This window comes from Pteropus vampyrus, unplaced genomic scaffold (assembly GCF_000151845.1).
Source record: "Pteropus vampyrus isolate Shadow unplaced genomic scaffold, Pvam_2.0 Scaffold242, whole genome shotgun sequence".
Taxonomy (NCBI): Eukaryota; Metazoa; Chordata; class Mammalia; order Chiroptera; family Pteropodidae; genus Pteropus; species Pteropus vampyrus.
Window position 1 is genome coordinate 607,508 of NW_011889023.1, and position 72,089 is coordinate 679,596.

General features: G+C 34.8%; 1 protein-coding gene and 1 pseudogene across 9 annotated transcripts; both read left to right on the forward strand.

Annotated features, from left to right (window-relative positions):
- Positions 1 to 8,366: 8,366 nt before the first annotated feature.
- LOC111729020 lies at positions 8,367 to 8,485 on the forward strand (annotated as a pseudogene).
- Positions 8,486 to 12,111: 3,626 nt separating this feature from the next.
- Positions 12,112 to 57,552, forward strand: TSC22D2 (TSC22 domain family member 2). Of its 9 annotated transcripts, XR_002776044.1 has the most exons (6): positions 12,114 to 15,125; positions 26,241 to 26,312; positions 27,831 to 27,848; positions 36,450 to 36,608; positions 54,769 to 54,820; positions 55,813 to 55,872. XR_002776044.1 is itself a non-coding variant. In XM_023519986.1 (5 exons), the coding sequence occupies exons 1-5, from the start codon at positions 13,153 to 13,155 to the stop codon at positions 56,071 to 56,073; spliced, it is 2,376 nt and encodes a 791-aa protein (XP_023375754.1). In that variant the 5' UTR covers positions 12,124 to 13,152; the 3' UTR covers positions 56,074 to 57,552. The 9 variants fall into 9 exon arrangements, 6 of the variants coding, with proteins under 6 accessions (XP_023375755.1, XP_023375756.1, XP_023375757.1 ...); XR_002776045.1 differs by lacking the exon at positions 27,831 to 27,848 and having other exon boundaries at positions 12,115 to 15,125; XM_023519986.1 differs by lacking the exon at positions 36,450 to 36,608 and having other exon boundaries at positions 12,124 to 15,125; positions 55,813 to 57,552.
- Positions 57,553 to 72,089: the final 14,537 nt, after the last annotated feature.

Here is a 72,089-nt window from a genome sequence, read left to right on the forward strand (position 1 = left end):
TTAAGGTATACATATTTAAATAACAAATATTATAATATTTTAATTTTCATTTATCTTTCATATAGCAAGCAGTTCTCCCTAAAATAATTTCTAAGGGCAGAGAGTGAATTTTAATGCTTGACAAAATTATTTGAGATTTAAAAAGCACCTAAGTAGGACAACCGAATAAGTCAATTATTTTAAATTTCAAAATGAACTATCAAAAAAAAAATTGAATTAACTCTTAGCAAAGTTTCAGCCTACAGAAAAATTATCTAACAATGTTAAAACACGTTAAAATGAGTGTATGGAAATGTCAGCTGATCTGCTTCCAGATGAGTCTACAGAATTAATGAACTTTAAATCTTCAGACACTAAAATTTGAATAGTAGACAGAGAGCTTTACCATGAGAGGTAATTGTTTTGGTTTTATTCCCCTAGGGTGCCTAAGGGATAAGATGCTATTTCTGACTTCTCGTGGAACCACAGAGCGGAAGAGCTGGAAGAAGGTCTAGGAACTGTCCAGTTCAGCCTCCTTATTTTTCAAAGGAGGAAAAACAGAGGCAGAGAGAGGTGAGATGATTTGCCAGTTGCAAAGCTGGGACTGGAACCAGAGACTCCTCTTCTCTGGGACAGGAAGCAGCAGCAGCCTGCTGAAAACATTGCCTGGTATCCCGGGAATTTGCTTGTCTGTTGTGTGGAGATAGTCTGACCCTGGAGCATCTAATTCCAAAACAGTTACACACACATTCCAACTAAAGATGCATCTTCATTTTAATTGAAATAGAATGGCACACCAACATTTCCAGTTTTCTTTTCTTTTCTTTTCTTTTTTTTTTAAGACTATAAAAATAAAATTCTTTATCTCATCTTATGAAAGCTCTACTCCTTAACACAAGTGAACAGAAAGTCCTCTGGATAGACTTATTCAACCACAGCAGTGGTTCCCAACCACCAGACTAATTAACTGGTCCACCCCAAACTCTGCACTGGTCCCTTGCTTCTTTAATGTGGCAAGCAACTACCTCCTGCCCACATCCTTCCCCACTCAAGAACCTCACTTCATCAGCCCTTCTCCTTGAATTCACCTGTGAGAGGTTCAACCCCTTTTCTCTTGGCCTCTCCTTCCACCACCATAAGATCTCACAACAAAACAAAAACTCACAAAGTAGTTCCTCCTCACAAGCTTAGGAACATCTAATCTGGTGATTCATAAATCATTAAAAGGAGTAAATGGAGAGAACATGGACCTGGGAAGCACTTAGGTCCAGTTTAAATGTGGCTGATTCTGAACTCTTGAGGAAGTCCTTGATATGTCTGAGGTTTAGTTTCTTCATCTCTAAATTGGAGATGATAATGCTTATCCCATGTTGTTGTATAGACTAAATGAAGATAATTTAAGTGTCTACCACACTGCCTGGCATATGCTAAACACTCATTCTTTTCCATCTTTCTGCTGCTTGCTTTTTTTCTCCATTTTCTATGAACCTAGCTGAATATGTAAGTATTGTCATTCATTATACAGTTCTCTCTACTTTTATATATATTGGAATTTTCCATTATAAAAAATTTTAAATAAAATAATTTAAAATAATCATTTTCTGATGTTAGCAATCTTTAATAAGTACAAGTAATCTATCAATCATGTGGATTTGGGTAACAATATATTTTTAAAAGAATAATTTAGAAGCTAGAGAACATGATTTCCTATAAATTGACGCATAAAATATAAAATAGTTAATGTTCTTAAGGAGATTTTATTCTAAAAATAAGCTATATGACAAGGCTATTGTAGCTAATCATCTTAACTTGCTTATGTTTTTCTGATTATATATATGGAAAATACTATTTTTATCAAAAATACTACCTATTTCTTCATTTTATATGTCATAGTAATTATGGGATTAATTACCCTAAAATTGAGTATCTTTCAAACAAACTGGTTTTGTCATCAGTTGTCATATGTAGCCTTAATGTTGAACAATAATTGGTAAAATCATCGTCAGTTTGATGGATTTAAATAAAAGTAGTGAATTTATAGTTCAGAATGAATATTATGATTATATTTTTTAGAAAGCACTATTCCCATTTAAGAGGCAATATCTTGCCCTTTGTGATAAAATCTTATGTTTTTTATCTAAGCTGTAAAATATAAACATTATAACGCATGGTTTTATGTGTTTCTTGTGATCAATGTGGTTAAATACTTAGAGCCAACTCAGTCTCTCTAAATTTGTTTCCCAAATTAGATGAATAATAATACCTTACATTTATAATAATACCTTTGTTTTAAAGAGTTCATAATGTGTTGGACAACTCTATTATTAATTCTGAAACATTCCTGTAGACTTCATAGAGGGCATCTGTTAAACGTGGCTTACCAAATGGGAGCCACGGCCATGGGCTGAGTGACTTGTCCAAGGTCACACCAATGTAGAATTCTGACACATGGCAAGAGTTATAAAACCATAAAGTGTTACCAGAATGCAGGATATGACCAGAGATATGAACAGATCTGTGTTGAGTTCTTACAGTTATTGATTGCTATTCTTAATAGTCTTTTCCTTTGACTTTCTGGCCAAAACTAGAATAATACTTGCCAGCAAAAAATCTCATGGAGCATAGTGAAAAATAAGGAAAAGTTGGGAAGTATACAGAACTCCTGGGAAATACGAACCATTGTTATTTTCATGGATATTAATAGTGACCCCACTATTGAAATAACCTCCACAATTCATTCATTCATTCATTTAAAAATAAAACAATTAAGTTTGGAATTCTGACCAAATTCTAATTTGGGAATTGACTTTCAGTACCTCTGAATCTCTCTTGCACATCTACTCACTTTCCTACTTGGCCGGAGAATTACTGAAAAATCTTGTAGTGCATTTTAAGTACTTGCTACACTATGCTCTCTATACAACTACAGAATATCAGCAAAACTTGTGTATTATTCTCCCTTATTCTCAGAACTGTTCCAGAGTATAATAATCTGCTTCAAAGGGGTCTGAAGGCTTCTAATGAAAGGTGTTTAGGATGTGCCAAATACAATGGTTGCTATGAAAATTATCAACCAACTAGAAACATTAGCTATTTTTTGCCAAAAAACAAAAACAAACAAACAAAAAACAGTGTTTTAACAATGATTTCTTTTTGGTCATTAGCTGATTATTCTGAGTTCTCATTATCTTGAAATTATATTGGCCATCAGAAAAAATATGTTTTCAGATTTGGCCACTTTTATGTGATAGTTCCATCTCTCAAGTACCAACCATAAATTCTTTGCCTTTGGGACTGCAAATGCTTCAGAATGTAATGGAAAGTTAGTATCACATGGCAAGACATTTGTTCCCACTGCAGAGTGAGGCCAGCTCTGAAATTCAAACCCTAATGAGAACAAGTATGTAAATGAGAGCAGCCAAACCAAACAGATGAAGAAAATAAAGCTGGAGGAGTCTATAAAAGACATTTTTTTTTAAGGGTAGGTATTTATTAATCCAGAGCATTTAGATTATGTGAATTCAAAATAGAGCTTTTTTTCCCTAATGGTTTGTGACTACAGTGACATATCTATAGATCTACATTTAAAAAACTAAATAACTATTTTTTTTACCCCCAAAGTGGCTCTGTTCTCTAAATTTTTCTATGTAAAAAAAAATGCTATTTAAACTAGACTATTACACCAAATAAAAAATTTCAATAAAAAATATTTGAATGCACCTTGAATGAAATATGGTTAAGAATGGCTTGTGTCAAAGGAATGTGTACTTTGATCAAAATTTCAATCTTATGCTTTCTACAGAATATACAGTGCTGTATTCTCAGAATACTAAAGATGCTTTCTATAGAATACTTCTACATATGATCTAATATATAGCTTGCATATTTTCTGAAATTTTTGCAAAGGTTTTAAAAAAGCTTTGTCTAATAATTAAAATGACTCTTTTTTTCTCTTAAAGATAAATGTTTATTAAAATATCTGGTTTTATAGGGAATTTCCCACTGTAACGATGTTCCATGACTTGGACCCAATTTATTGCTTTATTTTCATATTGAATGGAAATGTTGTAGGATCTTATAAAAATGGGAAATTTATTTACTGATACAATATTTAGTGATAATCTAATATGTGCCAGGCTTTATTGTAGAATACAAGAATGAACAAGACAGATTAAAGTGTATGAGCTCCTTGGAGCAATCAATTTTAGTGTGGGAAGATAGACAACAAATAAAATAAGTTAATAACATATTAGAAAGTAATAAGTGCTCCAGGAAAAAAATAAAGCAGGAAAAAGAGAAGGGAGTGAGAGAGACTTACAGTTTAAAATAGTGTAGTCAGCATAGGTCACACTGAAAAGGTGACATGTGAGCAGACCGGAAGTAGGTGAGGGAATGAGGCAAGTAAATATTTCAAAGAATAAGCAAAAGGAACAGTAAGTGCTAAGGTCCTGAGGCAGGAAGGTACTTTGGGGGATCAGGCAATAAATAACAAATTTGAATATTATCAAAGCAGAAGCAAAACATTTTGTGAGCCCATTTGTATGTTGGCTGTTAAATGCAAAACTAAGACTTTAAATTTGTCCTTTGGGAGTCTAGATTCATAAAATTTTAGAACCAAAAACAGCTATCTTCACTAACTCCTTATTTTACAGATTAAAGAATATGAGACTCAGAGAGGTTATGACTGGTTCAAGGACACATAGCTAGCTAAAATGCTGCAGAGCCTACAACAGAACAAAAGTTTCCTGACACCCCATTTTCTTTCAACTTTCCTTCTCATATTTTAATTCTTTTTCTGTCCTTTATGTCCTTTTAATTCCTTTTTATTTCATAAATTAACTCTTTAAAAGTGTACTTGCATTAATCTTATTCAACTGAAAAAGCACTCATTATTCCTAATATTATATTAAGGTGGAATTAAAATACATACTATTTCTGAGGGGCAATTTATCTTGGGATAGCAATTATGAAGTGTCATCTATCACATAACTAAAATTGTAGTCTCATCTATTGTGATACCTTTAATTTTGATTTAGGTGATGTGTGTGGATACATTTTTTTTACATAAAAGTAATACATTCAGATAAAAATCATATGTGATCATTGCAGAAAATTTGGAAAATATAAGAATATCAAGCAAAAAAAAAAAAAAGCCTATAATCACCCAGAGGTGGCCACTATTTAAATTCTGATGTATTTTTCACAAAATTCTTTTTCTATGTATGCATACATGCAATTTTCTTTCAAAGATAAAATATAATTTTAGTATTTTTTAATTTGATATTTTACCATATTTATAATTTTTAAAATATCGTTAAGTGATAAATGTTCATCTTCAAAATGTTTTTGATTTTTGAAAATAGAAGTCAACTAGAAATAAAAGTCATTAATAAGGTGGGCTATAAAGTTTGGGTAATATTTTCAACCCATAATAAGGTGCTATTATAAACTAATATGATCAATATTCAAAACTTTCAGAATTAAGTTATAAAATAATTTAAGTTTTAGAATGATATTTAACAAAAATGCTACACTAGAACATGTATACCCCTCTAAAAGAAAGACAACTCACCAATACCAAAAGGTATCACCTTGCTTCCTACCTCTTCCACAAAGTTCCCTGCTCTGTGGCCCTTTTATGACTAACTGAATGCTTTAAAGTATCACTAGATTTATCTATGTATATTTTTATCTCATTGCAAAAATGAGGCTCAGACTGAACCTCCCTAAAATTAGCTCTAAGTGTTAGAAGTTCTCCTTGTCAAGTGGTTCTATCACACTTATCTAATAATTACATTTAAACAAAATGGTTTCTTTTTTCACAGTTGTTCAGAGTTGTTTCTTTTTTAAGTGGGCCATTTCAAATTCTTCTTAAATAATAAAAATCACTGCCATTTAGTTACTTAAGTTTTCACTGAGAAAAAGATTTCTTACAGATCTTTAATCAGTTGTTTTGCTACAAAGTTGTTAAATTTCTGTATAAGAAATGTCATGTAGATTGTTAAATATGTCTACAATTTTGGTGTGATACAATATTATAGCCCTATAAAGAGAAACTTATCTTTGACTATGTAAAAGAAGTTTTTTTTTTCTTACACCTGTCTAAACATAATACACAACATATTCTTAACTATGAAAGGTCAAGAAAATAAAAAGTTTTCTTTTTAAATGTAAATCAGATGATGTTAATTCTCTGCTTATAACCCTCCTATGGCTTCCCATGAAAAGAAAACACAAGTTCCTTCATCTCGCCAACAGGGTCCATAAGATCTGGGCCCTGATCCTTCCAGATACCTTCTTAAATGCCCTCCTCTCTCCCCTAACTCACTCCCCACCAGACATTAGTTTCTACCATAGGGCCATTGTCCACACCAGTCTCTCTTCCTTAAATACTAGCTATTGACCATGAGCTTGCCCTTGGCTGAAAGAGCCTTTCCTCAGGCCTACCTGCCAGACACACCTAAGATGCCCTTGCCCTCACCTTCCGCTGTTATTTTGTTTCTTCTTAACACTTATGAATATTTGAAATTGCCATATTTAGTCTATTTTTTTTTGTATCTATTCTCCTATTAAAACATAACACCTATGAGAACAAGGGCTTCTTTTTTTTCTTGTCTAGTTCATAACTGTTTTCTCCAAGTCTAGCAAAGAGGCCTGCACAGAGGAGACTTCCAAACTTACGTTGAATGAATGAACAAACATATTTGGAGTGGTTTGTTCAAAATATAAGGTTGATGTTACTAGGTAAATTTTTTCTTACACCAAAATAAAATATTTCAAATAAAATATTAATAAGCAAAATTATTTTAAACACAATAGTTAAGCTTAAATAAATTCAATGGAGAATACTTGACTAATATGAATGAATTATCACCACATAATTTATCTTTTTTGAAAACACACATTTTTGTGGGATGGATTGATTTTTTTCCGTAGAGAGTAAAACCATTGTATTACTGGAGTACCTATAAAACAAGTAAGAATGTAATATTTACAAACTAAAAATCTAGAATTAGATCAGTTGTTGAATATACATATGCAATATGCAAAAAAGAAATACTAGTTTCAAAATCCAGAAAAAAATGGGGTGAAGATGGAGAAAATATTCTAAATATTTGAAGATGAAAATATATTTGTAACTAGTCAATTTAATTTAAAAATAGTAAGTGTCACAAAATGGGTGTCACAGTAATACTGTTCTGTTTATTCATTAGAGATCTGATGGAATGACCCTATAGTTAATATTTCACCAGTTTGTATCTTCCTCCTATTTCTTTATTGCTTATCAGCTTCCTTTTTCTCTAAAGATCCCAGGTTATAGATGGGGTTGGGGAGTAAGTATTAATTTGCAGAGAAGCAGTTTATTACATGGCCATTTTAAGTAACTCCCAAATCCTTGTGCAAACATGGATCACGGGCTGAGCTTTTAATGAGTATGAATGCTGTCAAACTAGGATTTCAAGTATTCTCAAGTTAAATGCTAAAAGTGTTTTATTTCCAGTGACTAAAGAACTAGTTATTTTGGAATTAAACTATAACTCTGAGTACAAAGTAGTCAAGATTCTATCTGTGCCTTTCAACCCTTGGTTCCTATGAATTAAAAGTAGTCCAATCAGCCAGGTTAGAATAACTTTCGGATTATCAATCAATAACACTTAGACCATGCTTCATGTCTAAATCAGTTTATACAAGTTTCTACATTCAAACACATTTTTAAAAATCTTTAAGAAGATTTTTAAATCTTTAAGAAGCTGATAATATTAACATTCAGAAAGAACTATAATCCAGAAGTCTAAAAATTGGCAATGTCTTTCAAATTTCTTTCGTGTTAAAATTACAACTTAAAATTACAGGTACATTATCTACCTCTTAAATGCAAAATCACACACCTGCACATACACCAAATTTACACAGACAAGAAATACAAGATAGATAGTGATGATTCACTTTACCAAAGGACATGCCACTAAATGTCTTATAACTACTTCATGTATGACATGAAGTAGTTATAAGACACAAAGTAGTTATAAGACACAAAATCATGTACACCTAGAAACTGTTTTCTTTTTTAATTAATGGTATTGATAATATTACTGCCAATAGGACCACACTGAGTTATGCTCTGTTCTCTCAAAGATGCCAAAACACGGCCACATGTGTTATCTTTTTCCATTCACTCTTTCAATGAGATTGGTAGTTTAAGACCTCATCACCACAAAGTTGCTTCATTGTAGTAATGGCAAACTGAGCAATTAATAGACCTGTCAGCAGTCACAAAACAAGTTTATAGAAAAACTGGAGTGTATTTGTGATCTCATTTTCTCCAACTAGGCAATGTAGCTTTCTTTAATTTTATCCAAGTGATCCCATAAAATATAAACATTAAAGTCTATGGCCATGCTACCCTGAACAAGCCCAATCCCGTCTGATCTTGGAAATTAAGCAGGGTTGGGCCTGGTTAGTGCTTGGATGGGAGACCACCTAAGAAGACCAGGTGCTATAGGCGTAAAAAATAAAAAAATAAAGGATTGTAAACTGACAAGGTCCTTGCAATCCGTGAGGTCAACCAAGGGTTGCCTCACCTAAAAAAAAAAAATACACACACACACACACACACACACACATATACATATATATATATATATACATACATAAAAAAGTAATTTGGTCATTAATAGATAATCTATTGAAGTTGCCTTACATTGCAGCATTTAAGCTAGATTCCAGAACCACAGAACTAATATTTTGGATTCTAAATTAAGTTCCATAATAAAAGAAACCAAGCTTTAATAGGATATTATATTATTAGTTCAAAATGCACCCTTTCCCCACCCCTCACACCAAATTGCTGTTTTGCCTGAGCTTCAAAGGTCTTTGGGACTCAAGGAAATCTTCTCTATTAAAAAAAAAAAAAAAAAAAAGAGAGAGACATCATTGCTTCATAGTATGTTAAACTCTAGAAGTGTAATAGAACTTTTCTTATATGTGAAAATTTTACTTCATTCTCAAGTAAAATTTGTATATTTTAATCAGATTATATTTTTCTTTATAAAAATATTCACGGAATTTCATTAGCCTTAGTCTTGCTTTCATTGCATTTCCTCTCTTCTTGAATAACATTAGACAATGGTCTCACTGCAAGGGGTTAATAAGATATTGTTCCAGAAATGGAACTCCAGGAAAATCATACTAATAAATCAAGTTCTACTTGTTTGGACATCTGATATACATTTCCAGCAAACGCTTTTTAGAACCTGAAAACTAGTTCTCCATTTTTTATTTTTCTAGCAATTTAGTGATAAAAACATAAAAAATAAACATAAGCTATTCCTAAATTCCAGAAAAATTTGTTGGCTGGGATTCAGGCTGTTCAATTCCTAATGCACATAAAGAGTGCTCTATTAATGTTACTGTCTGACTGTTATTGTTAATTCTAAAGGGTTATTTCTCTTAACCTAAGCAGTTGCTTAATTTTTGCTGAAAGTATGATTTTCTTTTCTTTATTCCAGCGTGTTTAGATTAATATGCCATTACTATTTTAAGTTTAATATGCATTCATTGAAAAAAAAAAAAAGTTTTTGAGTATCTGTAGTTCACATTCCAGGATCTTGTGACTGTGAAACAGTTTACCATCTGGCACTGATATGGTCAGATAATAACTTAGTAGAATTTGGAGGTATGATGCTCTTAAATGATGAAAAGATCTTCTTACAGTAGTTTTTTTTATTTTTCATCAATGGAAACAGTCAGTGCCTCCCCCCACCCCTGCATTGTTCTTCCTAAATGTACTTCCTATACATTGTTTCAAATAAAGTATTTGAAGAAAGTACCGAGTGTAGGACAGTCAAGCTGGGGACTCTGGAGCAGTAATCAAGGATTCCTACATTTCCACCTAGGATTTCTGGGTGCAGGCATGGAACCAGGGTAGCTGCATTAAGACCCCTGGTCTTCAGATTTGAGATTCGAGGGATATCCCCCAATTCTAGTGAGTTAGGCTACCATGTTAACTTACTATCAACTCTCCACACATGAAGCATACATACCTGCATGCACATCTTGCTTTTTATCATTTTAATTAGTTATGTGAAGGCTTTTAATCCTTTGTGGACCAACCATGAATTACGTAGCTTTTTGTAGCATGATGATAGTTATACGATTTTTTGTCTTCTGTAAAATGATTCCAAACTTAATTGCAACAACCAGAATTCTTATTTCTTCGTAGGAGTTTTATGCAATAAATTCTCTACATTTTTAAAGGGCAAATGTATAAAAGAAGCTAGAGCCTTTAAAACTTTTGGAAAACTTACTTTTGAAAGAATTATTTTATTAGTTTAAACACACACATCCTTAAACATAAATAAAACACTTAACTTTATCTTATTTTTTTAAAGATCTCTTTTGACATCTTTAATCCCATCCTTTCTGGAAATACAGCCCACTTACTGATCTCTTCTAAATTATCTTAATCATCACTTTCATTTCATAATAAATCCTTTCCAGTTCTTTAAGGAGAAATGGTCTTACGGATCAAGATTTTTCCTTAAAATGTGTGATTTGAGAGTACCATAACAAGTAATCAAGAACTTTATGTAATAACATAATGTAATGAGACAAGCAAGTATATGATACTATTTTCCCAAAAGCTGCATGATCATCCATTGATCACCACTTTTAACAATCTGGTAAATCAAATCTAAATTAAATTAAGCTTTTAAAAGTTCAAATTGAATTTAACCAGTTGATCTAATTTGATGGAAAACTGTCTCTAACTAAAATTACAGATTTAGAAATGAAACATTTCCATTAGCTATCTCTGCCACAATAGCAGCATAATGTTACACATTGTTCCTTTACTCTCTCCCACCCCCTTAAGAAACAAGGATGTTATTATATGGTCTTATTTCCCACCCTGGCCTCGGTTACCTGGGTTTGGAAGACATGGTTTCTACTAAGGTTAAAAGACATATTTCTGTATATTATTTACAACTAAGGACCTAAAAAGTTCTCTGTAAATTTTAAGTATCAAAACATCCTTTAGGATAAAAAAGTATTTCTACTCTTCAAAGATTAGAGAACTGAGTATAATAAATACCTGATTTATGTAAGTGATCATGATATGACTGATAAAGCTATAGATGACATTTTGATTTCCAGCAAGGCTTCTTAAATTTTACCTAAATTATATATTAAAATGTCAAAGTTCAAGAGCTTCCTTCCTCATTTTTCTTAACTGTTTAAAAGAATGGCCTTACCACTTTCTTTTGCCAGTAAGTAGCTAAAAGATAATAAATTTGTCAGCACTTTCATAGCTACTATCTGTACTGGGACAGGAAAGGGTGCTTTCTGCATTGTTCTGGTTTTCATGGCTCAATCCAAACCATATAACATTCTGGCTCCAACTAAGAGTTTCAGAATAAACAAAAGAAAGAAGTGTAACTATTTAACGCAGTAGGTTCTACATTTATGGAGCCCATAAGCTGATTTCCTGGGGAAAGTAACAACAGTCTCAAGACTTTAAATGAACTCTTGGATGCTGGAATCACAGCAAATTCAAGAAAATTAGGAATATGTTGGTAACCTCTACTCTTTTTTTAAACTGACCTCACCCTGGGCAAGTAACCATCTCCTGATGCCATTGTTGGAGGCGATTTCTGGCTGAAAGATCATTTTTCTGACTCAATCTGGCTTGCTTTTCTTGGTTAATTATCCCCATTTCTCTCAACATTTCACTCCTCTGACTATAGTTGTCAACGTTTATCTTCAAGAAAGATTTTTTTAAGGGATTCGGTTCCTTCAGCCGTCTCCCTCTTTATCCTAGCTAAATTCCCCCAGCCCCCACGCCATCGCCCTTGTTTCACTAAGATTTTGCTAAACATTAGACACAGCACATGATCTCCAGTCTTCACTGTTTGGAAACAGATATAAAAACATTCGATTGGCGAGGTTGTAAGCTTCCCTGGGCTTGGAATTTGAGTTATTAGCTCTTCAACTCATAAAACCCTATAGTGCAAAATTTAAATTTAAAAAATTTAAAATAAAAAACCGCTCCCCCTTTTTTAACCTTTAGCCACGCCCACTGCCTCCCCTCAATCCTCCACGCGAAACTGCAGGAAACCGGAGGGGGCGGGGCGGTGACGTCATGACGCCGGTGCGTCACGGAACGGCGGCGGCTACGGCGCTGGCGGTGGCTACGGCAGCGGCGGCATTTTAGTCGACAGCGGCGGCGGCAGCGGGGCTGCTGCTCCTCCCAGCATCCCTGGCGCGGCCATTTCAGCCCCATCTTGGCCGAAGGGAGGGAGCTGCAGCCGCCGCTTCAGCAGTTTGAATTTCAGTTTCTTCAGGGTCTGCGAACCCGGCGCACCGAGGAGGAACCGAAGAAGTTCCCGCTGCTACCTCACAGCAAGAGCGCCTCCGCTCGCCAGCCAGTCGGCCGCCGCCCCTTACTCTCTCAAGAGCCGCGAGGGGAGGCCGGGACTGCCGCCGCCTGCGGGGGTGGCTCCCCTGTGAGGGGAGGACTGAGCCGGCTTTTCCCTCCTTCCCCCGGAGTGGGTTTCCGCCAGAGACAGTCAACATGTCCCTGGGGCTGAGCTCCGGCTAGAGCCGGGGAAGGAGGGCCGCTCGCCCGCGCTGAAGCTCCGCCGCCAGCCCGCGACCCCTCGCTGAAACAGCCCCGGCACTGACGCCGGCACCGGCCTGCGGAGCCCGAACGGGGCAGCACCGCCCCTCACGCCGCCGCCGCCGCCTCCCCTTCGCCCTCGCATTCCCACCCCCAGCCAAGGCCTGCTGACCGCGCGGAGCGCCGAGCTGGACTGACCACGGCGGCCTGGAGACCTGAGGAGGAAGCAGCTGGCCCGCCCCTGGGATCACGCTCTCGCCGCCACTGAGTGGATTGAATTGAGGCGCCGCCGCTGCCGGAGGCGAAAAAGAAGGAGGAGCTGCCGCGCGAGTGAGAAGGGGGCAGAGCTGAAGAGACCGACACAGAAGGAAACGGGGAGGAGGATGTCTCATAGAGCGGCCGGCGTTCAGATCCTCCCGTGACTCTCACAGCGGCGGGCCTCAGACCCCAGCGCGGACTCGGACTTTGTCTTTGGGGGCCCGTGCTCTGCCCTTCCTGGTTTCCAGCAAAATCGCGGAGAAGCCGGCGTGCCTCTCCACCTTCCAGCCTTCCTCACCATGTCCAAGATGCCGGCCAAGAAAAAGAGCTGCTTCCAGATCACCAGTGTCACCACGGCCCAGGTGGCCACTAGCATCACTGAGGACACCGAGAGCCTGGACGACCCGGACGAGTCACGCACAGAGGACGTCTCCTCTGAGATATTCGACGTTTCTCGGGCCACGGATTATGGCCCTGAGGAGGTCTGCGAGCGTAGCTCTTCCGAAGAGACGCTCAACAATGTTGGGGATGCGGAGACTCCCGGGACGGTCTCCCCAAACCTCCTCCTGGACGGGCAGCTGGCAGCCGCGGCGGCTACTCCCGCCAACGGAGGAGGAGCGGTTTCAGCCCGGAGCGTGGTTGGGGCGCTGGCCAATACTCTGACGGCGGCCGCCACTTCAGCCACCTCCTCAGGAGCATCCAGCGCCCCCCCGGGCCCATCTGCCGGGCCAGGGACTGCAGCGCCATCGCAGCCCCCCACCACTTGTAGTTCCCGTTTTCGCGTGATCAAGCTGGACCACGGGAGCGGAGAGCCCTATAGACGTGGCCGATGGACGTGTATGGAATACTATGAACGGGATTCTGACAGCAGCGTCTTGACCAGGTCTGGAGATTGCATTAGGCACAGCAGTACTTTTGACCAGACTGCGGAGCGAGACAGCGGCCTGGGCGCCACCGGAGGGTCGGTGGTGGTCGTGGTGGCCTCTATGCAGGGGGCTCACGGGCCTGACTCGGGAACAGACAGTTCCTTGACTGCTGTGTCACAGCTACCCCCTTCGGAGAAAATGAACCTGCTGCCTTCGGCCCCGTCGCGGAGTTTTGGCATTGGGCCGCCCCAGCCGCCGCCGCCTCCCGTAGGTGGGGCTGTGGTTGCAAGCTCCGCTCCGATGCCGCCGTTCCCAGGAGCTGCGGCCGGGCCGCAGCAAATTATGGCAGCCCCGCAGCCAAACCAGCCCCAGGGAACCGGGACGGGCGCCGTCCCTCCGGGGCCCAGTGCACAGGGTCTGCCACTGACGAATGTAACCCTGGCGCAGACCGGCATGTCCCTGCAACCGCAGCCGGGCCCGGCCACCGGCGCTTCTGCGACGCAACAGCCCCAGCAGTTCGCGTATCCCCAGCCTCAGATTCCGCCGGGGCATTTGCTACCCGTCCAGCCCTCTGGTCCGAGTGAGTACCTGCAGCAGCACGTGGCCGGCCTACAGCCGCCGAACCCCGCGCAGTCCTCTGCCACCGGCGCCGGAGCGAGCCCATCCGCGGCGGCCAGCTTTCCGATGAGCACGGGCCAGAATGCCTCCGCTGGAGGCGCGCAGCTCATGGGTGCCTCTCCTCTGCCCAGTGAAGCCGTGGCCCCGGGGCCGGGACCCGTGCCAGGCGGACACGCCGCGCCTTTTCAGCCGGCTGGAGTCCCCCCGGCTGCTGTAGGAGGCGCGGGGCAGCCGGGCCTGGTTCCTACCGGGGCCGGGAAGCCCCATTCTGTGCCTCCATCGCAGATGGGTGGCAGCAGTACGCCGTCAGCCGGGCCTGGTGGCCCTCACGCCCTGGTGCCCGGAGTTCCAAACGTGCCTGCCGCCGTGCCCGCTCCAAGCGTGCCTAGTGTGTCTACCACTTCTGTTACTATGCCAAATGTACCCGCGCCTTTGGTCCAGTCGCAGCAGCTGAGCAGCCATACACCAGTCAGCAGAAGCAGCAGCGTAATCCAGCATGTTGGGCTGCCCTTAGCGCAAGGCACACCCAGTGTACCAACAAGTCTACCACAGTCTGACCTAAGCCAGTTTCAGACTCAGACCCAGCCTTTAATCGGGCAAGTTGACGATACTAGAAGAAAATCAGAACCCCTACCTCAACCACCACTTTCTCTCATTGCTGAAAATAAGCCTGTTTTGAAGCCTCCTGTTGCAGATGCCCTGGCAAACCCACTTCAGTTAACACCTATGAACAGTCTGGCCACCTCTGTATTCAGCATAGCTATTCCTGTCGATGGTGATGAAGACAGGTATGGAAATCTTATTTAAAATATTTGTTGGGATGCTTGGCCAAACGTTTAGGATGCAACTTTGGGAAAGTGTTTTTCATTTTGAGGCCCTCAGCATTTTTAAATATAAAAATTAGTTTGTGTTTAGTAAAGTTAATTTATCAGTCGTTGAAGACATTAGATTGCTGACGTGTGTAATGGTAGAATTATCTTGTCACAGTTCCTCAAAACTGAAGTGGATAAGGATGCAACGTTGTTTATTTTAAAAAGTGGATTTTAGCTTAATCCTCTCAATTTAGAGCTGGTAACTTAGTAGGTTATACCCGGTAGGATTGATTGTCCCTTTCTTAGATGTCAATCACACTTGATCATTTATGGCAGAGGCTTTTGTCAGTGTGAGTTTTGAGACAGACATAAAATTAGAAGTTTCCCATTCTGGAAACCCAGAAGGCCCTCCAGTAGAAAAAGATCCAAGTAAAGTATCTACCTCCTCCAAAGTATCTGGAAAGGCTGGAGAGAGAGTGGTGAAATGTCAAATCCAGCTTTGAAGAGCATATCTTCATTCAGCCTTTTAATGAAAAAAGCTAGAAAGTCAGGAGGCTTCCCAGTCACTCTAAGATACTTTTTTTAAAAGCAGAAGTGTATTTGAAGATGCTCTTATCTTCCATTAGTCTTTTTATTATAGGAAAGGGAGGTCTGAGATAAACTCTTTGGCAGTAGTAGAAGCTGTAGTTCTTGAAATTAGAGTAATTTTATAGTAAAAGGATAAATGTCAACAGTTGGCTCCCTCAATTTAAGGGATGCTTTTAATAGTTTAAGTGAAAGTTGATGTATTGCCATATCAGTTTTACACAGTTGATATTTGGTTATGGTCTGATGAGGATTTTAAATAGTTTTGAGGAAAATATTAAAACTTGACATAATATATCTAATGCAAATTTTTTAAAAAACTGACTTGTTACAAAGCTTTAAAATTATATTTAAAATTTCAGAGAAAGTTTCAGGTACTTCATAGGCAGACATTTGCTGGGGTTTTTGAGAGGTTAATTTTAGATGTGCTAAAAGATCAACTATTTTATGGGTTCCTAGAATAATTTATGTAAAATACAGTGATCTGTTAAAGCACTTTGTTTCTTCTGAGTTTCCTTCACATTCTTAACTTTTCATTTCTAATTAGCCTTGTATTTTTGTTATATACTTCTGTTGGTTTGAAAATGCTCACTGAAATTCATCTTCTCTGCTTTTTGTAATTCAGAGTTCATCTTTTTTTATAGGTAATTTGCTTGTGGGGAGTCTTTCTTCCATTTGAGAACTCTTAGAGAATACCACGTGTCTATAAGTGAGCTCAGCTAGCTAGTCATTGAGAAATTTTATATGGATGGGACTACCAAGTAAAGAAACTGATTCCGCAAGCCACTCAGAAAAATTCCTCTTTACATTTGCTCCCATATTTTACTTTTCACACTTAAGGGCACACCTGAATGTGGATTGAGTTTAATCGTTCACCTCTGTAAGAGTCAACAGGCCATCTTCCCTTTTCTACCTGCCAGAAGCCTTTTTTTTCTGATGGGTTGGTTAATAACCATTTGCTTACTTACCTCTCTGTTCCTTTTGTGTACTGCCTCCATATTTCTTCAAGAAGTAATGACTGGTTTTCCAACCTACCCCCACTCCCAGAACACTTGCACACCTATGAATGAAGAATATTTTCTCTCCACACCTCTCTCAGTTTACAGTATATGCAGTTAAATTCCTCATAACTTTAATATGATATGGTGTGAAGCACATAGATCTGTTGACAAATGGAAACTCTGGGATATATTCTTTAGGGTATGACCTCAGTGATGCATTTATATCCCCTGTCTTTATTAAAAGAGTTAATAATTTCAAGAATCTCTAAACATGTGAAAGTTTGAACTACAGATACTACTGTATTAGTGTCCTTATCAGTTGCAACAGTTAATCCAGTGCATGGGTTTTGATGGGTGTGTAGTCCTATTTTAAATGCTGCACTTCCCTCCTCCACCCAGTCTTTTAAAATCTGCATTGCTTACCAAATGTGCATTTCTAATTTTTTTTTAAGTCTTTCATTGCTTTTTAATTTAACATGCTAGTTTCCAAGATGTAATCTTACACATTTGACTATTTTGTCATTGGACCAACACACCTGGTGAAGGAATAAATCCATTGAGTAGAAACAGTTTTGTTTCGTTTTGTTTTTTAATGGAAAAGCCTTTGTAAAGGGGCATTTTAAAGTTATATGCTTAAAATTAAATAACACAATTTTTCCAGGCGTATGTTTAAAATATTGAGTTGAGTACTTCTGAGGAGGTGGTACTAACAAAATTGTAACTTTACCATAGTGATTTGGGGTTGCATTATTAAATTCTGCATACAGTTTTATTTGCAGTCATTCAGATGTAAAATAAAACATTGGAGTGAGAGGTCTTGAGTAATTATGACTTAAACTCTATGAATAGGTTGACAGATTTCAGATCTTAAGAAAATAATTGTTAATAGGATGTTTACTTTTTTAAAAAAATGTTGAGAAAAGAAAGGGAAATGGAAGATGAACAAAAAATGATTGAGGTGATTTAGGTCGATATATTGAAAACTGTCTTGTGATTTTGGTTCCATTACCTAATACAAGGTTCTGTATTGGCTCATTTTGAATTTTAAAGAATCAAAAAAGACCTTGTATTAATACATCTTAGTATTATACCTTTAAAAGGGCTGATAGTTGTATATACAAAGTAAGCAAATGTCTTAAAGTTCTTAGTTGACTTTGCCCATTGATCATATATTATTAATTACCATAAAGTTAATATATCATTTTAACTTTTCTCTTTAGAAAGACTAATGATCACTTGAGATTCATCAAATTGATTTTGTGTAACTGGGGTTATAATGATGATTGAAAATATAGTTGTGTAGCCACTTTTACAGTGAACGTTACAAAATTTGTTTAAACTACCTATACACCTAACAGACTCTTTTTTGGTAAATGGGGGAAGTGCAAAATATTACTGGCCCTTTTTTGAAAGTTAATGCAGTACAGATCATTTTCCATAGATAGCTGACTAATGCAAACTCTGTAGGTCACATTCCAGAAACTCATGAATGGCTGCAATTGTGAACTTTCAACCACAACCAAAAGACTGTTGAAAACCTGATTGTAAGGATCTCTTATTGGCAAATATCTCTATCTTGTTAATGGTTTTATTTGTGTAGTTTGCTAATGATTACTGATAAAGTATTATAAATTATGAACGGTTAGTGGTGTGTTCTGGTATATGCTATAAACACAAATTTTGTTTGTAGAGTTACATATATATGAGATACACATACATACATATCTAAATATATATATATATTTTTTAATGGAGTTAGGGGTTTTTTTTTTACTTGACTGGTTAAGTGAGAGGATTATGTAAATGTGTATCAGGAGGCAGAACTGTAACTCTTACGTTTACTGTAAAATCCATAGATACTTTTTAGATCTCTGAAAGCCTTACATTTTTAATTTAGTCCTTAAAAATGAACGCTCCTTAAATCTGTGTTTCTTGGGAACTTATGTTTCTTTATATTGAATTGTGGAGATAATTTTGCCCTTTCAGCTTTACAGTTGATATTTAAATCACACACAAGATACCATCTTATGCCTAAGTATCAAGGATTTTGTAATCAAAGTGTAAAATCCTGTGTATGAGTGACATTATTTACTATAAAAATTGATGTTGGTGCATTCATCAGAGAGCTATGTTGATGACTAAAGTATGAAGTTGGTGACTTTAGTTATCAACGTAGTTCTAAGTAAAGGAAATTATAGATTTCCAGAAAGGCTAATGATCCAAAAGTGCCTGCAATTCCCAAAATCATGTTGTATGTATAGGACTATGGCCTTTTTTTTTTTTTAACAGCAACATACTGTTTAAAATTTTGTGTGAACTAAATCATATAGGCTGAAACTGGTTGACTTTAGAAAACTTATGGGCTTGTATGTGTGAGCATAAGACATTCCAAGTAACTATTTTAGTTACCCATGTTTTTTCCTTGTAGAGGAAGGAAGGTATCTTGAACTAAATCGCCTTTATGAGAAGTCATTTTTTATAGTACTGGTCGTGAGGTATATATGTTTTCTAATTCCTGAGAATAATTGTAATAGCAGTCTATTTGATAGCACTAATTTGGAAATGATAAAACATGGCACTGGATTTATGGCTCTGGTACTTGCTAATTTGGAATGGAGTTTAGTCTTTCTCTGCACCAAAAGAGATTAGAAGTAGTCATGCTCTCTAGTGTTCTCCAATAACAAAGAGCAGCCCCACCAATCAGATGGTAAAGAAACGAGAATGAATCTCTTTCCTGAGGAGTGCTCGATAGCGGAGTGTAAAAGGATCTTGACTTTTCTTTCCTAAAATGGCAAAATTTGGGGGATGTGAGGTTAAAGAGGGATAGCAGATAACTAAGACAGAGAAAATATAGTGAAATGACAAGAAATGTGGTCTCATAAGGACTGGGAAGACTTGTTACTAGTGAGGAACAGTGGTCTAATACTTTTAATCATTTTAAATGGGTATGCATTTCCCTTTCTAAACAGATACTGTTTATTTTTTAATTGCATTACTCTTTCAATACTTGTATGAGGAAGAGAGGCTGTACAAAACAGATCTCTTTGGTTAAATGTAGCCTGAATCATAATGTTCCCTAAGTAATTTCTTATTAATGGGAAGAGCAGATTTTTAATAAGAAATCTTCATAATTCAAAGAATGAACGGGTATGTATAGCAAAATTCTTGAATTGGAATAAATTCTTTAAGTTTTTATGTTAAACCAGTGGACTTGTAATTTGAAGCTGCCTTTTTAGATATGGTATAAAATACAAATTACTGCAGTCACAAAGAATATGCATACCTGAATCATTGGTATAATTTAGGTCTTTCCATAGCAATTCTAAACATACCAAATTACTCAATATTTATTATATTCTTAATTTGGCATTGTTTAGGACAAAAATTGGGACTCCATAAAGATTTAGGAACAGTGACCAGTTTCGATCATTACCTGATTTTCATGATATATTTTAAGACATGCACTTCAGATTCGACTGACAAATATGTTGAGTCCCATATTGTTGATTATCTGCTTTACCTTTAAAAATATGCATAATTTCTACTTTTAAATCAGGTGAATTAAATTTAATCTATGCTGCTCTGGGTTACTTACTTCTCAAATTTAAAGCCCCAAATCAGATAGTTCTTTGTACCAAAACTAACATTTGCTTAAAATAATGAACTCTCATGCTTTACGTTATACTTTTACATGTGACGGTTACGTGAAAATTCTACAGATCATTGGGCTGATTTTTAATAGTGATCCCCTAGGACAGTGGTCCTCATTACCCTGGCTGTGGACTGGTACCGGTCCGTGGCCTGTTAGGAACTGGACCACACAGGAGGTCAGAGCGGCTGGTGAGTGAGGGAAGCTTCATATGCATTTGCAGCTGCTCCCAGGGGCAGCATCACCACCTCAGCTCTACCTCAGATCATCAGACATTAGATTCTCATAGGAGCACCGGTCCCTGGTGCCAGAAAGGTTGGGGACCGCCGACCTAGGACACAGACTATGAATGAATGTCTTGCTAATTAATATGTTACTAATCAGAGTAGGCAAGACACATAAGTGAAGTCTGAATTTTAAATTGCGTAAAGCCTCTTTTCCCGTAATCTTTCACTAAAATTTGACTAAAGAATATTGATGTATAGAAGAGAAACTGTGATTAATGGGTCAATTACTATAAATGCTGCTGGTGTATTTCAAATGTTATTTTTAATGTTTTAAGCTATTCTTCATTATTACACAAGTAAATTGTTTAATTTGTGAATGAAGGATATCCAAAGCAAGTTTAAAGCCAACTGGTTTCTGAAGTAGAATTAGAATTCAGTTTTACTAAATGGCTTTGTAAGTTAAACCAAAACAAATTGTTATTTGGTGTATGGTCTCCCTAGCCTTTGAAAACAAAACAAAAACAGAGGAGAGGGAAGCTCTTGTTCAAATAAAATCAATGGTGTGTTTAATTATGTATTAGCATGTTATATGAGTGACCATTACAGACAGTGGAGTCAGACATGTTGGCTGAAATCCAACTATGCTGCACACTTGAGGCATTTGACCTTGAGCTATAGCCTTCCAAGCCTCTTGTTTCCCCATACGAAAAATGGGAAAACCTGCCTTTGAGAGTTTGAGAGGATTAAATGAGTTATGCAAGTAATTTGTGAACAATCCGTAGATATGGCAGTTATGTATGACAGAATAGTATTTCAATGTCCATACTGCTCTCCCAGGTTACCCCTTGACAAGCTACAAATCATATCAAGAGTCTTCAGTTTTGATCTGAAAGTGTAATTGAATGAAATGGATGTAATCAGAGAAAAGGAGACATTGTTTTAAGACAGGAAAGTCTTGAGATAGTAAGAAGTACAGCAAATTGTATTCTAATCCTGGCTCTTCTACCACTTAGCTGGTTTCTTTGGTCAAGTCATTTTACTTCTCTTAGTTTTCCTCGTTGGTAAAATTAGAATTTGAGGCTTGGTCAGATTTTAAGGTTCCCTATGTAAGAGTTCATACATTTAGGCACGTTATGTAAGAGCTGCCCGCTTAAGCCTTCTCCTTGTCAAAACCGTTTTCCTTCCACTCAACTATTGTGTGACAAAAAATGAAGTTTACAGAAACTCAATAAGTAGGTTGGATGCCCAAGAAAACATTTAAAGTGAATCTTAATCAACTTTCTTTGTGCTCTCTGAGTAGTAAGTACTGGGATAATCCTTCCCTTAACGATCTCAGGCTAAATGAAAATAATTAGCAAATAAATATAAGATGCTAATGGGAACAAGATATCATGTCAGATTGATATGGGGAGGAACTAGTTAGACCGACTTAATTTATTCTCTACATAGGTAATACATTAATACAGTCCAAAATATACAAGAGTATAGATTGAAAGCCTTGCCTCTTTCCTCCATCCAAGTTTTTGACTTCAGAAGCAACCCATTATTATGTGTGCGTTCTCCTGTAAGTGTATGGTTGCTATTAAAGGTGTTTCTTGAAGCTTTTATTATTAAAATATGTATCTTGGTACCATTTCAGTGTCCTTTTTAGTGATTATTGTATATTTTTAATTAAAATCTTGTGATAAAGTTATGTGTAAGGAAATCCTGGGGGAGCTCGGAGTCTCAGAAGTCAGAGTTCTCATCCAGTGGAATGTACTAAATAGGTTGGTATACCTGGCTCTGTTTATGTTTGCCTTAAGTAGTTTGTTTGCCTCAATATTACCTCAGTAATGATGAAACATTTTGGTATATATAAAGATACTCTACCAAAAATTGATTTTTATACAGCATAATTTGGAAATTAACTCTATGTTAAACCAAGCTTAATTGTGTTAGACCCTATGTATATATAATCTGGTTTGACCTTTTAAGCAATTCTAAGTGTTTTCCTCCCCTTTTTTATGAGTTAAGGAAACTGATGCTCTGAGGATTTGAGTTACCTCGCTGTTAAGTGACAAAGAAAGCATGGATTCACACTCAGGCCTTCTGACTCCAAAGCCAATGACTGCTCTTGGATATTCCCAGAATTAGTTTTGTTGTATTATATAGCTAACTATAGGATGGAAGAAAAGAAACCTACTATAGCCACTGATCTGTTGTATTCTAATCCTTTACCTAAAGGATGTTTTTAATCATTTATAATCCCTAGATAATGTTGGACATGGTCCTTGTTCCTCTCCTTATTGCATTTCCCTGGTTTCTATTTAGAGATCTCTGGAGTTGAGTTTTGACATAAGAGAAGATAGTGACTGAGTTCAGGCCTCCTATACCTCATCCTTTAAGTTTCAATGATTTTTGTAGCTTAATTTTGAAGTATAGTATATATGTGTGTGTTTTTTCTCTCTGCTATAGTTACCCTACATAGATAGTATCTTAGTAAGGCAGATCACATTTGAATCACTTTGTGATGTAGTTTTTTCATGTACTTGGAAATTAAGATGACAGACTAGTACATAAAGTCAGGGAGAAAAGAATATATTTTAATATATTTTATTCATTGGTTTTGAAAAATGTCTTCAAATAGGAAAACAACATTTTCATTTAGGTGGCTGAAATAAATTCAGAATAAACCATACCTCTTCCTAAGAAGTACTTCATTGGCTCTATATTTAGATTAGTAGTTTACATTGACAGTCAAATATGTTGTTAGGAAAATGGTTTCAAATTTTATTTCTTGGGCAGTAGAGAATTTGTCACCAGTGCTGCATAAAATTTAATATTTCTAATAAATGTTTTAATAAGTTGCCTCTTGGTTCCTTCAGATTTCAGAGACTGTAACCTTGAAATGAACCCGCATTAACAGCATTTTTCTTGGGCTCTTAGTTTCCTCAATTTTGTCATTCTAAAACAGAAGTCTTTGATAATCAAGCCCTTCAGGATTTACAAATGAGTCTTTTGAAGTTCTTGATCAGCTAGGTTTCACAGACTTGACTCCTTTAATCTATGCCCATTACTCTATGTTTTGACTAATTATTGTTGCGATTAGCTAAAAATCCTTCAATTTATGGATACCATCCCAACTGAAGTATTCTAGAAACCAAAAATTTCATATTTTATGAGATTGTCTTTATCCTTGGAATATAGACTATTTACATTTTTCTTCAGTACATGATTGTATAACTCCATATAGCTTCTTCACTTTGAATATATGTAGAAAGTGATTGTTAACTGAAAGCTTTTGCATCCTAAATGTGTTTTTTTCTGACATGTTCTAAGGACTTTAAGTCCACGTATAGTATTTTATTTCACAGATTCTTTTCTCACCCCAAAATATACAGATAAATTCTTTTTTTACTTCTACATTTAACTTACGAGGAGCATTTCATTAGTCCGTGCTGTAAAAATGCTGGAATTTCAGAACTTAAATCATATGACTTCATTTAAAACCAATTTATTTGGTATATGAATTTGATTCAAATTAAATATATATGTATATGTTTTTCCAGAGTCAGGGGATCTCAGGTTATTTTAAAGAATGCCATCCTTATAAATATATTAATACTCTTTAATGAATTTTAAATTTCAGACTTATAGAATAACTTCCAAGTTTACTCTTTGTTATTCTCTTGTATTTACTACCTTCCTTTTTGAGTCACTCTGTTTATTTTAAATCCAAGGTCTCCAAACAGACCTGTGTGAATAGAATATTTGTTCCCATATGGTCCTGGATAACCCTTGTAAAAAAGCCAAATTGAGTTTTCAGTTGGTTTAGTCGGCTTTCATTTAATTTGGCAGACTGATTTCTAAGTATAGTGAAACAAGGGGCCTGACAAATATATCTTGAGAGGGAGGATACAAGCTGTTAAATAAACAGTAGTTAGCAGCCTCTTAATCCTTTCTTGATATTAGTAGGTCTAATCAGTGCCTTTGATTGCCTTGGACATAGTCAAGAAAAAAAAATAGTTAAAGGAATAGAAAGGAGTTGAAGAAGGATAAGCAAAGAAGTACACATACTGAAAACTTCCAATTAATCAAACAGTTGCTTTGGTGACACTCTGGCATCTAGTGTCTGTCTGCCTTTCCTAGTTTTGTATCATCTAAAAGGTACCCTTACTGGTTAAAATTAAAAATGCCTTTTAAAAATGTTTTTAAGAAATTCAGTAAATAACAATGAGTCTTAATCTGAGTTTTGAAGTCATAGAATTCTATTGTGTATTCGTTTTGTTTGTTGGTATTGATACTTGATTGCTATTCCAGTAGAACTTAAAAATAGTTTTATTATTGGGCTAATAACACTGCAGAGACTCTTAAGGTACTTGTTAGCATCTCATAATTGCTGTATTGTATCTGAACCTCATTTCGATGATGATAACTCGTTTATTGAGCATTGACTATGCACCAGGAGCTCTGCATATAGTCTCAGTTCTTGAACCACTCTGCAAGACTAGTAATATTATGATTTAACTGATGGAGACAGACTGGGACCAGATTGCTACCTACTAACTCTGTGACATAAGCAAGTTATTTCTATCTGACCCAGTTTTCTTATCTGTGAGATGAAAATAATAATAGCATCTACTTCTTAGGGCTGTTACAGAATTGAGGTAATAAATGTAAAACACTTAGAATAGTGTCTGGTATGTAATAAGCACTCAATATCTGTAGCTTGTTGCTGTTATTCTACAGCATGGATCAAGACTTTTAGAGGTATTGTTTCAAGTTTTTGTGAGCTCCTTAACGTACAGGTTGGGGGTGGGGGAGACTTTGGAAATATTCTGAGGTGGAGGGGGAGCTGCTAGAGAGCAGATTTTTCAAAAGTTTAGTCTCCCAGAGAAACCACTCCTGAGATATGAAGTGAATCATGCATGCTGGAATCCTCCCCCGATGAGCCTATCAGTGGACATTGTATGGAAATATCTAGGGAAGGTGTCCCCAGGGAATTGTAGGAATGGATGGTGATTAAGGTATGGTGAATAAGCTCTTACCTCCTAATGTGGGACTTATATTAATACAAGAAGTTAGAAAGCTGCCATACAATTGCAATATCATTTTTTATCTTAACCCAGAGAAACCACACATGAATAAATAGATTCTGAAGGTTGAAACAGTGTCAAGTCCAGGGTTTATCATCAAACCCTATTGAATAGATCCAACGAAGAATTTTTCTATTATGAAGGTACTTAGCTTGTTTCGCATGTACCTCAGAACAGCTTTGTTAAACTGCTAAACATATATAGGCATTTATAAAGTCATCTGATATAGAGTAGTGTTGATTAGCCTATAAACTGGTCACATTCATATGTATAGAGACATGTACACACAATTGAATACAAGTTAGTATTTAATTTGATCTCTATTACCGCTTTCTTTTAGAACTATGATCCTGAATTGTGTTCTGGGTCTGCTGGATTTTGTCCAGTTTTAATTTCTTTCAGAATGCTTTTAAGCAAGCTATGTGGCTTTTTCTTTTTATTGAAGCGGTTACATTATTTAAAAATCTAAAATCTTTTATCTTTTTTTTTTGGAAAAGTAGTTATTTTACTATACTTTCTCAATCTCATTTCCATTTGATTCTTGGATCTCACAGGAATCCTTCATCTGCTTTCTACCAAGCGTTCCATTTGAACACGTTTCAGGAATCAAAGAACCTCTGGGATAGGTATGAATACTTACATATGGAATGCATACATGCAAAAGTGTATGCATGAATTGCTTTGCACTGTACTTGTTTCTCATCACTAAAACTGATCCTTGTTGTAGGGGGGTGGGGAATCACCTATCTAGCATGGGACAAAGCAGCAAAATAAACCAAAAGAACAATCTATTTTAAATAGAATATAAACTTTTTTTTTAATTGAACTTCTAATTATATTTACTTTTTGGAAGGATTTACATATTCTGTTGGATTTTATTATATGAAATATTTAGTCACCTATGTGTATTTTAATGTAAAAATATATTCTATACACTACTTATAATTATTTTAATTTTATGCTATTTTATATGATTTTCCGTAAGAGCATTAGTGACTTAAAACAAAATGTTATTTTATATTAAGAAATTGGAGAAGAGACCAGACGAGAGTATCAATGTAGTAGTCATTGTTTAACTCTTGGTGAAAAAATTTAATATCAAGCTCATTTGCTAGAATTTACTAGATCTGTGTAACTGTTTTGTAAACTCCTAAAATGGTTTATTTTCTCACAGAAATGTATAAATTTTATTTTTAACTTTTTAAAATATTGAATGAAGTTGGAGTTCATTTATGGCAAAAGATACTTTGGTTTATCTTTCTGCTTTTAAAATACACATTTTAAGTAGTATATGCTGTGTTCAGTTATTTTGCCGAATATTTATTAGCACTCCATCATTCTGTGTCTAATAGAAGTTGAGCACAAATGATGTTTTTAAAATTCACACAAAGCTTTGTAAAATTCTTTTAACTCTGCCTGGCAACGCATTTGTGTCCTCTGGCATAGTTTGGATAACACTCATGGACTCAACTCTGTCTCTTTCATTAGAAAAGAGTATTGCTTAAGTGCATGTACATATCATGTTAAGACCTGATCTACATTGCCTAGAAATGGTAACAGTCTTTAAATTCTTCAGCTTAATTTGCTGTGTTTGTCACTCTAGAGAAATTTTCTAACAGTTTTTTTGATTATTATGTGTTTCTTACTAAAAATGTTTTTAAATAGCTACTTGTAGGACAAGAAGTTTTAAAATTTACAGTACCATGTTTATAAATTCAGTTTTAAAATTATACAGCTATAGCAGTATAATTTAAGATATAAATGTAAATTGTGACATGAAACAATCTTGAAGGTTTTATCATTCAAATGGCTTACCAGATTGTAGCCAGGGTGAATATTTTCAGGTGTACTTTTACTTTTAGAAAAAGGAAAAGCACACTGTATTTAGAAATGTAATAAGAACAGTTTTCAGATATGTGATAATTTATTTCAAATAGTTAACTTTAACGAGCTACCATGACATTAATATGAATGATATCCATTGTTTTCATCAAATTAATGTAGAAAGGTTTGAGCTTTATTTTTTATAATTTGGATTTAATATTAAAAAGGTTTCTTTTGTTTCATTATAAAACAGCCATAGAAATTGCCTGCTCCTCATTTGTTGTTACAGCTAAATACTCCTTATCTGTTTTCTTTTTTAGATACCAGAAACATTTAAGGTATCAGAAATGAGGCAAGTTGCTGTATCTGTAGTTTTTCATGGGTTGAAAATATTTTCTCTTCTTCTTGGAACCTGTTGTCCAGAGCCAAAGACGTTAATGGATACTTGTCTATAGTATGTTAAAGCCAAAATATCATCAGAATTTATATTCTAATTCAGCCATTCTTCATTAAAGTTGGCCTGTTGGTACCAAAGTGACAATCTCAACCCAGTAGAAACTGATTAGTGGTTTCCTTTTAACTTTTTAACTAGTTTATTAAATTTTCAATTTAGAAGATCAGTGGTGGCTAGCTTTTATTAGTTCCAACTATCTGCAACTTCAGCAAAGATCTAAAGACTTTTTATAATAGGTGTGTTAGCTAGTAAACTATTCTTTTTCATTACAAATGGGTTGAAGAATTGTGTTTCAAGCTTTAAAATATATATATAACTCTGACCTCTTGTGTTAGATCTCATCAAATTGCCTTTGTTCATTTTTGACTATTAATTTAAAATTTCTAAAAATTGTACTACTAACTTGGCAAACAAATATTTTGCAGTGTTGATTCTTTTAAATAGAGCCATTCAGGAGTTTAAGGGACTTCAAATCGCTTAGTTGCTTTGAGGTATAAATTTACCTATCAGTGTTGATAGATCACCATATTTCAGGCTATTTATAAAATCTTGGAAATCATTTTCAGTAGAGGCAGCTTTTAAACCCTGTGCCAATTTTCATTAAACCTACCTTAGACATCTGAAGATCCCTGGTTTTGCCTTACTTGAAAGACTGGAATCTTTTTTTCCAGGATTCTTTTCACAGAGTATCTTTTAACCAAAATATAAGTAACTAATATACCTTTCTCACATTGACTTCTTTCATGGCTCCTTTGTTTCCTTCCCTAATAAAATTAGAATTCGCAAGTTGAGAAATTTTTCACCAGTCTGCCTATATTTAGATTTTCTCTCTTTCCATTGATATTTAAAGCTTTATTCGGTTATGGTACTAAAGTTGAAGCTTTCCTTTCCCTTTTCCTGTAGGTGCCATCATTGTTTTCTGGCTCCCCCACTTGTCATTTGCAGAATTCTCAAGGAATCAGCTGAAACCATGAACAAATATAAGGACAGTGTGTACTGATAGCTCAAAAATAATACAAGCCTTTCTTAGGAAGCCTCATATTTGTGTTAACTATTTATTAAAATGAATATTATAGCTTCCATAGTTAGCTTTCTGGGGATTATTTTACTATGAAGGAGTTCATTTTTAATACTATCATAGCCTATTGGCATTTCATTATAGTAGCTTTAAATTTTAACATCCTATTTTTAGCTTTAAAGGACAGCTTTCCAAACTTAGTTATTTATATTGCTTTGTTAAATCAGCACAGTAAGTTTAGAAACTTATCTTGATGACCACTGGAGAGCAGGTGCTTGTTGTGAGTCCTTTGTCTGCAAAAGCTCACAGTGAGAATTTATATTTTACCCTCTTGTAAAGATCAGGTCAGTAAGGTAAAGGAGTACTAGTGGGAAGAAGCTTTAGCTCAAGTAAACTAAAAGAAATCAGGTAGCTTGTAAGGATTAAACTTATTGATAAACACTTGCAGTATTTCTGCCTTAATGAGGAAAATGATAAAATATAGTTAACAAATGAGAGTAACAGTTGCTAAGTGCACCATCCCTTTGGGTCAGCTTGTCTTTCCTTATTGATCAGCACCAATATTTAAAGAGAAATAAGTAGTACACATGACTTATTAACTTAAAATTAATGTCTGTGTGAGTTTATGGTGTGTCTTTTACTAGATACTTGATGATGTCATTTAATTTTTTTGCAGTAATTATTAATTTACATCTAGTTTTAAAATTACTGGGTTAAAAAAAAAAATTCTTGTTTAAGTAACCTAAAGTATTTTTGTAAGAAAAGGCTTCTGGAGTTTCCTGTCATTATTCCCTGTGAAATTTTATTTTTGAAATTAGAAGTAAATTAGAACTAAGCTGCTTGTATGAGACTCTTTTGTTTTGTTTTACTCATCCTCCAAGAAGCTTGGATACATCATTAACACCCACTAGTACTTGTTGACCCAGATGGTAAAACTGAGGATTCTGAACTTGGCTAATCTGGTTTTTGAATGCTCAGTAATATGACTTTTTAAAAATCTTTTCATTGAAGTATAATTTGTATCAGAGAAGACACCATTCATAAATGTACAGCTCAAACTGAACACACTTGCATAACCAGCACCCAGATCAAGATATAGAAAATTATAAGCTGCTTCATGGCCTGTTCATGCCGCTACTTCCTTTCCCCTATACTAACTTCTAATAAGTGGAATCATACGCTATATATTTTGTGTCTGCCCTCTTTAAACCAATATTATATTTGAGATTCATCCATATGATTTAGCATAATTGTAGATCTGAACTACATAATTTTAAAGAATCACCCTAGTGGGTTACTTGTAGGAGATTGTTACTGGTTTAATGTCCTCTCCTAATAATTATATTGTTAAGAGCCTTGAGGGTATGAACCCAGACTGTTTTGTAACCACCCCAAATATATTTTCTAATAATTTGTATCTAGAACTTACATAATTTATTATCTGATTACATTTTGACCATATCCAGTTAAGGATATCTAGTAGAGGATAATCAGAGATGCTGAAAATTAGAGGACAACTTTTTAATGACCTGTCACCATTTAGTACTGGATCTCAGATTTAGATGAAAACCTAGGGACAGGCTTATAAAATGTTCAGACGACATTAAAGCAGGAAGTCATAGCTATCATTGGCCCATAGCATTTATAAATTTAATCTGAAGCATGTACAGAAATTGAGAAATTGAAAGAACTTATATGTAAATTCAAGAAGATTGAAACTTAGGTTGAATATTTAGAGTAAAAAATACCTAGATATATTAATTGACTGCATTTTCTAGTATTGGTTAGCAAGTGATGGTCTTGCCACAAAAGCTAATGAAATTTTAGGCAATGTTTATAAACAACTAAAATAAACAGAAAAAGATGATGACAGACCTCTTGTTCTCCATTTCGATAGGATAGTTACTTTAAATACAAAGCTAACTAGAAAGTCTTTCTTTGTACTCTACCTGGATAGCCAGGTAAGTATTTCAATAGGCAGGCTTACTTTCTGAAAGTAGATGGGCCCCCTGGAAAATAGTCTTGCCATCACTAGATAAAAGGCTGTCTTCCTGGCTGTTAATCAGGAATGTTAACTTTGAGCAAGGTTTAGAGCCAATTACTTTTAAAATCCCTACTCTATGGAGTTTTATTTCCCTTACTCAGTTCTAAATGGAAAAGAATTGAGCTCCTTTACATCTATTTTGTCACCGTTGGCCATGATTATCAGAAAATCTCAAAGAGCTGTGTATTTGCTTAAGGAATGGAAAACTAGCAAACTGTTCTCTGTTAGAGAAGAATCCCATGTCATAGGCAGTTAAGTGGTGGTTCCAAATAGGGAAACCAATCAGCTGGGTCTTAATATGGAAAAAGGTAGAAACATCACATGATTGAAAATAATAGCTACTGCTTAAAATTCAAGCATTTTATGCCTCAGGTACAGCCGGTCAAGGCTTCATTAGGAGGTGGCATTTTGAGTTGGAAACTAAAAGGTGGGTAGAATTTGGTCATGAAGAGTTAAAGAACTGAGGGAAAAGAAGCATTCCAGTTAGAGGAAATACTGTGATCCATTATGAAAGGGCAAGGCTTAGGTGAGAGAACTTAGATTAGATAGAAACCAAAGATACTAGAAAGGTAATGAAGGCCTTAATTAGGCAATGGAGATGAGGAAAGAATGGTTATCAGAAAGTAGGAATTACACAATTGCAACTGATTGTTTATGATAGGGAAGCAGTCAAATTTGACTCCAAAGTGTCAAACCTAATTGACTGAGAGAATGGTAGTACCATTGGACGTTTCAGTGAAAGAATTGCTTTGGCAGGGAGAAAATAGTGATGAAATTCTGTTTTTAGCTACTTTTGGATGAGTCAAAGAACTAGTGAAAAGGTAGAAATATTCGGAGTACAGCTGGAGCTGCAGAGCTGCAGACCTGCATCTTGGTAGAGAAGTTAAGGCTAGAAGAGATTGAAGATTGGCTGACTGACTGACTGACTGACTGACTGACTGATGACTGATTTATAAGTTTATATATAGCACTTCTCCTCTCTTAGCTTTTCTATGGCTAGCTGAAATGGGATACCTGATGTGCTGACATTTTCAGCACATGACCAGACTTCAGAATTGATGATAAGAAATTACTAACTGCTCATTCTTTATTATACACTTATGCCTGTGTGGTTACCATCTTCCTCTTTAGTTAGTAAATGTCCTCAGTGTAAGTCACCACAGCCTACTCTGACAGGTCATGTTAATTATTTTCAGGATTAAGTTTGAAAAATAGTCGAAAAGGTGGAAATAGTTGGTAGCTTATCATTATGTTTGTTGTTAAATTATTTTATTTTTACTTTTTACCAAATGGGTTTTCAGTAAACCAAGCCTTTGAGTAGAACAGAAACTTGTTTTTTTAAGTGTGTAAAATAATTTGCTAAATCAAATTTACTTTTTTCTACAAAATCTAGAACTGTAGCATAGCTTTTTAAGAAAAAACTTACTGAATTTGTTCAAATGAGAAGGAAATTTAAACGCAATCTGGGGTTGTTGAACCAGAACAAATATATAAATCTGTTTTGTTTTGTTTCTATTCTAGTCCTCAATAACTTAAAATTTTAAATTCACATTTCTTCAATGTATTTAAACCAGCAGATCGTTTGGTGATCTTTTGGGAGGAAAGAAATATTAAGTGCAATTTAATTTTTTGTTTTCATTAAGATTTGAGTTGGTAGGTAGTTAGGTGAGAGAAATGACTATATTCTAGCTGACACTCATTATTTGTGTTTGTGCATGCACACATATTAATACTCTAAATCACTCAAATCAGGAAATATATTAGATTTTGTGATTGATATATGGGATTAAAATGTGTTAGCTTGCCAAAAATTAGCTTCCATGTTTAGGTTTCAGTTGACTACTTCTACAATATTTTTCATATTTGACAGAAATAAATTTAAACAGATGGTGATCATTTAGAATGTGTATTCATTGATAAATATCCTTAAGAAATAGAATTTTTATGCCATTTTGTTTCCTGATTATTTTCAAAGTTTGAAAATCCTTCATTATAAATACTAAAAAATTCAAAAGGTGTTCATATTTTTTGTTGTTGTTTTTAATTGTGATATTTGGCCCGGAAATAGTGGTATACATAACCTGTATCCTGGAATCCAAAAACATTTTTTTCTACATATCTACTTGGCATGTAGATATGTAGAAAATATGTAAATAAGGTAGTCTCTTCCCAGACCTACACACTACTAGATGGGGGAACAAGGAGGAAAAAGAATTGTAGTGTCTGACTAATCTCATTCCTTTTGTTCACAGTGACTATTAACCATTGCTCTTCAGAAAATTTATTTGCAGCAGCTGTTTCGGTTTTAGATATTGCTAATTTCTCCAGAAAAAAATGTTGTTGATTGTATGTCTGGGATGAAATGAGATATCAGTTCTTCAAAGCATAATACATGATGGTATCTTATATTTTAAGAACAATTATTTATATTTTCTAAATGATAGTTTTTATTAATAAAATTTCAGTCAAATATGCAGCTTTCTGTTAACAAAGCCTGCAGGCCCTTATTGTATATATTTGAATAATATATAACTGGCTTCTACTTTGTTGTTCCATTTTTATTTTCCTCCTCTATCCCTAATTTCAATTTCTTTTTTTTTTTTTGTATCTCTGTAAGCTGTTTCTACTCCTTTTGAACGAATGAGAAGTATAAATCATTTGTGAATAAACGTGACCTATTAAAAATATAAATAACCTATCTCGTTATAGCTGTTTTTTAAAGCGGTACTAATGAAATTCTTTAAGCTATACATTTTGCATACCTTCCATTAATAGGTGCATTTGATAATAACGCATAACACACTAAACATCTTTTTTTATATTTAGTATCTTGACTCAACCACAGACCTGTGAGATTTCCTGTAATTGTGTTTGTCTTTTTATATGTCAATTTCTTGGAACACACTATTTCCAGTATTCTCATGCTATTGGATATGTTTGGACTAATTTTTTTCTATAAGTTTATCTTTGATATTTCTAGCATCATTTCCCCAATACATAATTTATGGAAATACTGTATGTAATTTCTTGGGGGTATACAGGGTTGCCCGATTTCCACCTTTCTCTATTCAAAAATAAGCATTTCTCACCTTTAAAGAAGCAAGCGTTGATCTGCCATGTTTAGGATTTCTCAAAACAGTCTTTTTAAAGAATGTGGTTTACACTTGAAATTTTGTATCAAATGAATCTAAGCACATTCATTCAGATAGTGAGTTCCTTTAGGAACTCTTGTAGGTTTAATTTTGTGTATCCATTTCCAAATAATGACTTGGAAATTTCAAATCATCTACTTTTTTTTGCCCTGTACTGTTTTGTTCTCTTAATATAAATTCACCATAAAATTAGCTAAACTTAAGCCTAGTTCTGGCTGGACTCCACTATAAGAATTTTTAATAGCATATTCTCACTTAAATGGGATTTTTCCTCCTCACAAATTGAAAAAGAATGAAATATCTAAGGAAATAATCAGGATTTGTTTTTGATAGCAGTCTTGCCAGAGATTCAAGATTATGATTGAGATATTAGAACAGGTTTCTAAGTAAATATTCATTTTTAGGAGAATTCTAATTTTAAATTAAATTTAAAGGATATATAATTAATCTTAACTCTATTCATCCACAAGCCCTTCAGTTACCTAATTTTATTTCAGATTTTTGATAAGGATTTCTTACATGTTGGAATTTAGTGACAAACTCTTCAAGTTTGACCCCTATACTTGGTAGCAACTAATTTTGAAAATGCATGCTCAGAAAAATTTTTATATAGAAGTTTTTAATATTTTTAAATGTACATAGCTCTTAAGTTTAAATTTTACCATACATTTGTATAATGCACACACATTAAAAAATTGTTTTTATGAGCTTCATAGTGAAATAACTAAGTTTGCTTTATATGGCTGGTATAAATTCTATCTTCCAGAGTCTTTCCAGGTATTTATCATAACAATGCTTGTTGTAGCAGGCCCTTTAACAAAGAGTCTGGTAGTCTGCCTTTGAATGACCAGTTCATCAAAGCCTTACAGACATACACATATTTCAGGAAGCATTTACTTTGCTTTATTGCCTGGGTATTGTATCTTATCATGAGACTTGTCCTACAAGAGTAAATCATCAAAATAACATTTTTTAAAATTATGGAAGTATTTTTGTTGATAGGAGACAAGAGTTACATTAAAACTTTCTAAAAACATTTTGGTAATATGTTGATGAAATGGCCACAACTTTATTATTTAACCTCATAAGTATGGATTTTTGCCTTCACCAGGTGATTACATTTTAAGGCTGTGCTTTGACAAACAACATTAAAGTATGATTTTATTGAAGTCAAATGTGTTGTGAGATTACATTTGGAAAGATTATATTTGTAAATTGGAAAATCCTAATAGTTCTTCAGATTGTGTGGAAGACTTTTAAATAACCATGTGTAATAGAAAAAGTCCATTAAAATTTAAAATGAGTAACAGCATAACTCCAACCACAACATTTCGGTCAAATATCTCTGGAGATGGCTGCAGAGTTTCCTTTACAATGCTGTCTTTGACTTTTCAATAGCTTCACACATATTGATCTTTCTCAGTAATGGCCTCCTTCTTCCCCTCTCTCCCTTGCCCCGTTATGTCATTAGGGGATTAATTCAGGTAAAAATATACCCATAAATATGTGGGTTGCCTTTTCTGTGGATTATTGGCAACTGAAAATATGAGTATTCTTATCAGACAGAAAATTTCATTAATATTACCCTTCAGCAATTAAAATAGATGCACAATTCAAAGCTTTCTTAAAAAATTTAATGAATTTAAGATTATAGTCTTAATTAATTTTTACCATTATTAAATCTTCCTATTCCTAATTTTCTTATGTGCCCATACACAGATGAACAGTAGGACCACTTCTTAATAGGACACATTGTTATGGCTATTATATAAAAATAACATTTTATTTTTTCCATCATGTCGTCTAATTTTAAAATAGGGGGTGGTAGAGACAGACTAGGATTTAGGTATAAAAATTGCTGTCTTGAGCATTTTAATAGTTGGTATAGATTATTACTGATCCAGCCATCTGTGCAATAAGTCTAGAAACTCATATGGTTGTGGACCAGAAAATAGAATTCCAGTGCCACTCTACAGAACTACAAAGCTGTCTACAGCAAGTTATGGTGTTAAATCAATTTCTGGATCATGATCTTAAACTTATAATTGATTCCATTTCTACTTGACTCTTTACTAACAAGTAATAGCCTGAAAGTCCATGTTGAAATTTAAAGTTTGAAGTATTCAGATCAAATATGAAATTATTTTACATTAAAAAAAATACTTAAGTACAAAATATCAGTTGTGTATCATGGTAAAACATAAAACTTTGCTATAAAAGTTTTTAAAGGCTATTTGATTAAAACACTTATTTACTTAAACTCTTTGCTAGAATTTTTTTTAGAATTCAGCATCGGAGGAGGAATGTGACATAATAATGATCGAAAGCCGAAAGTTTAAAAGTTGTGATGCCCTCACATGGTTGGAGGGTTATTCTAGCTTCTAAGGACTGAATGTTGTCCACAAGAGTGTCTCATCAGGTCATAAATTGGTAAGACTTAATGGATTAGATTTTATGTATTATACCTGATGTTATTGTATTGAGATGAATATTTATGAACAAAATGAGCACATTGTATAACTAAGAGTATAGTATTAAATATAAGTTAAAACTTGGAATTTTAAATACGTGGAAGTATGTACTCCTTTCAAAGTCTCATGAGGCTAAAGGCCATATCTTTGCATTGGTGTTTAATAAATAATTAGTTTAAAAAATAAAGTTACATCCTGTATTATAGTAAGATTATTTAAATACTGATATTGCATCTGCTGTAGATGCTTATAGTATAGGTAAGGGCCCCAGATACTTTCTAGTTATTATCCCAGGAGATACTTGAGAAATAATATATTAATCTTTTATTTCTTGGGGAAAAAAAAAAACATTCATTTTCTTTATAAAATAGAGTTTAAATTTTATTGCTTTGGGGATTTTATTTTTCTTAATAAAAGGCTTTTTTCTTCTAGCTGTGTCTGTAAATAAAGCCAAGAAAATTTTCTCAATTCTTACATTGAGAACACCTAGCATGCCAATATCAAATGAAAATGATATATTAGAAGTCGGTATACATTTTTGTATACCCTGAAAATTAAAACATTTCCTTTCAGAATTATATTCTGCTTAGAAAACAAAAATTTTAACCTGTTTTGTATACCTTTTTATTTTGCTTTGTTTTTCCACAGCCGTATTTTGTAGGGGGTGGTTCTTGGAATAATACAGTTTAGATTAGAATAAGATCTTATTCTGCAATCCAAAGATATATTTATTTTGTAGATGAAGAAAAAGAACCTGGGTTAAGATATATGTCCAAGGTCATACATTTGTAGAATTAATATTTTTGTCAAAATATGGTGTAAAATCCTACAGGTCTATCAAAGATTATTCAAAATTAACACCTAAACAGACTACCATATCTGTTTCTGACTTTTTTCTTAACCAGAGATATGTTATTCTCTACACACACACTCACATCCATCCTTCCTTTTGAACAATGTTCTAAATTGTTTCTGATATGGGATTCCATGACTTCGTATTGATCATATTCTATACACTTAGATTTCTTAAACCAATAATTGCAATCAGTGATAGTCTGGAAAGAAATACAACAAAGAAACAATAGTTGTCCCTTATTCTGTATACTCTTTTTTTTTCCATTTTCCACAATAAATCTACATAACTTTGGTAATTAGAAAATAATTTCTAATTTCTTAGTGTAGGATATTCATATCTAATAATCATTGGATGAGCTTCAGGGGATCACGAACCCTATGGAATTTTGGATGAACTTTATGTATGTTCGGTTTTCAATGAAAGTTTCAGAGCATCTGTCAGATTTCCGAAAACAGTTGAGTAATATGGCTAATGAATGTGTCTAAGAGACAAGCCTTGTTAGACACCTAAGTGTGTAACTTATGAAAAAAATTTTTAATGAGTACACTGATTCTATAACTCTTATTGATATTTATCCACGGCTAGTTCATTATAAGTGACCAGTAGACTGATGGAACAAATCAGAGCCTAGCCACTTTAATTTAGGAATTTCATATTATTGAATCTCTGCTCCAATTGTTTATTGATTTCTCCACAGAGTAGTTGTGTTTTGAGTGATTACAATGTGTCATATACTGTGCTGAGTATTTTTAGCATGTTATCTCATTTAATTTTTATAACAGCCATGTTATAGAGATACTATCAATATCCTCAAGTTTACAGAGAAGGCAATTAATTGAAAGTTTTACAGACATTAAATAACTTGCTCAGGCCACAGAGCTGTTTAGCTATGATTCAAATCTAGCTTTCTAACAGAAACTTGGGCTCTCAATTTAGGTATGCCAGTATGCAGAGTAGTCCTGGAAAACTTGAAGAATAAGAGAGAATTTATGCTGTGTGAAGATGTGAATACATAAATTCGATTTCCTTTGACCTTAAGTAGCAATGGGTCATCTCTATTATATAAAATGTATTGGACTGATATTTTGACATCTGCGAAATTATCCCTTCCAGTTTTTCTTTCCACTTCGCCGATCGTTTCTTTTCAGTATCCTTGGCAGGCTTTTCCTGTTTGTTCAAAATATAAATTTGGTCAGTTGCTATCTAAAATTAAGTATTTATTGCATTAGGAAATAATCTCTTCAAATTTAATACTTTTCATTATAGGCAAATTTATTATATGTGTATGATAAAAGGTTTAGTACTTACTAGTAGAATTGTACTAAGTGTAATCATTAAGGAACTCACCCTTTAATATTTAGGATTTATAAATAGCAAATACTGAAAAGTGGTTTAAAAAACTGCTTTAAACTGCAGATGTTTCTAGGGTGAGGGGGAAGAATCACGTATAAAACCCCCTACTAAGTGCTACATCAGTTTCCCATTTGTCCTTAGTTGAGAGTAATTCTATTAAGAAACCTCTTTTATGTCTACTTTTAAAATATTTATGCAGCAAATTTAAATTTTGGTTATGTGGAATTTTTTATCAAACACCTGCTTTGTGTGAATCCTTTGGTTTAATTTTATTCTCAAATGAGCTCCAAACCTTATAATTGTTCTCTATTTTTAAGTGTTTATAAAACTGTTCTTTTATCTAAATATGACTTAAAGTTAAATCCACAATAATAGTACTGCTTAAAAAAATAAATAAAACCATAAGAATATGTTTATTCTTCAGTTAAATTGAAGTAGTCTGCAGATTAAGTATAAACTTAATTTCTTCAGGGCCATGGTTAAAAATGTACAGATGATAGGTCATCAGAGTATGAGAATCCTATCTTAAAAGTCTTCTTTTAGATAATACATTTGTACCACAGCTACTTTAGTAGTAATGTATTTGCCTTTTCAAAATTAAAACTATGGAAAGTTTGGGAAATAAAATAAGAACTATCAAACCTAATCCAAGTTTTTTTTTTTTTTTTTTTTAAGTAACACTATTACAGTCTCAACATTCACATATTCCTTCCTGATTTTGAGTATATATGCATAGATATTAATAGTTACGATCATGGTTAAGTAGCTTTTAAGTCGTTTTTTAGTGTTCTAACTATTTGTCCATTTGTACAAAGCTAATACTGAGATGTCATAGATTTTGGATTTTGGACTGATATTTTGACATCTGTGAAATCATCCCTTCCAGTTTTTCTTTCTGCCTCGCTGATCATTTCTTCTCAGTATCCTTGGCATGCTTTTCCTGTTTGTCCCTTTAAGTATTATTGGTGTCCTCAGGATGTCATCCAGACCCTCTTCTCATATTCTTCATCACACTAAGAGCATATAGATGGTGTTGGGTTTCACTTACATGTTGTATGAAGCGATCTATATGCTCTAGGTGCTCAAATTTGTTACCTAGGCTTCTCTCCTTACATTCAAACTCCCCCTATCTCTCATAGCTAGTTAATCATACAGTGCTACCATGTTTGCCTCCTGAGTATTTCCTCAGCTTTACCATCTCTCTCATCTCCATCCAGGGGACTCTCCTTTCTTACGTGGAAATACAACAACCTTCTAACTGGTCTTCATTATTTGAGTTTTCTAACATGAATAACTGTACCACTGTTCTTTTTACTTGGAACATTTTTGTGTATGTCTCTTTTCGTCTCCAACTTCAGAGGTACATCCTCCACTAAACATTTGTTCCTGACTGTGCCCCCTAAACACCCTCTAAAATCTTGCCCTGTCTTAGCATTTATCAAGCCTATAACTTGTCTGTCTCCTGCACTAAACTGTAAACTCATAAACTCTGGGATTATGTTTCTTTGATATTGTAACCCTATAACAGCATTTGATAAATGTTTAAGTACATTAAAATCCCTCTGCAATATAGCATCACAAAATTTGGTATCTGAAAGGATGTTAGAAATTATTATATACAGTTAAAGGCAAGAGTCAGATGTAGAAACCAGATCACCTAATTCCTAACTCAATGCTTCTTGTGTATTTTGTGATATTTAGATTTTGTCACTATACCTTACTAATACAAATGATATAGTTAACATATTAAGTGTTTACCATGTGCCAGACACTAATGTATTATCTCACTGAACCCTAGTATCTGGTCCTAATATCCTTTGGAGAGGCTAAATAACTTGGTGAAGTCGTATCATAAAAGTGATGGAGTTGGAATTCACACCCGGGTATGACTCCAGAGCTAAAACCTTTTATTCAGGACCACGTCTGAGTTTATATTCTGAGTCTAAAATTATAAATCTGGCTTGGAAGAGGATTTAGTGGTCATTTATTGCAGCCTTTTTTCTCATACTTGAATCATGTCTACCACACACCTTCCAAGTGGTAATCTAATCTTTGAACACCTCCAGTGATGTTTATCTTGTCATCCTGGTCTCCTTTTTCCATTTCTCTTTTGTACAACAGAGAATCTGTAACAGGAAGCAGAAAAATCAGATGATTGCCATCACTTAAAGCATTTAGTCAAGAAATTAGGTTCGTGTAAAAACACAGGCTGCACTACAAATTCTGTGGAAACATTGAGCTGAGAACATTTTCTAGTTATTTCTGTGTTTTCATAGCTGCCATAATCAAGAATATGGGTTCCCATTCATTGCCATAAGTCATTGGTGTTAATACATATTTCTAAAGTTCTTTTTCAAAAACTGGATAAGGAGACATTGTTTAGCATATTAGAGATCACAAGGATGTTTGCTCCGTAACTATTGGTTCTGGTGATTTCATGAGACTCCTTATGTATACTTTGATCCACTCTGTAAAAAGAGTGAAATACACTTGAATTTCTTCACACTCCTGGATCTAGTTCACTTAGAACTTCTACTTGTTCATGAGGCATGTTTAAAGGCATAGCAGTTTGAATTGTCTGCAGTAACTTACTAGACCAAGCCAGTAAGCTTTTAGCCTCCCCTTTCCACCTTTAGGATAGCTTTTGGTTTCTTCTTCCCTTTAGATGCAGTTCTAATTGTCTATATAGTATAATATTGGGCAGTTGAAAGAACCCACAGATGGATATTTATGGGTATGATTATACAATTAAGCCTTTTACAAGGTTTACAAAATGATTTCTCCCTAGATCTGTGATTCTAAGATAAAAAGGTCTTTGTCAGGATTTTTATCTAAAAAGGATCGTTAAGAGATTTTAAAGTCTACTTTATTTTCCACAAAGACTTTGTCATCACCATGATCAGTATATGGAACTGCTAAGTTTTACTGGTATAATTTTGTCAAAAGTAACCTGAAAATCCATAGAGCTTTAGCTTTTCTGTTCCTCAAACCTAAACAGTGTTTCTCCTTATTTCAGTTACCTATATTATAGAAACTGCTAAATTTCTTCTTCCTCAATGAGTAACAACCAAACGCAAGGAACATCACAAAAAGGTTTATTGGCTTTGTATTTAAGCAATCTTTGTCAGAAAAAAAAATTCTCAGGAGGTCTACCCATTTATCTGTGGAAGAATCAAAGGTGTGGGGCCTCTTGGCAAGAAAGGAAGAGCACAAAGAAAATGTAGGTGAAGCATCTGGTTTCAGATGACAGTCTTTAGAATCTAAATTGAATTAACAAATTTTCAGGTCATGACTTAAGTCTAAAATTCATTATAAAAGATTTTATACAAATTGATGTGTACAAACTATAGTAAAATTCTGTCACTATATTAGAGAATTGTATTGCCTAGATTCAAGGACACAGATCTAGATTGAAATGAGAAAAAATTGTTAGTTAAAAATTTCTTGTCAATGAAAATGTACCTAGTTGAGTACACAGTTCTCCTTAAGTGAAAAAACCTTAAAACCCTTTAGATTTTATAGTAGTGCTACTTTGTTCTTTTCTCTATTATCTTGTACCAGAATCTCTTTTTGAATTAGGTAATTCTAAAGCAGTGATTTTCAACTAGAATAGGTGGTTTAGAAGCAAAGCAACACTTTATCCCATTCTTCTGATTTGTTTTTCGTACTATTTATTGTTGAAAACTCATATAACACTAAAGGAAGACATGGAATATTTTTAGCTAAACATTGTTTTGGAAATTTTTGTTTTAAATTAATTTAGTTATATCTCAGTGGCCTTTGGAAAAATTTCCCACAGTAAGTTAAGATTATTTTTATCCTGCACAATGAAACATTGAGATCCTAAAGAGGATCAATAAGAACCTTTAATGTTCAATCCACAGGACTGCTGTGCTAATAAATATTGACGTAAGTTTAAATCTCAAGTCAAACAATTTGTATTGTGTATATTTGGTGAATACATTCAATCTTTAGCATGTAACTGAGTACATAGAAATCAAGTAAATTTAAGGTATAACTAGGATTGTTTCATTCTTTGGGTGAGGCATAAACACAAAAGCTGTTTCTTAATACTAATTATAATTGATTTTTATTTGTACCTCACTTTATCACTTGTAATTTAAGGTACATTGGGTTAGTCATCCTTCTACAGTGTCTAAATCCAAATTGCTCCAAAGAATAGAAGGAACTAATTTATTTTAAGTGCTTGCTATTGTAAAAAGTCCATAATCCTCACAGTAATCCTTTAAGGTAGATATAACCATGACTCCATTTTATAGATAAGGAAACTGGTTTCACTGTGTTAATTTGCTGTGATCACCCAACTTGTGAGTAGCGGAGTTGGAATTTAACGCACGTTCATATAATGCTGAAGCCTGTGCTCTTAAACCACTTTATTGTTCCTTGAGAATTCAGCCTTTTGCTTAGGCAGCTGCTCAGAGGTAAGCTTTCTTACCCCAGAATGTCTGCCCCCAGAATGACGTATAGAGCAAAAGAGATTTAAGCCAAGGGGTAGTAACCTGATAACCTAGAAGACTAACTCTTCGGGGTATATATTTCCAGTACTTTATATTTGTCAAAGATGAGCAGTCTAATTCTTTGCTCAAACCTAAGGCAATCTAAAACTTTAAAACTTGCCAAATGCAGAACATTCACCAACTTATTAAAAATAAAATAGACCAGATTTTTCCTTCTATGATATTCCCTTTGTTGTATTAAGGGGTGATGACCATGCTTGGTGTGCTGCCCCTTTGGTCTAAATCAGAATGAAGCAACTACATCTATTAAAACCTCATTGTACTCTTTCTTCTGGGTTTATCCCTATTTTAAATAATTCCTTCATAGCTTCCGTTTTATTTATTACTGTCCTTGGACTTTGGGGACAAATCGAGAAGGGATATAAAGTAGAAAGGAAAATTAGTTGATAACCTAGGAACAAAAGCTAAGTTTTAGTCAGATAATCCTAATGGCCAGCCTAATATAATTTTAATTTGTCAAATACATTGTCCATAGAATTATGCTTTTTATGTAAAGCTGTTTTAAGTAACATCTCTGCACCTTCAAGAAATGGGAATAAATGAAAAGATTAGCTATGAAATGAGCAAAATTATCTATGTACTCTTCACTGGTAGTTGGCATTTGGTATTCGAGGGAATAGTCTCATTTTTACTCATTTGGTTAAGCTTCATTGTGGAAATGGGATTAAGAAAATTTGTTTAAGAATCACTCTTTAGTTGGGGGGAAAAAATAGAATGCTTGAGAAAGGAGGGAATTATAAAACCAGTCGATGAAATAATTAGGTTTCCCAAGAAGAGTAGTTTCTTCCCAAGCCCATTTCCATAACTCTTCACATGTTGGTGTTCTCCAGTGTTTTGACTCCATTTGTCTTCTCACTGTTTAAGCATCATCATCTCACACAGTTTTAGCTACCTACCACATTCTGACAACTCTCATATCTAGACTTCTAGGCTAGATACTACTCAAGTTCTAGAGACCTATTTTCAGCAAATTTCTTCCTATATTTTCAGGATCTACATTTCAGATGTCTCAAAATTCAACAGTCCCAAGTGAAACCTGGAAGTTTCATTTTCTCATCTTTATTCCCTGGTTCCTCTGCCACTCACTCTTCACTCAAAAATCTAGCTTTCTTCCTGTAACACATTAACCATCTCCCCAAGTCCTATTCGCTCCAAGCTAAAAAAAAAAAAAAATGCATGCTTCCTTGGCATTTTTTTCCTCATTATAGGTGAGCCCCTTTATCATCCCTCTGATCTCTCACAGATTCTCCATGCTTCAGTTGTAAAAACTATATCATTTTACCTTGCTTAATGCCCATGACCAAACATTTCGCAATGTCCTGCTCTCCCTTCTTACCCCTTACTTGCTTAGGTAACGTCTTTTCAATGCATGTCTTGAATGTACTATCTTTCCTTCTCACCACCCTCTCCCCACCTCCTTACACAGAAAGTCACATTGGAGTGATTACACAAAGTTCCATAAAAGTCTTTGAAACTAATGATGAAGGGAGAAAGCCCAGTGAGAGTAACTTGCCGCAGGACATGGCTAATCTAAGGTGAGGCCAAACTACAAGATGTGTTTGCTAATTTCACATCTAGAGATTTTCCCACTAATGGACACTGTCTAACTTTGTATTCTTCCAACCGACATTCATCGAGTGTTGGGCCTTGTGCAGAGGAGACAGATGGAGATTTATCATTTTTTACAAAAGTATCACCTAGAAAGATAAATGTTACTGAGACTCAGCTATATAAGAAACAGAGGCAAAGTTCAGAATTTATGACTCGATGACTCCAAAGGAATTTAGATTACCTAGATGTATGAATTAGATAGTAGGCATGAAGAATATATGGCAAGTTCAGTTTCAGATCGAAAATGAGAAATGAGATAAATATTTCCTTAATTATTTGTTTCGAGTTTAGTTAAAATCATAGCATTACCCATGTCCTAGGACTGCTTGAAAAAAAAAAATACACTGTCATGTGTAGGAAGTAGCTCTGGGGGTGATCCAAAACAGCTTCCTCATGTTATGGTTAGAGAAAGTACAGTGATATATTTAGAACTCAGATTCCAAGTATACAATTCCTGAGTCCAGACTTCCACAGCATATGAATTCTTTAGTAGATAGCTGCCAGCCTTTTGGTAGGTTTTGTATAGCACACATACCTTTGTCTAGTAAGAGATAGATGCAACAGTTAAACACAGCCTATGTAGTTAGTGCTATAAGAGTAGTATGGGGCATGACTTACTATACTATTTACTAGGAGAGAAGCCCTTACAAAAAATATATTAGCTGAAAGCTATAAAAGAATGGTAGAATTTCCATGGAAATATTCAGAGAGTAAGAAACAGTATAGGCAAAGAGAGAGGAAGTAAACCGTGGAGGGTCTCAAGGAGTTTAGGATAGCCAATTTAAAATTTGAGCTGGCATTTGGAACTGGTCAATGTTAGGAATCGATTAGTAAACTTGGTCCTGATTCGCCCCTCTCCCCCCTGCTTGGCCCATCTTTATGTCGTTATTGAAGAGTTCTGAATTACTTTTAGGAATGTTAGATGGAGTTTGCTATATAAGAAGGTGGTTTTTATAATAGGCCTAGTGCTGGGTAAAAATTATCCATCTCTAAAATGAAATACAAATTTTAAGAGCTTTTGTTTTCATTTCCTTTAGCATTCTTTTCTATCATGTTTCTTCTCCAACTTTGTTCATCTTCATACATTACACCATGAAAATTTCCTTAGATAGTAAAAGTGCTATTTCTTTGTACTCAAAGGGAAGGAATGCTGTTGTCAGCCTTTTGAAGTAGAATTGATCTTTACAACAAAACAGCTGTTAAACAGAGTCCTTTCCCTGGAAGGCTTTTTCTAAATCTTTATTCTTTTCCTACTACAGTTAAAGTAATTTGAACTTTTATTTAGGTTTTTAATGTCTTCATTTATATTAAGAATTCTTTAATTTTTCTCTCCTGTTTAAATTTGTTTAAATTTGTTTAAATTTTGTACTGTCTAGGAAAGATAGTCTTTAAAAATCAGTATTGAAAAACCTAGATCTTTTATTAGATTAAGGTACCTTTAATCACTGAATTCTGATGTTTTTAAAAGTTGGTTGCCATCAGCTTCTATACCAGAAGATGAAAGGAATGGTTTTAGAATATCTAGAATAAATATATGTAACTACATTCCCTTAATTCTTTATCAGTGTAACTACATTTTTTAGATTTTTGTCATGTATTCTGAGCTAGATATCAGTCGGCAAAATTTGAAATCCTTTCTGATCACTCTCCCTTTTTTTACTCTTAGGTACCAGTGTACATCTCAGTCTAGATAATTGTCAGTCATATACTGTTTCCCCAGTCCAGGAAGTAATTTAAAGTAGCCAGGACTATAGTGTCAAATTTTTAATTTGGGCTTAAGCCCCTTAGTATGTATCCTTCATTCCCCAGTAATGAATTGTGCTGTCATCAAATTACCTATGGCTGCTATGTAAACAGTACAGTGAAATCTCTTTTAAGAGAGCTTGCTCTCAATGTAAGCACTCCAACATTGGGGAAATGCCACCCTCCTACCCCTTTCTCACACTCTTTCTTATTTCACTCTGACTCAGAGGAAGGAAATAACTTTTTCATCTTGTCAGACCTTGCCTAATGCTAGTCTATTAAGAAATAACTAGCTAGTACATAGCTCATTTATCTTAAGTAGATATGATTCCATGTTCTCATAACGTTTAAGTATTTAACTTGAAATAATAGAATATTGAACTTTCTTAATTTATTTGGAATATTTGGGTTATAATGGTAAAAATTGCTGTTCAGATTTCACTTTTGTATCTGTCTAGTTTTTTCAGACTTTATTTTTAACATTTTCCATCTTGAGTGTTTTAATAAAATTTTAGTCCAGCTAATTTTTGAGTTGTTTCCTTAGAGTAGCTTTACAAGAAAAAACTGTATCAGACTTTTACTACCAAATACTAAAATAATTCCCCCAAAATGTCATACCTTGGAAATGTAAAGAGATCTGGAAAAAGAAGGTAAAGTTCATACTAATCTTATCCATACCTTCTTTGGAATGCTTTTTTAATGTAACATTTTTATTGTGTAAGTTTATGTAGCCTATTGTATCATAGATGTTTATATATATAAAAAAAAAAATTACTTACCAGAATCATTTTGAACAGAAAGAACTATACTGGGAGTTATGAACGTTATTTACACCATATATTTTTAAAGGACTATCATTCACCCTAAGCCAAGGAAATAAATTTTTGCACATCACAAATATAACTTACATTGATTGTTGTTTTTTTATGTCAAACATAGTACCTTCTCTTCCATAATGAAATAGTTCCTAAAGAAAGCAGAGTTGTTGTCTCCTCTTCCTTCCTTTCTCCCTTTTCTGTCTGCCATTTATTTGTTCATGTCTTGAGTTCACACTGTACAGGGTAATAACTCCTTCATGAGTCACTTTCATTTTGGAATGTTTTTCAGTGCTCTCCAAACGCATTGAAAGTAATCTTGCTTCTCTTCCTGTCCCCCATCTGCCTGCCTTCATTTGTGTGTATCCTTCCAGTTTCTTTGTGCATATACAAGCAAATATATGTATATTATCTCCCCCTTCACACAAATACTAATATACACACATTTGTACATTTACTTTTAAAGCTCTCCAGGATACATTGTTTCCATTGTTGTATACAGAAAAGCATCTTTGTGGTGTTTTTTTATAGATGAGTAGTATTCAATTGAATGGGTGGCTCATTTAACCAGTTCCCCTGTAATGAGTAGCCTTATAAGTACATTATTTCCCATGTATGTAAAATTATCTATGGGATAAATATCCAGATGTAGGATTCCTGGCTCAAAGAATGAATAAATGGGAGGGAGGGAATGAGAATGTGTGTCTATTAAATTGTGTTAGCTATAACCAAATTGCTCTCTGTACAGGTTATATTGTTTTACCACTTGCATCAGCACTGTATAAGAAGGCCCATTTCCCACAACCTCACTAACAATATATTAAATTTTAATGTTTGCTAGTCTGTTTAGAGAAATGGTATTACATTAGTGTTTTAATCTGTATTTTTATTGTGACTGAGATGTTGAATATTTTTTCGTGTCATTTCTTTTGAACTGTCCATGTGAATTCAACCCATTCTTCTATTAGGATTCTAGTCTTAGATTTATAGAAGTACTTTACATTTTAGGGAAATTATTGAAGAAGGTTTTTGAGACATAGAATTACAAAGACCCACTTCAGAGTATTAAATTCTTCCTAATTGGACTTTTTAAAAGGCCATTAATACAGATGATATAGGAGAGGGACTTTGTATTGATTACATACCTTTTTGTGTACACTCCTTGAATTTACTTTTTACCGTGTGCATGTTTCTTTTTTAACTTTCATTTTGAAATAATTATAAATTATAATTTTAGATTCATAATAAGTTGCAAAAAAAAAAAAAGTACAGAGAGGTCTCGTGTATCCCTTCACTCAACTTCCCCCAGTGGTGACATCTTGAATGATTGTAGTATAACATCCACAGCCAGGATATTGACATTGGTACAATCCATAGCATGTATCATTTTTTTACCCTTTTTAAGTATTCTTTTCTGGCCAAGATTTTGACCTAAAATTAGATGAATGTAAAATATGCCGAGGGCATTGGTGAGCAAGGTTTTTGTAGATGTTAAAAACAGGTATCAATCTTTATATAAATATTTCACTGGGTTTTTAATAGTTCCTTGGCAAAAGCTTTTTACCACTCACCACTGTAAGACTGGTTACTTGAGCAAATAATAGTTTTGTGATTAGCCATTTTATCTGCTTTGCTTAGCATGATAGCTTTTATCATCTACAAAAATCACTTATTTTGTGTTATCAATAAAAATCATGGTATTTTTGTGAGTTTTTAAATCATGAAATGTAACCTTATTTGTTTTTACTTTGGTAGAACTTATGATCAATAATTAGAATACATAAAATTTTGAGGTCTTACCTTAATTTATTTTTAACTTTGATAGTTTTTATTCTTAATCACAGAAATTTGCATTTGGCCAGAGATTAAGTCTGCATGAATTTTATCTATCTAGGCTCCTTTTTGGAAAGATAATTGTTATTTGCTCTTAAGTAAGTATTAAGCTATAAATATTTTTTTAATTCCTCTTACAGAAGAGTGATGATTTTTTTTTTTCTATTTAACCTTCACAGGCTTGCTGAATTAGGTTCAATAGATTTATTTTATTTTTTTTTGCAATCAGCTAACAGTTTCCTTCTATAAACAAACATGTATTTCTTAGAGAAGAGGCAAAATGTTACCCAGGTTAGAATGAATGCATTTTAGTAGTAGTGATGTTATTTATAGACCCTACAGTGGAGGACAGGGGTGAAGGTTATACATGATATTGGAAACAGTACATGATTCTTAAGGACTGCCATTTATGAAGAATCATTTTTACCTGGTTTGGATAAGGGGGCTTGGACATAAGTATTTATCAGGTTTGCCAGCTCAATCGAAGAAGTTTGTTCTTAACACAAAAGATTTGATTAATTTAAGAAAATCCTCTAGTGGATTTTGTGATTGCAAGTCAACACAGAGTTAGAAGGGTCTTTGAGTAAAGCAAGGTAATTTTTTTTTTACACTATTCTTTGTATGGATAGATAGAAACCAAAAGAACATTTTAGTTCTTAGCAAATAGGTAAAACTATACTGGCTGTCTAAAGATCACTGAGCAAGTGCCTTTTCTAAGAAGTTACCTCCCTTGTTCTCACAGCTTGAACCTCATCTAGGAATGTGTTAGATAAGAGAAATGTCATATTATGAACAGTTTTAATCTTTGGATCCATGCATATAGTTTCACAATTAGCGTGTGGTGCTTAGTCAAAGCGCTCTTCATCATATGCACAACTCTTTTTTTTAGATCATTATAGATACTTGCTTTCTTCCTTTCACAGTCTTACTATTATAGTAGATTAAAAAAGCATGTGTTTTGACATTTAATTGGGTCTAGCTTTGAATCCTGACCCTAACACTGTCTTTGAGTAAGTTACTTGACCTCAGTTTCCTCAACTGTAAAATGAGAATGTTGCTCAGGCTTTATTTAATGAGTTTATCAGATTTATGTTATAAATCTAATGTGTGCCTGCTGTAAAGTTGGCAGTCATTTAAGTGTTCTTTACCTGTTGCTTTGTTAATTAGCATTTGTATTGAGGGGAGAACAGAAGAAAATAATCAAAATGTAAAAGAAGAAATAATCAAAATGCAAAAGAAGGAATTTACACTTTTTATTTTAAACAAGTAGCTATGATGTCTGTCCACATTAATAAAGAAAAAGTTGATTTCTCTTAGTTTCTTTTTCTTTTTTTTTTTAATGTGAGATCAAGTTAGCATGGCTCTTTGATTTTAACTTTTAGAGAGGAAAGACTAGAGATGGTTTGCTGAGCTGAGAGTATGGATGAAACAGTTAGCCTTTTAAGAAAGATAAAAATATAGGAAACTTGTGAAGCCAGAAGTTTATATCTGGCCTCTTGTCTTCTCAGTGAGTTGCAGGTCATTTATTGCGATAAGACCAGGGAGGACTGGGAAGAAAGGCTGTGGTTGGCAGCCAGTTGAGATGAATTAAATGATGGAAAGCCAAGCTGTCTTGCTGTAGCACTGATACTTTAAGTGAGTTTTACTTTTCCTTTGAATGTGATTGCAATTTACTTTTTAAAAACACTAAATTCAAGCTTATTTGGTTCTCTTGGGGCTTCCATTCCAGTAAATAAAAATTCATCATCGTTCTTATCTTTTTACCCCTACAGTTCTATATTCCTGTCCATTTTTCCACAATTTTTCACTCCTCTAGTAAATGCTAATCAAGATATGATTTTATTCTAAAAGAGTAACCCATAGCAAACAGAAAGTTTCTTTCTTTTAAAAAATTATCCCTCGCCTTTATATAGCACTTAAAGTTTACAAGAATAGTTGCAAAGTCCTAGACAGGAAGCCTTTCCTTAAGAAACTTAGGTTCAGAAACTGCTTAACCATCAAGTTACAGTGTGGTGAATGCAATAATGAAAAAGAAACAGTTATAATAATATAACATTAGGTCAAGGAAGCAAACATAGGAAAATTATTCATTCTGCTTCAATTTTTCTCATTTAAAAAGAGAACTGACAGTTGTTTTGACTTTGAACACAATTGAAAACTTGTTACCCCTCATGGAGACAATATTCTTAAACCATGTTCTGGATCTTGAAGTCAAATACCCTCTTATCTGCTTATTTAAGTGTTCTTTACCTGTTGCTTTGTTAATTAGCATTTGTATTGAGGGGAGAACAGAAGAAAATAATCAAAATGTAAAAGAAGAAATTTACACTTTTTATTTTAAACAAGTAGCTATGATGTCTGTCCACATTAATAAAGAAAAAGTTGATTTCTCTTAGTTTCTTTTTCTTTTTTTTAATGTGAGATCAATGTGAGATCAAGACTACTGTATTGATATCTTTATTGTAAATCAGGCTATTTAAAGCAGTGGTTCTCAAACTGTAGTTTCTATCAGAATCACCTGAAGGAGTTATTAAAATAGACTTCCTGGGTCTCACCTCAAGAGTATCTAATTCAGTAGGTCTGGAGGAGACCCAAATATTTACATTTCCAATAAGTTCCCAGGTTATGCTGATGCTGCTGGTGCAGGGACCATACTTAGAGCACTACTAATTTAGTGAAACACAAAAATTTTTATTGGCTTTTTAGTATGAACCAGTAATAGTTTCAAATCCATGTACTATCATAGTGACTCTTTCAGCATGCATTTGAACTCTTATGTGCCAAGTACAGTATTCACTTCCTCAGAGGTGAAGAAGATAAGGGATCTCCCTCAAGGAGCACAGAGTTAACAATGGTGGTGTTATTTAAACTCAGTTAATCCTCACAGGAGTTTATGAATTGGGGCATACAATTCTTATTTTAGATGAAAAAAATGAGGTTTTAGAAAGGTTAAATAATTTCCCAGAATGTACACAGTGAGGATACGGAGAAGCCAGAATTTGCTATTCCACTTTCATAAAAAGTTTGTGAAGATTAGTGGAGCACAGGAGGGTATGGAGTAATTGGCTCTGCCTTAGGAAATCAGAAGGCATCACAGAAAAGATGGCACTGGAGCATCTTAAGAAACAAGTAAAAGATTGCCAGATGAATTTGAACTGTCAGCATTTCCAGATGAAGGAGCAATTTCTGCAAAGGCATAGAAACCTGAGAAGAATGTATGGTCCACAGACTGAAAATAGTTACAATATTACACAGGCCAGATGGAGTATGAGAGGAAAGGAGACTATAGAAGGCAAGATTCAAGGTCATGAAAGGTTTTGTGTACCAGGCTATTAAGATTTTTTTTTAAAAATAGAATTAGGTTTTTGTTACTCATTCTCTTAGAACTTTCATTTCTGTAAGCCAGTGATTCTCAAAGTACTTATGGTCTGTCAGGCAGCGGAATCAGCATCACCCGGAAGCTTGCTAGAAATGAAAATTCCTGGGCCCCACCCTAGACCTACTGTATCAGAAACTGAGGTGGAGTCCAGCAGTGTTTTAGCAAACCTCCAGATGACTCTGGTGCATGCAAAAGTTGAAGAACCACTACAGATTATAGAATTCTTGAATAACAGCCTTCAAAGTAGCCAAAAGTCACTATAGTGATAGCAATTGTACCTGTGACTGATTTAATTCCGTTAAAGTGTAGTGCTTAACAAAATGAAAATATTAATCCTTTGTTTTTCCTTGACATAGAAATAAAAAATATAGAAAGTATAATTTATAATTCTCAGGTAAACTCTAAATGCTTATCACTATCTTTTTTACCAAGTTGTGGCCAATATTTAGTGAATACAGACACATGGCATCTGGCCTAACTTTACAATGAAGCCTTAATGATTTATGTGGTTATTCTGTACCTTATAGTTATATATAGATGTACTTTGCACAACTCCGTATAAGCATTAAAAGGCTAGCATATATAAGTATTTATTAAATGTGTGTGTGTATCCTTTCCAGTTATTTAGGTGTACAGAAGCCCCTTTTCACTCAGAAATAGCAGCAAGAAGTGAAGTAGTATGTTGTAATTAATGTGGATAATGCTCAGGTAAACAAGCTTAGTATTTCCCTTGTTTTGATTCAGAGCGTTGAGGATTTAGAAATGGAAAGCCCATTGAGACATTGACGCCAGTCTCTTCATTTTACAGTTGAGGAAACTGAGGTCCAAGGAAGTTAAATAGTTGATTTGCTGATGGTCACATAGGTAGTGAGTAGCAGAACCAGGAATATAACCAGATCTACTTGGATTATAATATAAAAGGCGCCTCTACACCAGACAGGATATTTCTGAGCCTCAGTTTGATATAACATTGAGGGTCCACATCATCTAAAATAAAATAGTCTTCAGGTATATTAGCACATAAATTTTCTTAGGTGGGGTATACTTTATGAAAAGTATTTAGTAAAGTCTTATATAAAAGTTATTTAAACACTTCTTTTTGTATTGATGCAGTGGATTAAAGTATCAGATTTGTTTTTACAGGAAAACCTAATAACTGCTCTTCAAAATTTACAAAAACACCAAGAAAAGAATATAGACCTTCACTACCCTTAGTGTTTAAGTTAATACACAGGAAAATGTAAACTGCCAAAGAGAACAGTTATTCAGCCTTCTGTGTCACTATCATACAAATGCTACAGCGATATTTGAACTTGGGATGTACTTACCAGCTAGACTACTTTCAATTATTTCCAGGAAAAACTAGTCCAAACTCATACCTTAGATGATTTTTGCCAGTGAGTAATCTACAATCAAAGCATATAGGTCTGCCAGAATGTTGAGTTCCTTGTTAACCAGTCCAGCAAGTAGTGTTTGCCCTAAAGGCCTCTGAATCATTTTTAGAAGCCAGTTCTAAAAAAATTTTAAACTAGATCTTAAAATATAAAATCTATAGAAGAAAAGTCATCATCTGAATTTTAATGCAATAAGTAACTATTGGAATTTCCACCTGAAAGGCAATTAGAATATGTAGTTGGTAAATGAAGTTTAAGATATGTGGAGAGGGTACTGCTCATTTAAAATTTATCTTTTTAAGTTTACTGAATTGAGAACTCCTGAGTAGGATTGGAAGTTAAAGTAGCGTATTTTGTCATAGGCAAAATAGAAAAGTTGGAATTACAAAGGATTTTTAGAAATCATCTATTTGCCGAGATCCTTATTTTCAAAATGAGAGCTCTGAGGACTAAAATTGTGAGAACAGACTTAAATAAGCTATTTTAAATTACTGTTTTTGTTTTAAGTAAAACACAAATGTTCTTAATTATCTTAAGAGTTGGAAGGGAGAATACATTTTTTAGAATAATTTAATGAAATATTCTAATTTTTTCCAGTGCATCTGGGGGAGGTGGTGTAGCCATTGACAACAAAATAGAACAAGCAATGGTAAGTAAAAGTTTATAGTCCTCTCATTTCATAGATTGTTGGTTGTATGAAGCACTTGGTTTTCATCAATTCTAAAAAAGAAACACCTAATTTCTTTAAACCAAGATGACCAAAGTTTGTTTTTGATAATGAAATTTAGTTGCAGATGCTAGAACATTGAGAAATTTTAGTGTAGAGATACCAGTGAAGTAAATATTTCCCCCATTTGAACATCTCACATTTAATGCATTACCATTGATAAGGGCCATTTGGGGGACAGGGGCATACAAAATCAAAATGCATGGTGTTCTCCCAAATATTTCAGCATCAAAAACAGTTTAGAGATAAAAGGATTAAAATGAAAACTTCAATAGGAAATTGTTCTCCTTTGGTCATTTACAGACACTGCTTTACTCAGCTTTAATAAATAGACTTGTTTCTGTTGATTCTGGTTCTGATTTCTGCTATTTGTATCAAATTTTTTTGTTCCCTTAAAGATACTCTCTATTTATATTACATAAAATATTTTGATTCAAGCCTATTAAAACTGTAGGTAGGCTATAAATAAGAACCATTATTCTCAAACAATTTTTAAAAACTAAAGTTTTTAAGTTGGAAATTATAGATCACTTTATCTGTTAAAGCAGTACTATAACTAGTTTAATATTAGAAAGTTTACTGTCCTTTGTTCTCTTAGTCCAACATCTAAACATGTAATTTTAAACTGATTTTGAATTCTAAGCTTATAATTGATAATTTAAGGAGCTCATATTTTTGGAACTAACTCCAAACTTTGAAAAGAAAATCATGGGCTTGCTATCCTAGCTAGGAACTGGATTTTTTCCACCGCATTTCCCTTAGGGCCAGTCAAGATATAGTAGAAACATTAAAAGCAAGAGTAGGAAAACCAATAGAAAAACATCTGTGTTTATAAGGCACCAGGTAGGCTAGAACCAAATAGCAATACTTTTCCCTTTCTCTCTTTTTGACATTCCCAATTTTGTTTTTCACAGGATCTGGTGAAAAGCCATTTGATGTATGCAGTAAGAGAAGAAGTGGAAGTTCTAAAGGAACAAATAAAAGAATTAGTTGAAAGAAACTCTTTACTTGAACGAGAAAATGCACTGTTAAAATCTCTTTCAAACAATGATCAGTTATCCCAACTCCCAGCCCAACAGGCCAATCCTGGTAGCACTTCTCAACAGCAAGCAGTGATAGCACAGCCTCCGCAGCCAACACAACCTCCACAGCAGCCGAATGTCTCCTCAGCATAAACCTTTCTTGCCTCATTAAGGAAAAAAACTGAAAGCAGTCTATCCTTGTGTGCCACTGGTGTTCTTTTCACTTTATACGAAAGCAAGTAGCCATGCTTCGGTTGTGTGTTTGGCCTTTCAGTATTAGACAATCATTCTACAAGAGCTTTTTTTCTCTTAGAGATGTCTGCATCACTGTTGATGTCCAGTTTTATGTCATCAGTACACAAGGAGAATAATAGGTGGGGTTTATTAAAGCAAGCAAAGTCTGCATTTTACCTGGTGCACATGAGTGGGGTCTTTTAAGAGCTTTGGTGGCTCTCCCATTTTTTCCTATTACCCCTGGATTTACCCTGAGCCTTCCTATCACATTATAAATAACAGTTCATCTAAAGAGCCACTTTTCTTTCAATATCAGTAACATTTGCCTACATAAGTTTTCATTTATTTGTGTTTTATTTATTACAGGGCTGCTATTTTCATAATGTACATGAACAATGTCACAGAACTTTTTTAATTTTTTTGAATAATTATAAGTATCAGTAAAGGAATTGAAAGACAGGATTGCATTTAATAGATAAAACGTTTAGGCAATAATTGAACAAAAGAATCCTGGCATATTTCTAACACTAATGGCAATTTATCTTCGGTATTTATTTTTAGTAAAGACCCAGCTTGAATGTAAATTTTGTATAGTGTAAGTATGAAGAACATAGTGCAACTGTACAGGTAGTCACCAGTTATTGTGATATAATAAATAATTGGGCTATTTTGATGAAGAAAACTTTGTTCATTTGTTTCTACTTTCTAATAGAGAAATTGCCACGATTCCTCTGCTTTTTGACATTTCGTATGACTTTTTTTTTTTTCTTCGGGTGGGAATAAAAAGCTGTGAAATTGTTCAACCTACTTTGTAACCAAAGAAGCAAAGCTGTGTAATGGAGGTTTTTTTGTTTTGTTTTGTTTTTTTGTTTTTTTTTTACAATGCACATTCTTTATGTATTTTTATTTAGTGTTTTCTCGGTCACAATTTTCTTTGCTGTCTAGCATGATCTGCATGACCTATGCTCTTTGAACCACTTTCGTACCTCATGTTTTTATCCAGCACTCTTATCGTAATATGTACTAGTCTGTGAACAATGTCAAATAAAAAAGAACGAACAGGTAGTTATGGTGGAGCTGAGCTAGTGTACTATACACTAGTTGTAAAATACAAGAAAAAATGAAGTGAGCCATCTTTTGTTCATTTAAAATGGTGTTTTGAATTTCGTATGCAGAAAACGTTTTGTTACATTGCAGATTTTAATGTATTTAATAAATGCAACATGCAGATTAAGTGCAGTGTATACTGAGTATTTAAATTAAAATGTACATTTCATAAATACAGTTTCAAGAAAGCATCATTTTGTGTATACTAACACATTAAGTGTATGTCAGAAATTGATGTATAAATATATATTTTAACACATTTTCTGAAATTAAACTGCAGTTTTGTTGAAATATTTGGCTCTATATGTGTTCAAAATTTAATTTGATTAGATTTGTATTTTCACAGTTCAAAATATTCCTTACATGAAAACCTGTGTTATTAATAACCTAGTGATAGTTACTAAATTTTCAAGGTAAAACAAAGAATGCAAGAATATTGAGCAATATTTATACTCAATATTCATACTGTGTCAATGACATTTAGGTAGGAAATCCTTTTCTACCAAAACATTTACTTGAATTCAGAAAGGTGCCTGTAGAAATTAACATGCTCTGTATCTATAGCCAGCTAGCTAATCAGGAGTTAATGAGAACCAGTAGTTAGCTCTATGCGTTAAAAACAGGATAAATAAGGTTTTTTTTTTTTTTTTAAATAATCTGATTAGCCACAAACTGAATGAATAAAATCAGGATGTACATGGGATCACCAAATATTTTATATTCTAGTGCTATAGGCTATATTGTTCAACATAAACTAAATTTTAATGTTAATGGATAACATTAAAAATAACTAAAAGAACTAACTAAGTAGGCTTGAATAAGCAACTCCAAAGATGTGGGTAGAGTGATTTTAAGTAGAGTCATCACAGGTGAGATAGAAAGTGAAACTTTCATGTTGGAATGTTAACCAAAAGGCTCCCCAGTTGTGCCCCTCAAGTGCAAACTGTGATATTTAATGACAGGTGGAGAAAAACTAATTTTAGAAAAGAGAATTTGTGAAAATACAAATTTTGGTTCTGGGGATAGAAGAACACTTTATAAACCTAAAAGTAATAGTCACAAAGGAAATGATTAATGTATTTTAAAACAGTTACTATTTTTACATTTTAAAAAGCACAGAAAAGAAAACGTGGATAGTTCACAGAAGTAATAGATGGCAATTTCTAAAGGTTCAACCACTGATAATATAAGAAACAATATTTAGCAAATGATTACTTGTCTTTTAAATAGCAGAGTCTAATGTAAAAGACAAGCTTTCCTGTGTACTTTTAGAAAGTAGTTTGGCAATATGTATCAAGAGCCTTAAATATTAAACTTTTTAGTTTAATGACCTGAGAAGATAGATATTCAGCTCATGGTGCAGTGTTAAAAAAAATGCAAAATTATATAGTAGTGCCTGTCCTCTGCTTTCCTATCCTTCCTTCCCTTTGGACCCAACCTCCCATTATGTACACCCCCAAAGATAACTGAAAAGAAGCCTTTATATCCAAACCTACTCTGATGAGGCACAGCCCCACTCCAAAGTCAGGGCCAAACTTAAGAGTGGGAAAGCTGCTGTTTTTCAGCATCAGATACACTATTTGGAAAGGTGGCATTCCCCCAATTGATAAGATTTTTACGGTCTGAAGAAAATTTCAGTTTTACCTTGGAGATTTAGGGTCTCCTCCACATCACTGGAATGTTTATTGAGATGCCAGTTTGGGGCCACTGTCTCATAAGAATGCCATCTATTATTTTTTCAGTGCAATGCTCATAGACCAAGGTGCCACATAAGTTTTCTGTTGGTTTACTTTTTAGCCAACCAGAAAATCATAGAAAATTTTGTTTCTGATATAGCAATGTGTCCGTAATACAAATCTAACTTTCCCCAAAGAAAATTCGTTTTAGGTAAAATGTGCTTTTATAGCTTGCTTGCTACACATCCCTCCCCCCCCAAAAAAAGGGGGGTATGGTGGTAGTTAATGAGGTGTTAATGTGCAGTGAAACTCATAATTGCATGTTCAAAATAGCTGGATATTTCCAATTCTATTTCTGAAGTTCTGAGCTAAGTAGAAGTATCACCACAAGAATTGCTTTATCATTAAGCCCCCAGTGATAGATAATCCCAAGGAATTGTCACAGGTCAGAGATTATGGTATTTCTTCAAGTTCCAAACTCTAGTCACTCTTGGACCTTTAAAAAAAAAAAGTTGCGGGGGAGGGGTGTTTAAAGTAAGCAAAATACCTGTTCTTCATGGAGGTGTATCTTTGGAGAACCAGAAATATCAGCTAATCTTCTGGAAACAAACTTCTAAGATGAAGTGGCAGGTACTTTGTGATATGACTCAATTCTCTTGAATAATCCTGCTAAAAAGACAAAACCCAGCCCTCAAAATTCAGTTTAATGAAGGATATAGGCAAACCAACAGATAAAATGCAATAACCGAGACTTATACAGTCAATGATGGCTTTGTCAGGGAAGGCTTCCTCAAAGAGGTCACAAAAGAAAACTGCTCAAAAGCTTAAAGGAGAACATAAAGCTTGAGTAGCCACAAAATTGTTTCACCAGAGTCAGGCAATGACTGCCTCACTGACCTTAGTAGTTTGGCATCTCTTCAGAAAGCAAGAATGATTTATTGAATGATTTTAAGCAGTGGCATTGTGATCGGATTTGCATTTTAGAAAAATTATTTCAGTGGCAGATGAGAGGTAGATTGGGGGCCTGAAACTGGAAGCCAAAAAATAATTTAGGAGGGACAACAGTAATCCAGAAAAAATTATATTGGCCATCTTGTGACACTCATGACGGAAGTTTGTCTTTCATCTTTCTGTACCATTTTTTCCTCCACGATGAACATTCAATTCCCAATATCAGGTTCCTGTTCTTTCTTGCTCCAAGGATAGGTCAGAGAGCCCCAGGTCTTAGAGAGTTTGAGTCTGACTTTTCCTTCCAAGAGCCATATATCGCTAAGAAAAGAAAGTCTGTTTCCCGTTAAAGAAATTTGAAGAATTTAGCAAAAGGAGAGGAGGATAGGGGAGCCTTGGCTGTGTGTAAATTCAGCCCTAAAGGTAAACCAAATTTGATCTTTTTATGGTGACTAAGATTAAAGTGACCCCGAAACATAGGTCCAAAGCCTGTCCCTTGGAGCCATCCCTTCCTCCCCAGAAAAGATAGTGTGGCTTCTGGACCCACTGCAGATACTGACAGCCCAAGTCAGAATAGGTTTTGCTAGGCTTCAACTTTCCAGTCTTTGCCACAGTTCAATACAGAAAGCTTTTTTCTTCCCTGTAAGTCTCCTGCCTAAGTGAAATTGAACCTTTTTTCCCACTTTCTTATGCCTCAAGCCTAGTAATCCATGTTTCTATTTTCCAGCAATACTAATAGTTTATTATTTAGTCATGTATATTTGCACCCTATTTTCTCCTTTTTGACATTCCGGAATGCATTCTTGTTTCATACATTTCTGTGCCAGGTCACACAATTTCTATAGCAAGATCTGTTTTTGAATGCATATATTCCCTTTGTCAGAGGAGAGATTACTGTACAGTGCTATTTAACAACTTTCTTAGTGGACTACAATTGGTATGACATGCTGTGTTCACAGATGAAAAATGCTAAGCGAAGCACTATACAAAGCAAGTTAAAGGTCTTAAATATTCCTTTTTTAAAAGAAACAGCATTGTCATAAAGTAAGAGCCTTTCAGGACTAGCAATGGTAAAGTAAGAAGCTGGTATTTTGTACTAGCACATTCTACTTGATCATAAAATTTATTTAACATACTTATATGATGAATGAGCTTTATTTTCCTTCTCACCAGGGAAACTGATAGATTAGGCAGTTTGGGGAATTTTCCCACGGTCTGAAATCATGGGCTGAGCTATAAAACAGAGCATCTAAGTTGTGGACTAAGACATGTCCACAGAAGCAAAAATTATTCCTTTGAAACAGAGCAGGAAAAGGTGTGCTAACTTAATCCATAAAAATAACCGAATTTTAAAACAAAGCCGATGCCACACTTCTTTCTCATAAAAAAGCTGAGTTTATCTTTGCATTTCATTCTTTTGTATGCCTGAGGTATTTCTATATAACTGTAAAGTACTCTTGCCCACTACACTCTAAAATGTTTTCCAGGTCAAGTTCTTGCCATCCTTTCACAGCAAGAATGCATCTTGCAATAGATTATACCTGAGGAAGTCCATGGACAGACAGCGAGGGAACATTTTCCCCACATTGGGCATGAAATAATATCAGATCAGTGTATAATTCTAGTGTTCTTACTAAAAAAAAATTACATATATAATTTAATCAGGTGACAAATGGACAAAATAATAATATGTGTAACTTTATAAAGCCCCTAAAGTGAAGATTTTGTTTTTGAGAAATTTGAGTTTTATTTTTATTTTATAGAAACACTGTTGAAATGCAATTCAATTCTATTCAGGTGCTGCACCCTGTACTAGATATTTGGGGATAGAAAGATGAATAAGACATGATTTGTGCACTCCAGGAGCCCATAGTCCAATATAAAAGTAAAAGCTTAAGTGCCATATTATTTATTCCAAGTATATGTCATACTTTGTGGACCTCAAATCATTTGTCAAATGAAAGGTTCATATAAATCCACAGTAAAACTGCCATGTCATGTGAAACGCTTTGACATTGCCAGTAAACAACCTGAAATCACCAAAAAAGCTTTAACATCAAATAATACTTTAAGAAAGGGGGGACCTGGTGAAAAGCTTTCCATCTCTACATTGAATCTGTGAGGTGTCCCCTAAAAAAAGAGGAACCAATCTGAGAGAAGTTTACACATTTTTTTAATTCTCCAGGTTTGTAGATAATGGAACTGATTTACGTCAAACTTAACTAGAATAGGATTTGTGTATCATGAATTATATCATCTATTGTCTCATAAGCAACACATTACCTTGGCTGACAAAATCACCTATCATTCAAGGAACCAAGTTAGGAATAACTCATGTGCCTGATGCCAAAAATAAATCTGATAGAGCTGAGAATCCGGAAACAAACACAAATATATATTCTGTAAATTATAAAAGTGACATTTCAAATCAGTAGAGGAAGAATGGTTTATTTGACAAATAGTATTGAAACAACATAAACATTTGTGAAAAATAAATAATTTAGATCTCTAACTTACAAAAACTAATTCTAGCTAGACTAGCAGTGAGTCTTATGCGTTTTGATTACGTATCCCTTTTAGAAATCTCCCTGTGAAATGCACATAGGCAAAAAGTTTTACAAATAAGTTATGAAGAGATGCCCAATCTCAGCAAAATAAGAGAAATGCACATTAAAACCCAAGAAGCTATCTCAGATCCAACTGGCAAATATTTAAAATATATATAAATCAAGAGCTGGCAAGGGTGTGGGAAAATAGGAATCCTACATTTCAGGTGAGTATATAAATTGGCGTAGCCACTTTTAAATGCAATTAAGTGATATCCATTAAAATTTAAAATTCACCTGTCCTATGACTCAACAATTCCAATATTTAATAAAACACACTTTTTTCACAAGGTGGCTTATATAATGATGTCAATTGCACCTTTGTTTGTAATAGTATAAAACAGGGAAAACCAAAGTACCTATCAAGAGGACAGAGCATGGTATACATTATTAAATACTAGGCATCAATGAAAAAGAATAAGTCCTGCATGTACTAACATAGAAGGATCTCTGAGATACAATGCTAACTTTTTTTTAAGTTTGGGAAAAATCGAAAGACAATACATGTACTACTTATGACACCATTGATGTTAAAACACACACCACAAACATTCACATACGCAAATACTGTATAGTGTACTTCTTAAGTACCTATTTGTGTATTATAAAAATGTATAGAGAAGGTCTGGAAGGATAAAACCAAACCATTAATGGTAGTTTGGTGGAGTGCATTACCTTTAACTGTAATGTTTGATGTTTTTGAGTATGCATTTGTGTATTGTTGTGTAATGACAAATTAATAAATTAGAAATAAAATGAAATAGAAGGTGTTTTCTTCTTATCTGCTGCTAATGCCTCCCCTGGTGCTCTGGGTCTCATTGTCTTCAGCCTTCAGCCCTCCCCAGATTTGTTTTTCCCTCTTGCTCTCATTTCTTCCCACTTCACCCTCTCTTCCGGCTCCATCTCATCAATATTTATACAGGCTCAATAAGTGAATAAATGATAAATAAATAACCCCCCTCCCCTAACTGAGAATGTACTCCCTCCACTAGCTCTTTCTGCTACCTCTTCTTCCTTTCCACTTCCGTGTCCACTCACTGCTTATCACATGCATTCTGGTTGGGGCTCACACTGTGCCCCAAAACCATTCTCATCATGGTCATCAATGAGAACTATGTTTCTAATTCTATCCAATATGTTTCAGTTTCTTATCTTATTGAACTGTTTTTACTTAATTTCCATTTGTTGTTTGTTTAGTCTAGAAGATTGTTTTCTATCTCTTCGTTTCCCTCTTCATTTTTTTAAGGGTTTCTCTTTTTAAAAAATATATGTAGCTGAAATTTTTAGCCCAACCTGTCTTTTAATAAATTACTTTGTTCCCATTTTTTAATCATTACTGGCATACTTGGATGTATTTCTTCCATCTTATTTTATCTCTTTAAAATGCTTTCTGTGTTATTTTTCCTTTTTCCTGGCTTTTATTCAGTTTATTGTTTTCTTACTCATTTGTTATCCCTCTACTGATAGGGAAGTTATACAGTCCATGTCCATTCTTCCAGTTATTAATCTTATGATTTATCATTTGCTGTGGAAAGTTTCAATCATATACCAAAGTAAACAGTATAATAAACTCCTATGTATTTATCAACCAGCTTAAGCAATTACCTACTCATAGCCAGTCTTGCATTATTTAAACTCACACCCATTACCCACTATCCTCTGGATTATTTGAAAGAAATTCAAGATATCATAATACTTCATCCATATATATTTTATTTCAGTATGTATCTCTAAAAGATAAGGATTCTTTTTTTTTATAACCATAATAAGATAGCCCACTTCAACATTAATAATTCCTTAATATCATTAAAAATCTCATCAATGTCTATATTTCCCTGCTTGTCTTGAATTTTTTATAGTGCATTTGTTTAAGTTCAGATCAAAGTAAGATCACACATTGCAACTGATTAGTATTCCTCTTAAGTCTCTTTTAATCCCCTATCCTTTTTTCCCTTGAAAGTCTTTAAAAATTTGAGTTGCTTGTCCTACAGCTTTTCCCAAGAATTTTCCTATTGCATTCTAGTAGAACCATCTGTCCCCGTATTTTCTGTAAATAAATTATATCTAGAAGCATAATCAGATGTGGTTTCATATTTTGTCAAGATAAGTAGTGGTGTATACTTCCATCACATAATGTGTGGTTGTCTCTATTTTGTTATTTTGGCAGCAGTGATGATCCTTGCCTAGACACATTAGCCTATTAATTCTATCATTCATTCTCAATCATTAGTGAAATACTTCTCTAAAGAGAAACTCGCCCTCATCAACTGCTCAGTTATCTCAAGGTACAGTTCCTATAAGGAAGGCAGAGATTTAATTCTTTCCTTTGTTTCTAAGTTTATTTCTGAGTTGAGTGCCTAGAAAGGAATAAAAATAAATAAGGAGCAGTTGAGGAAGTTTTACTCTTTTATTTTATTCTGAGAAGAAAGAAGGAATAAAGCAAATTGTTTTAGGATGCTATATTTCAAATGTTATTGGGGAGAAGCCAGGAAATTAAAACCCCAAAAAGTTGATGACAGGAAATGACAAGCTGAAGACTTTGTTCACTGCTGAGTCTGGGAATAACCTCTGAGTCAAGAGTGCCTTGAGGGAATGAGGGTAGGAAATCCATATCTGAGCTGAGCAGGGGCTGCTTCAGAAGCAACATCTGGACCACAAAAAGCAGGTCAGGGTGCCCTGATGATCCAGGGAGTGAAGAGTTACACAAATGAGCAGTGAACTTTTGTGTGCTTACTTTCTGCCAAATGGAGACTGGAGATATTCGCCTGGCAAGCTGACAACAAGCCAGGAAGTTTGCTAAGAAACACAGCATAAGATGAGTAACAATTAACTTATGCAGCATTACTTGTAAGCAAAGCAATAAAGATCAGCAACACTGGTACCCATGTATTCTGCTGCGTTTGTTTGGTATGCCTTGACTTTCCATGAGAGTTGGTTTCTTTATCATTCTTATCGTCTTGCCCTGGACCCAAGAAGAGGTTTGAGTGTCAGGACATCAGCTTAAGAATCTATGTGGTTAGTACAAGAACCTAGGTTTGTGTGGCCCTTCTAACAGCCACTCCTCTCCTATCGCCTTTCTACAGCCCGCATTTTCTCCCTTTCTTCTCCCCTTTCCCAACCTCATCCTGCCCCTAGTTGACTGTCCTTGTTTAGCGCTCATTGAGAAAGACTGAAAAGGAGCCCCTTTCCCAGGAGTATCACCCTTTCTTTAAATGAGACTCTTGAAGGCCACTCTGTCCTTTTTTGCTCCAGAGAAAATGATCAAGTGTAGACTTGGCACCAGCTGCAGAAACACAGCCAGCCCCTTTCGACTTCGAGTTCCAAACCTGTGAGTCTTAGCTTTTTCACTGACTTCAGCTTCCTAAACCCGTCCCAGTTCAGCATTAGGTAATGGCTATGATGACAGCTGACTCATCCAGAAATTCAGGTTTCCTGGAAGTTTTCTTTGCTCAGATAATCACCTTGGGAGGAAAAACTGGTTAATACAGCCTTTTACTCCTGAATATTCACGAGTGTTGGAGCAAGGTGGGGAGTCTCAGGGGGGGGAGAGGAAAAAGGGCATCAAGGTTCTGGGACCTATCTGTGGGACTTAAAGTGAACAGTCTAGGAAATATGCAGTGGGAGGGTGCCAATGCTAGAGCCAGAAGCTGTGTGGTATAAAACTGAATGAGAAGTCTTCCTTTGCCATTTGATAGCTGGGAAACTTCAAACCAAGTCACCCTTGAAGGCAAGTTCTGTGAAAGCAGGGACTTCTACTTTTTTATTCACAGTTGCATTCCTGGTACCTAGTACTATTATTAAATGGATGAATGAATGAATGAGGGTTCACATTTATGTTACATATTCTTTATTCTTAGAGTGTTCTGATCCATAAATGTAGCCTGAGATAACTAAATCATAGGTTCGTTGAGAAGGTTAAACAAAATAAAATATCTACGTCACTTAACTGGCACCTGGACCATAGTAAGCATGCAATAAATGCTTGTTCTTGCTTTCCTTTTTACCTCTTGCTAGTCATCTGGTTGAGGCCCTGATCTCTTTCGTCATTGCTTTTGACCAAAAGTTCTAGGGAAAGACTGGGTGAATTTTAGGCCTTGAGAATAGCAACTGTGGTAATTTAGGTGGCCTAAATAAGTTAAACCACCTTCTCGAAAATCCTTTTCCCCTCTTAATCTCATTAGATCCTCACAACTACCCTAGTAAGTCTCGGGAAAGCAAGTATTTTGCTCATTGGACAGATAGGGGAACAGGTTCAGAGAATCCAGAGAGCTTGTAACTTGCCCAAGATCTCAGACCTGGTTAGTGGTGCAACTAGATTCCAGGCTGTAGGACACCATATCCTGTTTTTCCCCACATTGTACTCAAATGGGTTAGAGGTCACAGGAAAAAATAACTTCTTTTCTGAAATAAATTACATTGAAGCTGTACACAAATCATTTCTAATCATTGATTCATCTATTAGATTTCATTGATTCAGTTCTGTGAGATGCGCAAACGAGAACAATATATGACAATATATCCTCCTTGGAATGAAGAAAGGTAAGTTGCCATTTATAGAATATCAAACAGATTGCAATCATCTTACTGACATCTCTGATTTCTGCAGCCTCAGTGCAGAGGAGAGGTGCTGACTGTTTACTTGTTAGAAACGTGTATTTTCTTTAAAAGTAGCACATACTCATTGAAAATTTTCAGTAAAGAGGTTTTGGGTTTGTTTTTTTTTCTTTTAAAGCAAAACCTCTCCTTCCAACTCATCCTCGACCCCACTCTACAGAGTTTATCTCTGCTAACAGATAGTTTTCTCTGCATATAATACAGATACACATGCGTATACACATTTTTTTTTACATAAATGAGATCATACTAAACATATTCTTCGACTTGCTTTCTACAAATCTACAGTAATCATGGACACCCTACCATAACAGCACAGAGATTCTTTTAAATGGTTGCATAGTACTCTATAAAAGCCATACCAAGGCATTCCCATACTAATGGACATTTAGATGGCACTAGATTTTTTCCTGTAACCAAACTTATTTCTCCATATATCTTTGTCCAGTTGTATAAGAGTTTATTGAGAATAAGAATGGCATTAGCCAACATTTCTTGAATCCTTTGCTTTTACATCATGTGGATAAGACAAGAGAATAGGTATACAGTACATCCCTGTGACTTTTTAATATTTTATAATGGAAGCTTGTGCCTCTCTTTCCCCTTACTTTAATTTTAAAAAATTAAATGAATAAACATTTTTTTAAAAAGCAAGAGTATGGCTGAGCCATGGGTGTAAGTTCATTTCACTGTAAAAAAAGTAGGGAACTAAGTCTCATAAAGGATAAAGCCAGAGTGTTTTGATAAGCAATTAAAGCAGAAACACAGTTTCCTAGTCCCAAAACCCAAATTCCCTTTATCCTCCAAATATATTGATATTCTAATGATAAGATACCAAAAGGCTGTATTGCTTTTATTTGAACCTCTTGTACCTCTCCATCCCACTTAGCTATAAAACCACCTGCCTCCAGGGGAAAAGCAAAAATGGTTAAAATCTAGATGCTCTCAGGGAGGGGATGAATTGAAGCAGAAAAACATTATTTAAAATAACCTCTTATTTTAATATATTTGTATCAACTTATTGAGATATAATCTATACAATAAAATGCACCATTTAAAATAAAGTTTGATGATTTTTGACAAATGTGCAGTCATGCAACTGCAACCACAGCCGAGATGAAGAACAGTTCTGCCACTTGGAAGAGTTCCCTCCAGTCCCTTTGCAGCTGAGTCCCACCTATTTCCTGCCCTAGTCTGTTTTTTTGACACTTCATATATCCCATTTCTTGAATTTTACATAAATGGAATCATGCAGAATTAATCTTCTGGGTCTGGCATCTTTCGCTCAGCAGTGTTTTTGGAGATTTGTACATGTTGCTCCATCACTAATTCCAACCACCTCAGCTTTCCCAGACTCCAGTCTCTGTCTTCTCACTTCAGTGACTGCTCTCTCCTATAAATTTTTGTATTAGACTTCCATCCCTGTGCAGTGGTCTGGGAATCATCTTTATGCAGAAAGCTAGGATGACCATGGGCTCATCTCGTTTATTTTCCTTCTGTCAGGGATCACAGTTCTGCATGGTTTTTTGCCCAGTGTTTGGAAAGAGCTGTTTCACCTATTTTGTCCAGTTTTCTACTTGTTTATGGCAGAAGGTTAGATCTGGCTTCAATTACTCCATTATTGCCTGAGGTAGAAATCCAATTTTTTTTTATTTTGAAAATTTATAAATTTATCCTAACTAAAACCTATATACGTTCATTATTCAAATTTATCAATTAGCAAGGTAAATACATTCTGAGGATCTAATATACAGCATGCTTACTATTGTTAATGATACAGTATCATATACTTAAACATTTCTGAGGGTAGATATAAAATATTCTTACCACATGCACCCGCACAGTTAACTGTGTGCGATGATAGACATGTTAATTATCTTGATCTTGGTAATCATTCCACGATGTATATTTATATCAAGTCATCATGTTCCACACTTCAAACACAATTATATTTTTCAATTATTCCTCAATAAAGTTGGAAAAATAAATTAATTAACTGAATTAATCAATTATCAGATTGTGCCTTTCATTCTGTAGTAGGCGAAGTGGTGCCCTCCACCCCAGAAGATATGTCCATACCCTAATCCCTAGGATCTGTGATTAATATTGCCTTACAAATGGCAAAAGAGTGATTATAATGTGGCAAAAGATGTGATTAAGGATAAAAGATGTAAGTTAAGGAAATTGAGAGGAGGCACTTATCCTGAATTACCCAGGCAGACTCTAAATGCAATCACATATATCCTTATGTAAGAAAGAGATAAGGAGTTTTGACATAGAAGAGGAGGAGGCAATATGACCATGGAGGCAGAGATTGTAGGGATACAGCCACAAGCCATGGACTACCTGGAGTCAATGGAAGCTGGAAGGGGCAAGAAATTGATTCTCCCCTCCAGTCTTTAAAGGGAGTGCAGCTTTACCAACATTTTGACTTTGGACTTTGGCCCTCCAAACCTGATAAAGAACAAATTTCTGTTGTGTTAAGCCACCAAGTTTGTGGCAATTTGTTATTGCAGCCACAGGAAACTAATGCATATTCCTTTTACTTCTTTTTCCTTGCTGAAGTATTTTGAAGCAAATCTCAGCTCAAATGTTATCATTTAACCTTTTCTTCTCTCCTCCCACCCCTATTTCCTGTAAATAGTTAACTCTAGAGGCTGCTTAGATTCGAGTTCCACATTATTGGCAAGAAGCTCCTATATGATGCTCTGTGCCTCATACTTCACCACATTAGCAGCACACAGCATCTGATTGTTCCTTAATGCATTTAACCAGGCCCAGTTTTCAAATAAATTATATGATCCCTGCCTAAAGACAATTTCCGAACTAATTTTAAACCTACATTTAAAATGTGTCTTCTAATCCAAGTATAAAAATAGCGTTTCAAATAATATTTGGTTGAGAAAACTATTCCTATTCACACTTACCAAAATTATCCCCAACTTTCTTGCTTCTAACTCCAAATTACTCAAAGCATGTCTCCAGCTATCATTGAGTAACTACTCATGCTGTAAGGCCCCCAGAATGATCAAGGAATAAAATAGACAACTATCCATTAAATAGCTATCCATAAAATAGTAACTTCCATTTTCCAAGAGGCCTATAGTTTGCAATTTTCAAGTATAGAGCTTCACTTTTCCTCCTCAATGACATTGTAATGATACAATAGAGACTGCAGTTATTTTTTCTGGTCACTATCTCTCTCTTTGGCACTTTACTCTTGCTTCAAATCTCCCTGACCTCCTCCTGGAAACTCAAAAATGTGAGTTTCTTTCTCTATTCTTCACCTCAGAATGCTTCTCTGACAACCACCAAACTAACAGAGGGCTACAGGGCTCACAGTTTATTTTCTGGTCCAATACCTAAGGACCAGGTGTGATTATTTCAAAATAAAAATTCTTCTGTATTGTAAGGAAAGTATAGTGGACTAAGAGTCAAAGGATCTAGGTTCAAATAGTGGCTCTGGCTCTGTGTGGCTTAAACCTTTTTCAGGGGGGACTTACCACATGATATAGGGTAGAGTTTCCCATCCTGTGTAGACATTTATCCAGCAAAAACATAATGATAATAATAATAATAATAATATTGAGTCATATAAAAAATTATTCAAATTTCAATAAACTCCCAATTTGTGTGATTAGGTCACCTCAATTTTGTGTCATTGTGCCTTTAACATCTCTGTTAACATTAGATATTCTCTTTTTCTTTTTAATTGTGCTAAAATACACATCATAAAATTTACCATGTTAATCATTTTTATGAGTATAGTTCAGTATATTCACATTGTTGCGCTACCATCACCACCATCCATCACAGAATTCTTTTCATTTTGAAAAAACTAAAACTCCATGACCATTAAACAGTAACTCCACATTCTCCCTTCCCCCCAGCCACCCTTCTGCTTTTTGTCTCTTTGAATTTTAGTACTCTAAGTACCTCACATAAGGTAGAATCATACAGTATTTGTCTTTCTGTGACTGCCTTCTCTCACTTAACATAATGTCCTCAAGGTCCATCCATATTGTAGCATGTACCAGAATTTTCTTCCTTTTTATGGCTGAATCATATTCCATCATGTGTATATTCAACATTTTGTTCATTCACTCATCCATCGATGGACACAGGGACCTTTCATCTATTGCAAATAATGCTGCTAGGGACGTGGGTGTAACATTGGTTATTTTCCCCTTTAAAGAGAGAGGCTCAGGCCTATCTTCAGTAGGCTCCTAAGCATTCCAGCTGAAATTTAATGACAGAACATTGTTTTATTGTTCATTGTATTTGTTTTTATGGTTTTATTTTTATGGCAAGTATATTAGCTTACGAGGGCTGCTATAACAAAAAAAACCATAAACGAGGTGGCTCAAAAAACCAGGAATTTATTGCCTTCAGTTTTAGAGACGAGAAGTCCAAAATCAACGTGTTGGCAGAGCCATGCTGCCCCTGGGACTCTGGATGGAATCCTTCCTTGCCTCTTCCTAGCTTCTTGTGGTGACCAGCAATCTGACATCCTTTGGTTTGCAGCTGCATCACTACAATCACTCCCTGCTTCCATCATCACATGGCCATCTACACATTGTCTTCTTTCTGTATGTGTCTCTGTCTGTGTCCAAATTTCCCCTTTTTATAAGGACACCAGTCAGACTGGATTAGGCTCCACTCTAATGACCCCATTTTAACTTGATTACCTCTGTAATGACCCTATTTCTAAATAATGTCATATTTTGGGATAATGGAGGTTAAAACCTCATTATATATTTTTGCAAAGTGCAACTTAACCCATAACAGCAAGAAAAACTGGTTTTCTATTTATCTAGTGATACACAGCAGTAGAATCAAAATTCCGTAGGGACTAGGTATCCATTACCAACTAAAAATGAACAAGCTATTCTTCAACAGGCAGAAATTGCACATGGTTCCTTTTCTCCTTGAATTTCCATCTTCTATTTTCTCTCCCCACAAAATTATAGCCTAATGCAGTGTT

What these genes read in the sequence shown, in the direction of transcription:
- TSC22D2 (XM_023519986.1), top strand. Translation starts at nt 13,153, where the DNA reads ATGTCCAAGATGCCGGCCAAGAAAAAGAGCTGCTTCCAGATCACCAGT. An exon ending in GTCGATGGTGATGAAGACAG is followed by an intron (nt 15,126 to 26,240) that starts GTATGGAAATCT and finishes TGGATCTCACAG; the next exon opens with GAATCCTTCATCTGCTTTCT. An exon ending in ACAAAATAGAACAAGCAATG is followed by an intron (nt 54,821 to 55,812) that starts GTAAGTAAAAGT and finishes TGTTTTTCACAG; the next exon opens with GATCTGGTGAAAAGCCATTT.